The sequence below is a fragment of the Ambystoma mexicanum genome, chromosome 7q (assembly GCF_040938575.1).
Source record: "Ambystoma mexicanum isolate Mex_15411 chromosome 7q, UKY_AmexF1_1, whole genome shotgun sequence".
Lineage (NCBI taxonomy): Eukaryota > Metazoa > Chordata > Amphibia > Caudata > Ambystomatidae > Ambystoma > Ambystoma mexicanum.
This window is the reverse complement of record NC_090941.1, coordinates 1,157,268,418-1,157,340,506: the sequence shown is the minus strand read 5'-3', so window position 1 is coordinate 1,157,340,506 and position 72,089 is coordinate 1,157,268,418. Positions and strand designations below refer to the sequence as shown.

The following is a 72,089-nucleotide window of genomic DNA, read 5'->3' as shown; positions in this document are numbered from 1 at the left end:
TACATTCATTTTTGTGTTTCTGGGTGCCACAGCGTAGTGCAGGTTTATTTTTCCACGCACGTGGTCTAGGAGGGGTTGCGTGCACATTATCTCCCTTTTTTGGGGTGCCTGTGCATTACGTGACCCGTCATCTTCCCCCAGGTGTCAAATACAGCCTTGCTAGAGCACTAGGGTACGAATTCCATCTAGTACCCTACCCCTTTGACCCCCAATTGCCCAGCACAATTGCAACTCCCATACGCACAACAACATCAGTGCCATGGTTGGGAGGCAAGCACGTGGTAAGGGTGGCAAAGGTGGCCGAGCCTCAAGAGTTGGGTGTGGTGGATATGATAGGGGACATGGCCGGGACTTGCAGGTGCCCCTAGCCCCCCATGTGTGGGAGACCAGTCAGGGACACCCATGCCCCCCCCTGGTTGAGGGTAACGTGGCTGACACCATCCCTGCTCAGCCCTTGTTGGACCAGCCCATTGTGGCACCAGACCTGGCACAGGGTGACTCCATGGCTGACTTCCAGGTCAGAAGGTCTAGGCCATGTGTGGCAGAGCACGTTGGTGTCACCAGGCCACGTGGATCAGGGGCAGCTTTGTCATCTGCTGCCCCGAGTAGGCAGGGTGGGGAGGCTGCAGGGGCAGCTGCGGCTCCATCCACCCCAGCTCTGAGTCTCCCAGCCAGGACAGTGTCGGTCCCAGTCCATCCTGCTGACGTTTCCCCTGACCACATCACACTTCAGCTAATGCCTGCACCAACACCCATGGTGAGTGTTTATGATATGATATGATATGATATGGTATTTGTAACGCGCCTATACACAAGTGTTTCCCACACTCCTAGTCCGCAGTCCACCGGGGCTCCTGACCCTAGTGTCCAGAGCGGCGTAGGACACTCAGTACCACCTTCCAAGCGGAAGAGGAAGAGTGCTCGTCCAGTACAGGCTGATGCCCCAGACACGGCTACACAGTCCGGCCCACCAAGGAAGCCCAGCTTCAATCAGGCCGCACTTGATGCACTTGTGGAGTATGTGTCTGCACTTGACAGTGAAATGGTGATTACTGCAGGATGGAAGACCACACCTGCACAACGTCAGGCACACTGGCAGACCATCGCGCACATCATAAGTGCCCTTGGATTTGTGAGGAGCACAGCTAATGATTGCTACAAGCGCTGGAATGACCTGAAGCGCAGGGCAAAGAAAAAGCTGGCCTCAAGTCATGCCGCTACTCTAGTGACTGGAGGTGGGTCTCCGGCAGAGGACGTAGAACTCACTCCACATGAGTATGTTGCTGGGACCTACGTCACGGAGGAACAGATCCAAGGCGTGGGAGACCTGCCAGATTATGAGGCATTGTCCGGTGAGTGCACATGCATGTGTGTGTCATCCATGTGCATGGTGTGTGTGTGAGGGCTTCTGATTGAGTGCCAGGTGAGGGTGTGTGTGCCTGAGTGGTTTGGGTCACCCATGTGCTTCATCCAATACATTCTGTGCACCAGGATTTGGTTATTGCAGTATCCCTTCTGGCAACAGTAGACATTTAGCCCAACCTCACGCCAGTTGCCCTTGAAGTGTCATCTTGCCACAACATTGTTGTGTATTATTCTGTGTTCATTCAGGCTGATTGTTTGCATTCCACCACTTTCACTAGGCATTTCTCAGTCCTATTGTCACATGTGTGACATGGCTATAGTACATGCCATCTGTGTGATGGCATGTGTCATGTATGTGTATTGGACATGCCAATCACAGGCCAATGTGTGATGGCACTGCTAGCCAGCATTCAGAAAATGTGTTGGTCTTCCATCTTGGTGTCATCAATGTGTGCCATTTGCCTCCCCTTCATACGCAGTGACGGTGCATGCATGGGAGGGTTATAGTCATGTGGGACATGTGCCAATGAAGTACTGGTTCTGTTGCTTCTCAGCCCTAATTGTGTGCCATGGTGCTAATGCCTGTTCCCATTTCTTTTCTTTCATGTCTTTGCAGGGGATGACGCACTTGATACTGCTGGGGTTGTGGAGATGGTGCAGACACAGGAGCGGTCTCAGGCCCGACCGGGCACCAGTGAGGGACGTGGTGTGGTGGTGGGTGAGAACCCACACTTGCTGCAGACCAATCTCTCAAGGGGTGTCTCTGGGTGCACCTCCTCCGAGCTCTATTCAGGTGTCGATTCGGATGATGAGACCTATGTGCCGTCGCAGGTAAGTGTTTCTGGGAGGGATTCTGTACTGTCCAACCCACCTGCACCAGGGTTAGAACCCTCTATGGGGATGTCAGTGTTGGTAGGTCCGCCTTTGGTGGTTACAGATGCAGGGTCACACTCCGCAACATCTGATCCTGTTCCTGGGCCAGCAGATCAGAGGGGGAATGCAGTCCTGCAGCCTCAGGCAGTGCCGGCACAGCAAGGCGCATTTCGCCTTGCCCCAGACAGGTGTGGTGCCTGCCGACGTGGTGGCCGTATGCCACCTGGCAATACCGCATGGGTGAAATCCATATACGGTATGGAAAACCAACAGGCAGCATCATCTGAAATGATGGCTCAGGCCATGGATAGGGTGGCCACTCCCATTGTCCCCCAAGAAAGGCTGATGGAACAACTACAGCAGGCAACAGACTCCATTTGCCAGTCACACAGGGAGGACATGTTGGCGTCCAACAGGGACAGACGGGCGGCACTGGAGACTCTGCGGGAAGCCATTTCTATTGAGTCCCAGGGCCACAGGGAAGCCCTGAGGGTGGAACTCCGTCAGCTCAGGGTGACTCTTGTTGAGCTTGATGCTTCAACTGACACGAGGACAGAACAGCAGCTGGATCAGCTGACACGTACGCTCTCAGCTGAGATGCAGGCAACTCGGGAGGAGGTCCAGGCATCCCGTGAGTTGTTGCATGGGGACCTCCGCACGATTATCCTCCAGAACCAGACCTTCCACACCCGCATGCTTTCTGCCATGGAGGACCAGACTAGGGCTTTGCGTGGGCTGCCTCCCATAGTACCACCACCTCCTGATGCAGATGCAGAGGGTGAGGAGAGCGACAGCAGCGATTCTCTCACAATAGGGTAGCCGTGCAGGCCATGAGCCCATGGAGGTGTTTTTTTTTTCTCCAGAATCCACACAGGTGGGTTTTGGTGTGCACCCTGTCCTCAGACCTCCTGGGTGGACCTCCTGGGTGGGCGCCCCACCCCCCCTGGCCCATACATGGCCAGTTTTGATTTTTGATTTTTGATTTTTGATTTTTGATTTTTTTTTACAGTGTGTTGCCTAGTGTGGCTCCCGTGGGCATACACTGTATTGGGGCTGGGCACATGCAGGCCTGTCCTGAATTTGGGTTAGATGCTTGGGTTTGTGTGACACACACCCCTCCTGCTTCCTGCTTCCATGGGCTTGCAAAGGGTGTGCCCAAGTGGCATTGACTTACACAGTGACGTTGGACTCCCATTCGATGTGTGGGCAGTCTGTAGTCAATACTGTGTATACATTCCTAGTGCATATTGTTGTCGTATTGTACACTGCATGGTGTATTGATATGTGCCTCTGCATCCATCTCCTCCTAATTTGCAGGTCCATTCCTCATGTCTTCACAAGGCGGTCTACTTTGGAAATGGAGTCCATGTTGTAAGCAGTGGACCTACACTTTTGCATGGCGCTAACACTGTACAGTTGGAAGTGTTCGAAGTGCTGGCATTATCAGGTAGTGAGGCTACCAATTTTTTAAATCCGTACTGTCATGTTTATGGTAGGTTTGAGGTTGTGTAGGTGATTTGTATTATTGCTAAATATTTGGTAATGTGTGTTGTTGGTCCTCCATTACTGTGAGCATTTCATGTGTGGCCAGTTTCCATTAGGGACACTGTACTTTGTGACACTTGTGTCATGTTGTGGGGATTAATTTGTTTGCTCTCACATAGCATGACATGCCATGGTGTGTTGTGTGGCGGTGCCGGGGAGGGGTTGGGTGACATGGCACTGTTCTCATGTTGTATTTTGCAAGTGGGTATTCATTTTTGCTGCATAGAAATGTGTCTTTTGATGACACTGCATTGGTGGTGTTTGCATAGGTAGGGATGCACACATTGTGACACTTCCAGGTGAAAAATCTCAGGCTGCTATGGTTCTGACAGTTGACTGTCCCTTCATTCATCATAATTGTCGGATTGAGTCATCATTGATTGTCAGATGGTATGTGCCAGGGCTGTGTGCACTCCACAGGGATGTGATTTCTATGTGAAGTAATTAGCCACCAGCTGCGTACGGGCTGCCTCACCCCGTGCCCTTTCCCCTCCCATGCACAGCGGGCGTGCATCTGGTTGGGGATGTGGGGGCACCACCATGTCCACAGCCAGGCCCCCACGTGTTGCAACATTGTGCAGGACACATGCTGCCACTATGATCCTGCACACTACTGGGGGAGCGTATAACAGCTGCCCGCCACAACGGTCAAGGGAGCGAAAGCGTGACTTGAGCACTCCGAATGTGCGCTCCACTATGCCCCGGGTTGCAATATGGGCTGTGTTGTATCTTACGTCGGGAGGCGTGATGGGGTTCCAAATTGGCGTCATCATGTGGGTGCTCAGAGGGTAGGCACTGTCCCCTGGTGAGGAGGTGATGGGTATCATTGGTGGGGTAGTGACATTACTCTGTATCTGTCATGCATGCGTGTGCTGTGGCATTTCTACTCACCAAGCAGCCATGCATCGCCATGCCGCCCAGCTTTCATGTCCCGGTTTAGGGTTGACATCCTGTAAATGAAGCTGTCGTGGGTGGACCCTGGATAGTTGGCATATACTGAGGTGATGATTCCCTTGGCATCACATACTACCTGGACGTTGATGGAATGCCAGTGCTTGCGGTTCCTATAGATTTGCTCAGATGCCCAGGGGGGACGTAGAGCCACATGGGTGCAATCAATGGCACCTAGCACTTTGGGGAATTGTGCCACCCTGTAGAAATCCTGGATGACAGCCTGAGGTGTTCTGAGCAGGTATATGTGCCTGCGGACTGAGGGGCGTGCAGTGATGATGGCCAACACCTGGTGTAGGCACCGTGACTGCGTGGCCTGTGACACCCCCCCCACTATGGCACTTGTCCGCTGAAATGATCCGGTAGCCAAGAAGTGCAGTACATTGAGGACCTTCTCCAGGGGGCTGAGTGCTTGGGAGCACAGGGTGGGTGATGTGAGGTCATCCTCCCACTCACTGACCAGGTCGAGTATTATGTGAGGTGGAAACCTGTACCTCCCATACACCTGGTCATCAGGCATACCAAAAAGGCTGGTTCGGGGTGTAAAGATTCTGGCCCTGACTATCCTCCTCCTCCTCCTGCGGTATCCCACGGCCACTGCTGCTAGGAACGGTATATTCATCCTGGCATCTGAGCTTGTTTGTTGTTTGCGCACACTTTTATGCTGCGCGGGTCGACGTACGCCTGCTTCCTGCGAGTCGACGTGCGCCTGCTTCATGCTGGCATACGTGTTTACGGATTGGACCGTCTTTTTTGGCGCGTTGTAGGCGACCGTGTGAATCTTCCCACCCACCCCAGGAATACACGTAACACGCTCTCCCAGTCCCAGTCGCGTGTAAATCTTCCCGCCCACCCCAGGAATACACGTACCCCACTCTCCCAGGCCCAGTCGCGTGTGGAAGTTCACGCGAACCCCGTAATACACGTACCCTGCTGATATCGCGTGTGGAAGTTCATGCGAACCCCGTAATACATGTACCCTGCTGATGTCACGTGTGGAAGTTCACGCGAACCCCGTAATACACGTACCCTGCTGATATTGCGTGTGGAAGTTCACACGAACCCGCAATACACGTACCCTGCTGTAATCACGTGTAAAACTACTCGCGCACCCCTGAAATACACGTACCCAGGCCAATCGCACTGCTGGGGGGTGGGGTTGCTGGGAGACATGAGTGGGGGCCTGGTGGAGGGTGCCCCTGACTGATGGGGGGTGGGGATGCAGGGAGACATGAGTTGGACATGAGTGGGGGCCTGGTGGAGGGTGCCCCTGACTGCTGGGGGGTGGGGGTGCAGGGGGACATGAGTTGGACATGAGTGTGGGCCTGCTGGCAGGTGCCCCTGGATGCTGGGGGGTGGGGGTGCAGGGGGACATGAGTGGGGGCCTGGTGGAGGGTGCCAATGGATCTTGGGGGTGGGGGTGCTGGGAGACATGAGTAGGGGCCTGATGGAGGGTGCCCCTGGATGCTGGGGGGTGGGGGTGCTGGGAGTCATGAGTGGGGGCCTGATGGAGGGTGCCCCTGGATGCTGGGGGGTGGGGGTGCTGGGAGACATGAGTGGGGGCCTGGTGAAGGGTGCCCCTGGATGCTGGGGGGTGGGGGTGCTGGGAGACATGAGTGGGGGCCTGGTGGAGGGTGCCCCTGGATAATGGGGAGTGGGGGTGCTGGGAGACATGAGTGGGGGCCTGGTGGAGGGTGCCCCTGGATGCTGGGGGTGGGGGTGCTGGGAGACATGAGTGGGGGCCTGGTGGAGAGTGCCCCTGACTGCGGGGGTGTGGGGGTGCAGGGAGACATGAGTTGGACATGAGTGGGGGCCTGGTGGAGGGTGCCCCTGTCTGCTGGGGGGTGGGGGTGCTGGGAGACATGCGTTGGTTGGCAGTAGTGCAAGGTGACATGTGGCTTGGCTGGGGGGCATGGCCATGGTGGATGGGCTGCCTGCGGGACATGTGCAGGGGTGCAGGGTAGTCCCCTGTGGTGTGGGCTGCCTGCAGGGGCTGTGGAGGGTGTAGAGGGAACACCTGGGAGGACCCACATGGCCAATTCACGTGTAGTACTCCCCGGCACCCCCGAAATACATGTAAGCTGCTGGATTTGCGTGTGGAACTTCCCACGCACCCGAAGTGCACGTACCCTGCTGAAATCGCATGTGGAACTTCACGCCCACCCCGAAATACACATACCCTGCAAATTCGCGTGTGAAACTTCACGCACACCTTGGAATACACGTACCCTGCTGAAATTGCGTGTGAAACTTCACGGGCACCCCGGAATACACGTACCAAGGACAATCGCGTGTGGAACTTCCCGCGCACCCTGAAATACACGCACATGCTATTTTTCACACAGCGGGTGTCTGTGTTTGTCGCGTACCCCTTTGCACCACAGTATGGATCATTCATCATAGCTGTATATAGGTGCTTTTTGTTAGCGCACATTTTGGCGCAAATTTATTTCAGGCGCAGGGGATGCTACCGCCTGCTTTCTTGTGGCGGACTTGTTTGGCCCTGTGCACGTATTTGCCCGTGCGCTGGTTTGCCCTATTCTATTCCATGAATACAAGTTGTAGGCGAGCATGTGGGCGTTCCGCGCACTTGCCTCCTGTACTTCCCCCGTGACGCCCATATTTTCACGCGTTGTTCCCCATTCCGAGTGTTACGCCCCGCGTTCCGCCTACTTTTGTTATGTGCGCCGCGCTATGTGCGATTTCGCTGTGGCCGTGGCGCACGCCGTTGGATGACCTGTGCGCCGGCGGGCGCCGCGCACTTTTTCAGCGCACATCCAATATTTATCTTGCGCACAGACTTCCATGAATCGATGTGCGCTGGTTTCCCTGCGATTTTCGCACTTGCACTGCGATTCGCATGTTTTGGCACCTCTGCGCCGGAATTTTCGGTGCACATTAATTCCATGAATCGGCCTGTATGTATCTCTCCCTATTTCTGACTTGCTGAAAGGACAACAACCATGTCCTCCCATTCCACTTGAATTACTTGAGTATACTTAGTCAAGGGTCGCCTTCCTCCAACACAAAATCATCGGTGCAAAGCGGTTATTTGGAAGTGCATCTTTGTTTTAGGAATACAAATGCTAAAAACCCTTCCAATCCAATCTGTATTTCTAAATATCTATATCTTTCACAGGTGCCGATTTATCAAATGTCTATTTAGGCTATAAAGCATGCCCACTGATTCATAGCCTAAACATTTGACTATACCTGTGAATACCACAGGATTCAGTTTATTTTAGCTATCATTTAAAAAATGCCTCACTCTCAGTGCTTAGAAATGCTCCCTGTTTAACACATCAGACAAAGCAAAGAGAGTATTTTTTTCTCATTTAAATGTAATCCTCCTAGCTTTAAGCACAGTGAAATCAGGATATAATTCACTCTAACAATCTACAATATCATATCCTCTTTCTGTTAGAAAATATGTGCACCCCCTGCCTTCTGTGCTTAGACAAATACTATGTTTGCTAGAAGAAGTCAAATCTCACTTGGACTAATGTATTGTGAGAGAGCAGTGCATTTCCTCACTATAATATTAAAGTAGTCTATTGGAAGTGTGCATCACATATTGGCATCAACTTCCCAGTTCTCTCACACTGCAGGGACATACCAGGGCAATTGTACTAGAAAACCCTGTCTATTTACATTTAGGGGACTTTTCATACTAACTTTTGAATATGTCTTTAAGACCCAGAGCCAGCAGAAACTGCAAGTGCCCCCAGTGAATTCCCAGGCAGCTGTCCTCCTTGTCCCTTCCTCCCTTTTTCAAAAACGCAGATATGCCTTGGATTAATCTGCTTCATGCTCCCTCATAGACAAGACCCACACCTCCAAGTAATATCCAGGCTCAGCTCTCATCCATTTGGAACAGGTATTATCATGATATGTTGTTTGTAATAATACAGCGAGATCCCTATTACCTGTGTATGTTTGTTTTGATAATGTTTGGCTATTACCACACTTTGTCATGATGCTATCACACTTTTTGATTGGTGAAAAATGTCCATTGGCTTTTTCAATAGTCAGATACTAACAGAGCATACACCCAGCCAATTCCCATTGGCTGATCTTAAATTCAATTATGGGAAGAAAGGTGGGGGTCTTCATTCCCTCATACTGTGAATGCAAAATGATTTCATCATAGCAACGTAGCACATTGATGAAATATAGATGTATGTGATTCACGACATTCATGATTGTTGAAATACATGGCATGAGTATGTACAACCGTTTTTCTTGAAGTTATTAATAAAAATAATTTTAAAAACTATTTTAAAAATGTAGGCAAATTCGACTCATATGATGCCTTTGAGCAGATGGTCCATTGTTATTTGCAATGTGTTGTCATGATTAAAGGCAAACAAACGCTATTTACTCCAGATGCCCAGCCAAATCTCCTCTGACACCTCATGCTTTCCCACTTGAACATGTAAGCAGGGTTGAGGTAGAATGCACCATAACTGAGGTGAGGTACTATTCCACTGCCTGTTGCTTCAAATTGAGGCAGCTCCATGTCTCTTATTTATTTTTCTTACAATCTGAATTGTGTTCAGAATCCAATCATCTTTTCTTTGCACAGATGGCTCCTCTCGTCATTAACACCACTTCACTAAATTCCTTGAACTTGTATTTTCAATTTCACATAAATCTTCATTCGCACCAGATTCCCACATTTACTACGACTTCTTTCCAAAAATGACCCTTGTCATGTTTCTCATTCATTCTCGTATGGTTTGCCTTACATCCCATTCCATTCCGCACACCAGATCCTTCTCAACAAACATAGGGACACCCTAATATTTGGTTTTCTCCTTCTCCTTGATACATCATTTTACACCACACTCAACCTCCCATTCTTCCCATTCACTGTAGTCAATTTGATGCTATCCATAATTGTCAAAATATATCTTTCAATCTTTCCATTCTTTTGTACAGAAATGTTGTTGGCTGATGTATTGCTGGACCCTTCAGCACGATCTTCATCTTGACATGGGTAACACTCTGGCCTTGTGGAAGTGGAAAGGTCAAAGACCACTGGCTGTGGAGGACTGGCTTACAACATAAGCAACCAATCAGTATCCAGCACACAAAAATGCGCTCGCAGAAGGAACAGGCCAGTAGTTTTAATCCAGATTGTGACCCTTTCCAAGAATGGAGGACAGTTAGAAAGATCAGTGGGCTTGTATTCTCCACATAATAAGCTATTTCAAAAACATATTGTATTTAATTTAAGTAACATTGAAAGTGGTTCTTTAATATTTTACAATATTTATGTATAATGATCACTTACAGTATATATTGTAGTTCATTATACTTGATTTACTGAGTAAAGCATATTTTAAAATAAAAACATTATTTCCTGATATACTATTATCATTCCAAGATGGGAAGTCTACTCTGTACCTAAGTGACATTTCTATAACAGTGCCACGATGCTTCAGGGCTGATGAGCGCTTTATACATGAAAATAAATAAAATAAATAAAAATAAATGAATAAGTCTGTCACAGCCCTATTGTACTATTCCAAAATAGTTTTATGAGCAAGGGCATGGAACAAATATCACCAATGATGATTCCTGGCTGGCTTGCACAGAACAAAAAGAGTGTTTTAGGAACAGGAGCATGCCTCCATATATTTGTATTTTACAAATGAATCTATGATAACACATGTTTATGCTTGAATTACTTGCACCTTGGGCTTGGTGCTGAACTCACCATAGTCTTGATATATTCATTCAGACAGCGCCATGTTTTGTATGTGAAGATAGAATGGCTGCAAAATCTGTAAAACCAATAGGAATTTATATCTGGTCTCCTTATTTCTGGAGATATTGATTTCTTACAGAATTTTAGATGTTGGTGGGCTGAGAGGGAACGCTGGATTTCAGGGTGTGGAATAAATGCACAGATATGCTTGAAAGAATTATGTTGCAATGTTTTTCAAATGCTTTATTTATCTCTGCTTGAAGAAGTTATCAAACAATCATCAACACTTGCTAATTATTTATTTTCTTAGACATATTAATATATAGAATATTACTTACAGGTTCATATCCTTTGTGCTGCTTGTATCAGCTTGGATTCACACTTATTCACCTTCTGTAACACTTACCAGACGACCGGAGAGTGACCATGATCCAGTTATTTTGACAATTACTGCCCCATTTAGTAGCAAGTCTCATGTAAAGAGTATCAGGAACACTTATGACTATTGAGCCACCTCAAAGATCTTTATAATGGCCAAGACTAGATGAAGATATTGTAGTTCTGAAGATAGATGAGGGCCTTTGCACAGTGTTTTGAAAAGTGTCACACTCCCTTAGCATTAGAGTCCAACAGTGTAGAGCCTAATCGTCATGGTGTAAGTAAGGCCAGTTCACCTCATGTTCCCCAAAACAGCAGATGTCTGATGAGAAGCGACAGAGGGCATCATAATTGATATCATAAAGTTTTCAAAGAATCTTATGCGTTAAACCAAGAAATGATAGAAGATGTGCCAAAGTTAGAAGCTCACTGAGAATTTAATTCGCACCTTGAAACACCTGTGTACAGGCGCGTTATAAACGTATAATAAATGCCAAATCAAGTCATATCATAAGAAAGAGTTAGAGGTTACTAAAACTTGCCAAGTACTATTAGAGGTCTCCAAGTCACAGGATAACACCATTTTCAGGAAAACAATTATGAGGGGCTTGAACCAACCAGATCATCCTGATCGAGGGGCTTGAACCCGCCAGATCATCCTGATGGAGGGGCTTGAACCAGATCATCCTGATCGAGGGGCTTGAACCAGCCAGATCATCCTGATCGAGGGGCTTGAACCAGATCATCCTGATCGAGGGGCTTGAACCAGCCAGATCATCCTGATCGAGGGGCTTGAACCCATCAGATCATCCTGATCGAGGCGCTTGAAGCAGATCATCCTGATGGAGGGGCTTGAACCAGCCAGATCATCCTGATCGAGGGGCTTGAACCTGTCAGATCATCCTGATCGAGGGGCTTGAACCAGATCATCCTGATGGAGGGGCTTGAACCAGCCAGATCATCCTGATCGAGGGGCTTGAACGCGCCAGATCATCCTGATGGAGGGGATTGAACCCGCCAGATCATCCTGATCGAGGGGCTTGAAACCACCAGATCATCCTGATGGAGGGGCTTGAACCAGCCAGATCATCCTGATGGAGGGGCTTGAACCAGCCAGATCATCCTGATCGAGGGGCTTGAACCAGCCAGATCATCCTGATCGAGGGGCTTGAACCAGATCATCCTGATGGAGGGGCTTGAACCAGCCAGATCATCCTGATCGAGGGGCTTGAACCAGATCATCCTGATCGAGGGACTTGAACCCACTGCATCATCCTGATGGAGGGGCTTGAACCAGCCAGATCATCCTGATCGAGGGGCTTGAACCAGATCATCCCAATCGAGGGACTTGAACCCACTGCATCATCCTGATCGAGGGGCTTGAACCCACCAGATCATCCTGATCAAGGGGCTTGAACCCGCCAGATCATCCTGATCGAGGGGCTTGAACCCGCCAGATCATCCTGATCAAGGGGCTTGAACCCGCCAGATCATCCTGATCGAGGGGCTTGAACCCACCAGATCATCCTGATCGAGGGGCTTGAACCCACTGCATCATCCTGATCGAGGGGCTTGAACCTGCCAGATCAACCTGATGGAAGGGCTTGAACCAGCCAGATCATCCTGATGGAGGGGCTTAAAGCCAGATCATCCTGATCGAGGGACTTGAACCCACTGCATCATCCTGATCGAGGGGCTTGAACCCACTGCATCATCCTGATCGAGGGGCTTCAACCCACTGCATCATCCTGATCGAGGGGCTTGAACCTGCCAGATCATCCTGATGGAGGGGCTTGAAGCCAGATCATCCTGATCGAGGGACTTGAACCCACTGCATCATCCTGATCGAGGGGCTTGAACCCACTGCATCATCCTGATCGAGGGGCTTGAACCTGTCAGATCATCCTGATCGAGGGGCTTGAACCAGATCATCCTGATCGAGGGGCTTGAACCCACTGCATCATCCTGATCGAGGGGCTTGAACCCGCCAGATCATCCTGATCGAGGGGCTTGAACCAGATCATCCTGATGGAGGGGCTTGAACCAGCCAGATCATCCTGATCGAGGGACTTGAACCAGATCATCCTGATGGAGGGGCTTGAAGCCAGATCATCCTGATCGAGGGGCTTGAACATGCCAGATCATCCTGATCGAGGGATTTCAACCCGCCAGATCATCCTGATCGAGGGGCTTGAACCCACTGCATCATCCTGATCGAGGGGCTTGAACCCGCCAGATCATCCTGATCGAGGGGCTTGAACCCACTGCATCATCCTGATGGAGGGGCTTGAACCAGCCAGATCATCCTGATCGAGGGGCTTGAACCCACTGCATCATCCTGATCGAGGGGCTTGAACCCGCCAGATCATCCTGATCGAGGGGCTTGAACCCATTGCATCATCCTGATCGAGGGGCTTGAACCCACTGCATCATCCTGATCGAGGGGCTTGAACCCGCCAGATCATCCTGATCGAGGGGCTTGAACCCACTGGATCATCCTGATCGAGGGGCTTGAACCCGCCAGATCATCCTGATCGAGGGGCTTGAACCCACTGCATCATCCTGATCGAGAGACTTGAAACTGCCAGATCATCCTGATCGAGGGGCTTGAACCCACTGCATCATCCTGATCGAGGGGCTTGAACCCGCCAGATCATCCTGATCGAGGGGCTTGAACCAGATCATCCTGATGGAGGGGCTTGAACCAGCCAGATCATCCTGATCGAGGGACTTGAACCAGATCATCCTGATGGAGGGGCTTGAAGCCAGATCATCCTGATCGAGGGGCTTGAACATGCCAGATCATCCTGATCGAGGGATTTGAACCCGCCAGATCATCCTGATCGAGGGGCTTGAACCCACTGCATCATCCTGATCGAGGGGCTTGAACCCGCCAGATCATCCTGATCGAGGGGCTTGAACCCACTGCATCATCCTGATGGAGGGGCTTGAACCAGCCAGATCATCCTGATCGAGGGGCTTGAACCCACTGCATCATCCTGATCGAGGGGCTTGAACCCGCCAGATCATCCTGATCGAGGGGCTTGAACCCACTGCATCATCCTGATCGAGGGGCTTGAACCCACTGCATCATCCTGATCGAGGGGCTTGAACCCGCCAGATCATCCTGATCGAGGGGCTTGAACCCACTGGATCATCCTGATCGAGGGGCTTGAACCCGCCAGATCACCCTGATCGAGGGGCTTGAACCCACTGCATCATCCTGATCGAGAGACTTGAACCCGCCAGATCATCCTGATCGAGGGGCTTGAACCCACTGCATCATCCTGATGGAGGGGCTTGAACCTGCCAGATCATCCTGATCGAGGGGCTTGAACCCACTGCATCATCCTGATCGAGGGGCTTGAACCCGTCAGATCATCCTGATCGAGGGGCTTGAACCCGCCAGATCATCCTGATCAAGGGGCTTGAACCCACTGGATCATCCTGATCGAGGGGCTTGAACCCGCCAGATCATCCTGATCGAGGGGCTTGAACCCACTGGATCATCCTGATCAAGGGGCTTGAACCCGCCAGATCATCCTGATCGAGGGGCTTGAACCAGATCATCCTGTTGGAGGGGCTTGAACCAGCCAGATCATCCTGATAGAGGGGCTTGAACCAGATCATCCTGATGGAGGGGCTTGAAGCCAGATCATCCTGATCGAGGGGCTTGAACCTGCCAGATCATCCTGATCGAGGGACTTGAACCCGCCAGATCATCCTGATCGAGGGGCTTGAAGACAGATCATCCTGATGGAGGGGCTTGAACCCACTGCATCATCCTGATCGAGGGGCTTGAACCCGTCAGATCATCCTGATCGAGGGGCTTGAACCAGATCATCCTGATCGAGGGGCTTGAACCCGCCAGATCATCCTGATCGAGGGGCTTGAACCCACTGGATCATCCTGATCGAGGGGCTTGAACCCGCCAGATCATCCTGATCGAGGGGCTTGAACCCACCCGATTATCCTGATATTGGCTGTCACGCTTCAATAAATTCTATTTAGACGGTGATGCCGAGCACTAGATATTCCCTGTGCTCTCAGTAGTAGGGTCTCCCTTCCATGTGTATTTTGTCTGAGGTGGAGGTTAATAAACCGTTAAGGACCCAATGCAGCGGTAAGGCCCCTGTTCTGGACCACATTTCCGGTGACATCTTTTTATCAGAGCGCAATATTTGGGTTCGGGTATTAACAGATTTTTGGAAAAAGCAATGAGTATAGTCTCTTCAAGGTGGCAAGAAGACGAAATGGTGCTGGTCTTCAAGAAAGAGGACAAGGATCTGCCTGAAAACTATTGGCCAATATTGCTGATAGATGGCGTGCCGAAGACCTACGGAAGTCAGAAAGAAGTGGGATTATGAAAATAATTCAGGGTCCTTTTGGCAGGGAGGGTTCCGTATGCACGGTGGTGCTAACAAACAGGTTTTTATTATGGCGGCTTTTTTACAGAAGTTTGTGATCACGAGAGCAAGGCTTTATTTTGTGGTCATTGACTTTCAAACTGCCTTTTACAGGGTCAATAGAGCAAACCTTGTTGTCACTCCTGCTACCTCTAGCATTTTGGTGAAATTACATCTCTGGGAAGAGTCAACACAGGGGTTCTGGGAATTGTAGTTTGTTTTATTCTCACTGCTACATTATACTCTGTGATAGATAGCCTCCTGATATCTCGTCCCTCCACACGTCTTCTTTATTCTTTTCTTCCTACTAACTAACTAACCTCGCTTTCCCGAGTCACTCCCCTCCCAGCTTCCCTCCTTCCCCTGTCCCAGAACGAGAACGTCAACGTGGCCCCCCCGGCCCCCAATTTAAACAGTCACCCCACGGGGTGATAAGCAAGCAGGAACAGTGTTCGCTGAGACATTTCCTCTGTGAGCCACTTTCACAGGCATTGGGAGACCCCAGGGAATTGGTACAAGCTGCAGCTGCCCTGTATGTTAAGGATGTGTCCAGAATTACATATGGACCGGCCGGAGAATGTACACATACATGTAAAGTCAGTGTTGGAGTTGGTTGGGGGTTTTTACGCTTAACAATGAATCTATTTGGCAGGCCAAGTTTTTTGGACTATTTAGAGATCAGGATGAAACCGAATGACACCGGTCCTTCGCTTCCTACAGAGAGTGGGGGCTTACACTGTGCCTTGGAATGGAGGGCCCAGCTCCATGAGCTTCCCATTACAGGCATCAATGCACTACATATTTAATTAGACAAGCATTCCTTTCGAATTACTTTATTTTACATACCACACGGTTGTATGTGTGTACAGATACAATTACTCATATAATGCATTTGGATGTTGGAAAAACAAACACCAAACAACCTGCAGCCTTCGTTATGGGGCTCTTTGGGAAAACCAGAGGCGAAATTGCAAACATATTTAAATAACACTTTCAAATACAATTGGAACACTAACCTATTTCAATGTTGATGTGTCACATGTGTGTTCCTTGTATACAGTCGCCAAAGCTAAGATTCTGAGATGTTCAACTGTGCATCTGATCCTTCAGTCAAGAAGGTCAGACGTTCACCATGGAAGAGTAGGACTTTCCGAAGAGAAGGGCAGCTGCAGTCCGGATCCAGGGCGGCTGTTCGGATATTGGGGGGCTGGAGCTCCCATGGTGCAAACTGCAGAAGGGGTTCCAGGGTCAGCCTCAATCGCAAGGTATGGCGGCACGCCCTGTGATTTTATGGGCTTGGGATGGACAGCGGTCTTACCTCCCAATCACAGGATTTACAAATATTAAAGAATTTGGGGGCCGTGGTGTTGGTGGTGACTCTCCACATTCCACCTTCACTGATCACTTCCGCAGCTCTCTCTCAGGTGTGCATTCACTTGTGAGTGCCACTGCCTGTCCCCGTCACCGGATTTTACCTGGCGGTCACCTTGGGGACACCACCAGAGTGGAACCACTGTCTGCTAACAACCTGGCGGTCACCTTGGGGACACCACCAGAGTGGAACCACTGTCTGCTAACAACCTGGCGGTCACCTTGGGGACACCACCAGAGTGGAACCACTGTCTGCTAACAACCTGGCGGTCACCTTGGGGACACCACAGAGTGGAACCACTGTCTGCTAACAACCAATGAAGCACACACACAGGCTGCAGTGTGATGTAAACCTGCACAGTGTGAACGTGGTGCACAACGTGACCTGATCTATGGAGTGCAGGCTCTCTCAGGGGGCATACAAAATATTCACACATCTGATCGTAAATCAAACAACCATTGGCAAAGCCAACGGTTTGGGCTTTAGTTTAGTGTGTGATAGGCACTTGCTAGGTATTGATATGATTTTACTAGCTGGCCATACGAGTACAACAGCTGGAAAAAGGTGTGATATCCTGGACCTATGTTGCAATCTAACACCTTTACATAAGCCCCAACCTCTGGCTTTGCCAATGCTCGGTTTTAACAGGACTTTAGTGCAAGGAACAGATTATAATGACGTGGCTGAAGACATACTTGGTTAAAACATGTGTATTACACCACTAGCCCTTTATGAAGTAATGCCATTAACTCTCAGCAAACTGCTCAGAAGGAATACTGGCCGGCTAAAGCTTGTCCTTTCTGCTTCATAGAGCAAGCTCCAAGAGATCCCCGGAGGACGTGTTTCCGGCGGACAGGGGCGAGCAGTGGGTGGAATGGCCATATGGATTAGCATGGCCATGGGCAGTCAAGGGTGGGTAAATAACCAAACAGCAAATGGAAGCTGTGTGTCACCTTCCTCCTACCTGTACTCAAATGTAATATTTTAATGCTATGTCTGCCACTTTCTCTGATGTCAAGGGGTGAAAGGTTGTGTGACATGACTTCCTGTGATGTCATTTTGGGGCGGGTCTAAGTGACATTGCATGACTTCCTGTGATGTCACTCGGGGGTGGGGTCAAATGGCATCACTTTCTGTGTCAATAGGGAGGTTAAGGGTTGTGTGATGTCACTTCCGCTACCCCTGGCATTTTGGTGAAATTACATCTCTTGGGAAGGTCAACACAGGGTTTATGGGAATTGTAGTTTGTTTTATTTTTGCTGCTATAATAAACAAGAAAGGAATAGTACATTATACCCAACCCGTGCCATTAATAGTGTCTCTCATATCCACCAGCCTTTTACCAGCACTAATCAGTATTAGAGTGCGGACTTGAACAGCAATGCTTTTCGATGAGCACCTGATGCCTCTCCTGGGGGTCAGACACTGACAAATGCCTTCATGAACCAGAGTGCATTTGTTTCCACAGTTCAGTGTGCATTCTCCACTACCGCATGTGGCAACAGATAGGTCTGCATGGTTCTGAGTTCCTCCCCATTCCTTTTTGAAGCCCACGTGACTCTTGGTGAAAATGCCATCTCACTGCCTGCAGGATTACTGCAGGTGCTAATATCCAATTGATGTTGTGTTTGTGTAGAAGAAACAACCTCCACACACAAAACGATGTAATTGAAAAGTTCAGAAATTAAATACCTCAAGTTTTAAAACGTCCACCAAACTCTTAATGAGGGGTTGGTGTTCCTTGTCACAGTGGTTTGGACATGTGCTTGTTGAGTGCAGAATTTGGTCTTGTGAGCACAGAGGAAACGTCATACCTGAGAAATCCCACATAAGCCCGGTTTAAAAACTAAATGCCTGATTACGAAAACCGTTTAAAATTCCAAATCTGTCCACAAGAGTAAGTGTGATCATTTCAGTATTTCACACCCATTCTAGAAATCCGGCCTCATCACGAGTTTAACGGTAAATCCTAAATGCGGCTGTAACGCTATTACCGCCGCATTTAAGGGTCTGCCAAATCACGGGCTTGGCAGATTTATCCCCAGCTCCAAGCTGGGGGCAAATCTGCTGCGACCTCTCTGACGGCCTTCCAGAGAAACCTGAAAACCTCCCTTTTCAACTAACTCTTACCCCATGCATACATCCTCACTAAACCCATACTTCCCCTACTCTCTCTCATCTGTTCATCTCAATGCATAATGTAAAATAAGTAAAAAATGTACATCTGCTTCTCATCTTGTAACGAAGCTCTGCTCACTCTCTGTAACAAGCGCTGCGATGCCCTCGGGCTTTTGCACGCTGTACAAATATGAATAAATAAATAAATAAAAGCTGACATGGCAGCCCTGGCCTGACTTTTAGTCATTTGGGAGGCTTTAATTCACGTCATCAGATAACAGCTTCAGCTGAAAGGTTAGGGGGACTGTCTGCTTTCACCAGAGCCCTCCGAGAGACCCTTAAACACCCCTCTCCACAGCAGAGAGCGTCTAATTCTCTTCATTGACAAGATTCACCAAAGAATGAACTTGAACTGAATACAGCAGCAGGTATCAAGACGCTGGAATTGCAGCGATTGCATCATGTCGAGTTAAATAGAAATGGCCGAAATTGCCTTCTCTGTCTTTTCCTCAGCACTTTAGTCAAGCCCCTAGCCAGCACCCCCCCCCCGCCCACCCCCCCCGTCTCCCCGTGAACATACGTCCTGGCAACTACCCAATGCTCTGCATCTGAACTGGTCTTTATGGCTTGATTACCTTTTGAACTGGGCACTGTTATCTTCTCCTCAGGTGTTGGACTAGGCTGCCCAGTCAGGCGTGGATGCCTTCTACCTGGGGAGGGGACCAGCAAGCTTCTGAGTTCAGTAGAGTTCTGTCCTAACCGTGCTTCCTATTATTTTTTCTACATTTTTCAGATGAAATCACTCTAAACAATTTTGTTCTCCCTTTCAAAGAACTGACGCACAGTTCAGTGCAGTCTGATAGATCGCATAGTGCTAACGCACAGATCAGTGCAGTCTGATAGATCACTTAGAACTGACACACAGGTCAGTGCAGTCTGATAGATCACTTAGAACTGACGCGCAGTTCAGTGCAGTCTGATAGATCACTTAGAACTGACGCGCAGATCAGTGCAGTCTGATAGATCACTTAGAACTGACACGCAGATCAGTGCAGTCTGATAGATCACTTAGAACTGACGCGCAGATCAGAGCAGTCTGATAGATCACTTATAACTGACGCACAGTTCAGTGCAGTCTGATAGATCGCATAGTGCTAACGCGCAGATCAGTGCAGTCTGATAGATCACTTAGAACTGACACACAGTTCAGTGCAGTCTGATAGATCACTTAGAACTGACACACAGATCAGTGCAGTCTGATAGATCACTTAGAACTGACGCGCAGTTCAGTGCAGTCTGATAGATCGCATAGTGCTAACGCGTAGATCAGTGCAGTCTGATAGATCACATAGAACTGACGCACAGTTCAGTGCAGTCTGATAGATCACTTAGAACTGACACACAGATCAGTGCAGTCTGATAGATCACTTAGAACTGACGCGCAGTTCAGTGCAGTCTGATAGATCACTTAGAACTGACGCGCAGATCAGTGCAGTCTGATAGATCACTTAGAACTGACACGCAGATCAGTGCAGTCTGATAGATCACTTAGAACTGACACGCAGATCAGTGCAGTCTGATAGATCACTTAGAACTGACGCGCAGATCAGAGCAGTCTGATAGATCACTTATAACTGACGCACAGTTCAGTGCAGTCTGATAGATCGCATAGTGCTAACGCGCAGATCAGTGCAGTCTGATAGATCACTTAGAACTGACACACAGTTCAGTGCAGTCTGATAGATCACTTAGAACTGACACACAGATCAGTGCAGTCTGATAGATCACTTAGAACTAACGCGCAGTTCAGTGCAGTCTGATAGATCGCATAGTGCTAACGCGTAGATCAGTGCAGTCTGATAGATCACATAGAACTGACGCACAGTTCAGTGCAGTCTGATAGATCACTTAGAACTGACACACAGATCAGTGCAGTCTGATAGATCACTTAGAACTGACGCGCAGTTCAGTGCAGTCTGATAGATCACTTAGAACTGACGCGCAGATCAGTGCAGTCTGATAGATCACTTAGAACTGACACGCAGATCAGTGCAGTCTGATAGATCACTTAGAACTGACACGCAGATCAGTGCAGTCTGATAGATCACTTAGAACTGACGCGCAGATCAGAGCAGTCTGATAGATCACTTAGAACTGACGAGCAGATCAGTGCAGTCTGATAGATCACTTAGAACTGACGCGCAGATCAGTGCAGTTTTATAGATGGCATAGAACTGACGTGCAGATCAGTGCAGTCTGATAGATCACTTAGAACTGACACACAGATCAGTGCAGTCTGATAGATGGCATAGAACTGATGTGCAGATCAGTTCAGTCTGATAGATCACTTAGAACTGACGCGCAGATCAGAGCAGTCTGATAGATCACTTAGAACTGACGAGCAGATCAGTGCAGTCTGATAGATCACTTAGAACTGACGCGCAGTTCAGTGCAGTCTGATAGATCACTTAGAACTGACGCGCAGATCAGTGCAGTCTGATAGATCACTTAGAACTGACGCGCAGATCAGTGCAGTCTGATAGATCACTTAGAACTGACGCGCAGATCAGAGCAGTCTGATAGATCACTTAGAACTGACGCGCAGATCAGAGCAGTCTGATAGATCACTTAGAACTGACGAGCAGATCAGTGCAGTCTGATAGATCACTTAGAACTGACGCGCAGATCAGTGCAGTCTGATAGATCGCAAATGACGGGACAGCTGGAAGTCCCCACCCATAACACTGCCTTATGGGGCCCGAGAATGCCCGGGAGCTTGAAAAGAAAAGCCTTTCGTGCACCTACTGCAGAAAAGCATCACCCTAAAACGCATCTTTCCATACGATCCGTACAGTCAGAGCCGAGCGCAAAGAAATAAGCAAATTGGTGCATTACACAAGCAGTTTCAGCCCCCCCCTTACTTTGAGACAGCGTGTGCTCGCTAAATGTACTCAAGATACCAGCCAGCACTTTGCATAGAGATGCCTCCCATATCCCACATCCTGCAAACTTCCCTGCATAAGAACACCACCATGCAACGTTACCTGTTGCCTAATGTACACACGTTGACATAAATGTAGTCATGCTCAAACAATGCACTTCACAAACACAATACCAGGTAGCGCTGCGTATGTGATTGCTGGGCTTGTGGTGCCATTCCCACACACCGGGGAACAGGAGGAAGGGGGAGCCATGGGGGGGGACATGCCACCGAGCTCTCTCCCATTTTACACAGCGCGGGTGGGCAGGCGCTTCCGGCAGACGCTCTTCTCGGCTCAGACTGCTGCTGCCAAACAGGGCCTTGGCCTACTGACAAGATGGCGTCCATTAGTAGTGCCGCGCACTGCCACCACACAGGGCTTCAGAAAGAGTATTTATAGTTCACATGTGGCTTTTTGAAAATGATTGTTCCCTTTGGTGCAAACAATTTTATGAAAAGGTAAATACATCAAGCGCATAGTATGATTCAATATATCATTCATAACACGCCTGTACACAAGCGTTACTAGGCGCGATAGTAAGTTAATAGAAATAATACCATTTTCTGCTGCAATCGGGGCACATTTTTTTACACAGCAGAATGTTTCTTTTGGGAAATCGTCTTCATGATTATATCCAATGCTGGGAGTAAATAACTAGGTGACCGGCGACCAAGTAGTTACCATGCAGTGTGCATGTGTGAGGTTTATCAAACATGGCCGCCAGCATGGAAGAGCTCAGAGCTCAAAGAGTTCCGAGATGGACAGAAATGGGTAGGATTAGCCATAGGGATTAGCATGGCTAGGGAAAAGGATTGGGATGAATGAGTTCCCTGAACAACACCGAATACACTAGAGGGGTCATTACAACCCTGGCGGTAGGGGGTTCACGGGACGGTAGAGCTGCCAGCCCCGTTAACCCCCTACCGCCTCATTACGAGGTCCGCTCGCGGGACCCGCTAAGGATGTCTGGTAAAACTAGGCATCCTTAGCGGGTCACGCGAGCGGTCCAGCATGCTAACAACAGACCCGTCATTAACTATGTGTCCCTCCTCAAATGCCATTCTTGTGTACCTGTTGTCCAATGCCCTCTTCTCTATGTACATATGATCCAGTATTTGAATGCAATAGTTTGGGCTATTACAGGTGTTGCAAGTGACACACAATGGCCCAAACTAAAAAAGGACTCATGAGTGAAAAATAGAGGTGCACTTAGCAGGGACAGTCAAAGGTCACCGGGGATCCCGGCCAGAGTGGAATGATGGGATGTATGGTCTCTAAAACATCTTTGAAAAAACTCCTAAAAACAAAAGAATGCTGATCCGGGATTCAAACCAGTGTTGCTCTGCATTGTTTTGCTTCCATGACAAAGGCGCTGTGCCTGAGCTCTCCTCCCAGCCCAAAGAACTCCTTTGTTCAAATATGTGGCTTTTCCGGCTAAATTCTGGGATCCAGAGTCCAATGTCTGCTGAGCAGGAGTTATTTTGTTGGTTCAAAGTTGAAGTGTTAATTTGAATCATTGTTGTGTGGATGAACGCTAAATGGTGGATCGCAAAGGAGGTGTCTTCTCCCAAAGGACTGCTGACTGAGCCCGGCACTGAGTGCTACAGTGAGGGTCAATACATAGTGATACTGATAATGAGATTATGCTTGCATATATAATGTTTTCAGGATTCTTCACACTATAAGTGCTTTAATAAAGTGTGTTATTATTGCCCAATCTGATGGCACTCAGTCTATCAACCCTGGAAGTAAAATAGACTGAACGCTTTCATAGAAAGTAGGACACCGGTGCCTGTTATGGGGTGAACATTGAACAACCTGTTGGCAGTGCCTTAAGTGGCACTACAAATCGAGCCGGGGCTCATCGAGGGGGCGTGGCCTAACAGCGGGGGTCCTGCTGACCCGTGAGGCCACGCCCCCTTGACAAGCCTCGGCTCAATGGGCTACTGGCACCCCTGCCAGGCAGCCTTTTGTAGAGATCAGCACCCTCTCCCCAATGGAGGAGAGGGTGCTGATCTCTGCATTTGTTTTCTATAGGCTTGCCTGGCAGTGGACAGCGCCTCGCCTATTCAGCCTTAATGGTGGCGCTGCCCTTCGCCAGCTGGGGAGGGGCAGCGTCACCATGAAGGTTGAAAGGGTGAGGTCGCTGGAAGCAGAGGCCTTTTTCCTAAATACCGAAACTCCCGCGAATCCGCGGGAGCTTCAGTATTTAGAAAGCAAGGCCTCTGCTTCCAGAGGCCTCACGTTTTCTCTATAATGGTGGCGCCGGCCCACAGGCATCCCTTGATTAAAGGGATGCCTCGCAGGTGCGGTGCCACCATTATGGCTGAAAGGCATTTTTTTCTGAAGCCTGAAGTTCTCGCACACGAGCGAGAGCTTCAGGCTGTAGAAAAAAAGCCTTTTCGTGTAGTGGCTGGGGCTGCAATGGGAGATTAGTGGGCCCCGGCAGGGCCCCGCCTCAAAACGAAATTTCGGAGCCTGCCAGGGCCCAGCCCCGGCAGGCCCCGGCCCACTTAAAGCCCTGCCTGTTGGCCTCCGCCCAGATGTAAGGTTCAGGCTGACTTGAGGCACGTTCATATCAGCAGGGGACTGCTCAGTACATGTGTGACACTTGTTCGGAAGGAGGGGTGGAAGGTTCAGGCCCATCTGCAATTTTGGACAAGGTGGTTGCAAAAGGAGAATGGAGGGGGCAGAGGGGCCATCTATAAACGTTTACTGTATGTAGAAACATAGCGAATTGTAGTGGCATTATGTGTCCATTTTAGAAGCTAGACGCCATTTTGAAATTGAGGCCTAGTGCCATGATTATGTTTGTACGTTCACAGCAGTTCAAAGGGTTAGAAGGGTGCGTGCCTTCTCTGCTCACTACAGGGTAGCTCTGCAGAAGGATCATTTATTGAAAATACACACACACATATGCACACAGCCTTTTACTGATTGCAATCAGTAGCTCATGTAAGCCAGAAAGAATGTGCCCTGCTAAGGCCATGAGAGAGCCGGGATGGATCCGTGAAGAGGTATCACACGATAAGGAGGGTGAGGGAGTTAGGCCTTCGCTAGCTCAGATGTATAAGTTATAGTTGCCCAAGACCACCAAGCCCCTGACACAAACATACAAGTTCCCCAGTAAAGTGAACAATCGATCAAGAAGATTAGAGAGCAGGGGTAGCCAGCCCCCACTAGTGACGTGTGTGATTTGTGCTGCAAGGTGCCAGGGGGGAAAATAACACATGTATGCCATGGGTGGGAAGGAGTGGAGACATCGACGTGTCTGGGAGAGGAGAGGGGGTAGAAAGTTATTGTGACTTCTAAAGTAGCCACTTCGCTCCTGTCCTTGGTACCAGGTGCACTGTGCAGTTAGAAACGAATGATTTGTATAACCCAAAAGCCAATTTGAGTTTTTCTATCGCATTATGACAGAAGAAGATCCCCACATGGACAAAGATAGACAGATGGAGCTGGGACCAATTGCCAGGTTTCCCGTAGAGATCAGGCTATTTGGGTATAGGGTTTCACCAACCAGCCCCCTGGATTTGTAACCTATGTGATGTACGTCACTGATGATTCTGTGTAACTTTAAAAGCTAATGCTTATGCCGTTTTTACCTGAGTGCCCCATGGCAGAAGAGTTCTTTGCTATTACGTACTTGTATATTTTATAAGAACAGACCTTGTTATACTGGCAAGAGGTGTGCTAGGTCTTTTTCCCTAGAGGGTTGTATTGTTCCTGCTATGAGCATTGAGAGGTTTCTCTACACACTACCCAAGGTTTCTGCTCGCTGCAATGCTAGCGACCCATGCTGTGATAGTCATACTATGTAACCTCAATCTGTGACCCTCATATATCTCATATTGTGAAGTACCTAGAACTCATGCAACTCTACACTGGACTGGTAAACCCCCTGTGCCTTCTCGCCTTGTGCAACAAGTGTCACACAAATCATGTGACCGCCAACCAATTATACCTGCATATAAAAGGCACGGGCTCTAGGCCACCCCAATGCCCACAACTTTAAGCTGGATGCACAAAACAGGCTTAAGCCATCAGAAAGTCAAACACCCATCACTAAGGGGCAGCAAATCAAACCAACTGGGCACCATAGCCCAATGAAATATCAAACACACAGTACTGCCTTGCCCCAATTCACAGACGGTCTACACCCTATACCAACCCTGCATTGGCTCATCTACCTGCACTGTGCTATATCCTGGTAGGAAGGGAGTGTAGACCTATATATCAAGACAATGGCCCTCATTACGAGTCCGGCGTTAACCAATGGCGCTATTAGCGCCATGGTTAACGTTGGTAACTTACCCATTCCACCATGGTGAAATGGGGAATTACCGCCCCATTCCAAGGTTGGCGGGGCAGTAATTCCCCATTTACCATTGACCCTTCCCCATTCCCATTTTTGCCCCATAGGGCTCAATGGGAATGGGGAAGGCGGTAATTACGGTACCTCAAATTGCGGTACCATAATTACCTTCAAATTCCCTTTGCAGGTCCCTACCTTAACGGCTGGTCCAGACCAGCCGTCAAGGTCGGGAGCCGCAAAGGGCCCTCGTAGTAAGGCGTTAAGGGGTTAACGGAGCCGCAACCTTTTACGGCGCCGTTAACCCCTTAACGCCTGGGTCATAATGACCCCCAATGGGTGCAACATGGTTGAGTTTCATCAGATAGGCCAACACACCAAAATGCAGCTTTATTTTGGATACAACTATGTATTAAAGCAGGCAATTTGATAATAACTACAGATCATTCATCAAGAATGTGAAAGAATTAAGACAAAATACAGTGGTCCTCATTACGGGTCCGGCGGTAACCCTACTGGTTCTACCGGCAGGTTGCTGCCAGACTCGGAATGATTTACCGGTGCCTGACTTCCCAAAACACCAGGGGATTCCAAACCCGGTGGTCCGGGAAGTCAGGCGCCGGTAAATTGTAAGTCGCCATTTCCATAGAGTATGGCACTATAAGGGGATGGGGACCACAGAAGCACCGACACCATTGCTAACGGTGCCAGTGGTTCCATGGCAAGTCTGTCTACCGTGGCCGCTGTGCCCGGCAGGGTCATACCTATCGGGCACAGTGGCTCCGGAAGACAGAGTCTGGGTGAGTGAGATCGATTTATTCAATGCTGGGCAGTTTTCTTTGATTGCTCTTTTGCGCAGGTCCATATAAAAGGAATTATCTGGTGGCACTAGATTTTGGTGTACAAGCAGGGTTGGACTGGGACAGGAAAGTGGCCCTCATCCATGAATCACAGCAATTTACAGGACAATGCTACTCATGGAGGCTATGAAGGGTTTGTGGTGTTTGTTGCATTTGATGTTTTGTTTAAACACTTGAGTAAACCAGCGATAACATTACAACACAACTGATAAAAACTGGCAGTGCATAGGATCACACTTGCCCCATGCTCCAACAATTCAGAAAAGAACTCAAGACCCACTTCTTCAGGTAGTCTCTCCTCCTCAACACCAAGGCTATCACGTCACTACTCCTGCCACCTGACTTGCTAGACACCATCCGCTCTCATGTAAACTATAACTATTCCAGCATCAAATGAGTCTTGATACTGGAGCATCCCTGCAGGGTGGGAAGAACACCAACTAAGCAGGCAGAATTCGTACATCTGCCCACACCGGACACGCAGCATTCAGGCTCCCGCTTTCACCCAGCTGTCCGTTTAAGGAAGTGCCTGGAAGAGCTAGGAGGATGGATGACCTCGAGCTGGCTCAAGCTAAACGCCAGTAAAATGGAGGTCCTGGTTGTAGGCACCGTCTCCCCCAATCTGTACTGGACCAATGACTTCTGGCCCCCTTTGCTGGGTCCACTTCCTATGCCCGTTAAGTCAGTAAGAAACTTAGGGATAAAAATGGCCGCCTCCTTGACAATGGAGGAGCAGGTCGCTGCAGTGTGCAATACTGACCACTTTAAACTTCGGGTCCTAAGGAAGGTCCTGCCTTTTATTCCAACTGCTTTGCAGGCGCCTGTGGTTGCTGCCCTCGTTTTGAGCGGAGTCAACTATTGCAACTCACTCTACTTGGGTCAAACCCTGTACCTGCTCAGGTGGATGATCCGTTCTTCGCCCACCATTTGGCACACACATGTCCCCTCTGCTGAGGAAACTCCACTGGCTTCCTGTGGCAGCTCGGATTATGTTTAAATCTATGTGTACGGTTCAACAGGCTTTTCACAGCATTGGAGCTGAGTATTTCTAATCTAAATGTGTGCGCTATATTCCAACCTTCGCTCTTTGCTCCTACTCTACTCTCTTGATAGCTGTCCCCCGGTTCAGGTGCACCCGCATCGGCGGTCGTGCCTTTTTCCGTTGTGGCAGCAAAGGTTTGGAATGAACTTCCTCTTGACGTACGGAAGATTGTTGATCATCTTGCCTTCCAGCGGAAAATAAAAACTCTACTATTTTACAACGCTCCTTTATACTGGTACTCAACTACCCTGGTTCTCTCTAGCGCTGTGATGCCTCTGGGCGTGCGTGGGAACTACAAATCTCACTAACATAACATAACATGCGTTCTTATATAGTGTGCTTTATGCTGGCACCTGATTCCTGGCTTCTAAGTGCTGTAGTAGCAGCTGCTATTATTCCAAATAACAGTGGTCAATGCCTCAGAAAGATGAATGGGCGATTGGGCCAGGATGCAGGATTCGAACTTGCGGAGTTCAGGCTCCACTGTGAGAGAGCGGACGAGTACTTAACTTGTTAGCGACCCAGCCAGGCACTTCAGACAGTAGAGGTAGCCATGGCACTGGCGTTTGATAATGCAAAAAATGATTTGTGATTTGTATAGCGCTTTTGCGAAAGTGCTGTACATAGAACATATTTACATACAATTATCATCCCAACCGAAGTTGGTATTCATTTTTTGACCTGGGAAGGTATTGGCCAAGATTCAAACCTGCGACCTGCAGATTACACATAGACCACAGTGAGTGCTCAACCCACAGAGCTATCTTACCCTTGTAAGATAGGAGCAAATAGTTCCTTCGTTATATTCTTTTCTTTCCTTCCTTCCTTCCTTCCTTCCTTCCTTCCTTCCTTCCTTCCTTCCTTCCTTCCTTCCTTCCTTCCTTCCTTCCTTCCTTCCTTCCTTCCTTCCTTCCTTCCTTCCTCCCTCCCTCCCTCCCTCCCTCCCTCCCTCCCTTCCTTCCTTCCTTCCTTCCTTCCTTCCTTCCTTCCTTCTTCCTTCCTTCCTTCCTTCCTTCCTTCCTTCCTTCCTTCCTTCCTTCCTTTCTTTCTTTCTTTCTTCCTTCCTTCCTTTCTTCCTTCCTTCCTTCCTTCCTTCCTTCCTTCCTTCCTTCCTCCCTCCCTCCCTCCCTCCCTTCCTTCCTTCCTTCCTTCTTCCTTCCTTCCTTCCTTCCTTCCTTCCTTCCTTCCTTCCTTCCTTCCTCCCTCCCTCCCTCCCTCCCTCCCTTCCTCCCTCCCTCCCTCCCTCCCTTCCTTCCTTCCTCCCTTCCTTCCTTCCTTCCTTCCTTCCTCCCTCCCTCCCTCCCTCCCTCCCTTCCTTCCTTCCTTCCTTCCTTCCTTCCTTCCTTCCTTCCTTCTTCCTTCCTTCCTTCCTTCCTTCCTTCCTTCCTTCCTTCCTTCCTTCCTTCCTTTCTTTCTTTCTTTCTTTCTTCCTTTCTTTCTTTCTTTCTTCCTTCCTTCCTCCCTCCCTCCCTCCCTCCCTCCCTCCCTCCCTTCCTTCCTTCCTTCCTTCCTCCCTTCCTCCTTCCTTCCTTCCTTCCTTCCTCCCTCCCTCTCTCCCTCCATCCCTCCCTCCCTCCCTCCCTTCCTCCCTTCCTTCCTTCCTTCCTCCCTTCCTCCCTCCCTTTTCCCTCTTTCCTTCCCTTTCTTTCTTACTTCCTCACTCTCTTCCTTTTTGTCTTCTTTCTTTTTTCCTTGCATCCTCCGTATCCTCTCCCTTTTTGTTCCTTGGCTTTCCTTTATCCCCTTCTTCTCTTCCTCTCGCCCATTGTTTCCTTCCTGTCCCTCCCTTCCTTCCTTCCTTCCTTCCTTCCTTCCTTCCTTCCTTCCTTCCTTCCTTCCTTCCTTCCTTCCTTCCTTCCTTCCTTCCTTCCTTCCTTCCTTCCTTCCTTCCTTCCTTCCTTCCTTCCTTCCTTCCTTCCTTCCTTCCTTCCTTCCTTCCTTCCTCCCTCCCTCCCTCCCTCCCTTCCTTCCTTCCTTCCTTCCTTCCTTCCTCCCTCCCTCCCTTTTCCCTCTTTCCTTCCCTTCCTTTCTTACTTCCTCACTCTCTTCCTTTTTGTCTTCTTTCTTTTTTCCTTGCATCCTCCGTATCCTCTCCCTTTTTGTTCCTTGGCTTTCCTTTATCCCCTTCTTCTCTTCCTCTAGCCCATTGTTTCCTTCCTGTCTCTCTACCATTTTTACTCTCAATATTCTTTGCCCATCGTTCTACCCTCACTTTTCATCCTCTCTCCTACCGTTCCTCCACATTCCTTTCCTTCCTCACTCTCTGGTGCTAAACCTGTTAGTGTTAATTGCTGATTGCCCCCTCTTGCTCTGCACTGCTTCTGCCAGAAGGGGAAGGGGCTGGGAGGGGGGTGTGGGGGGGCAGCCCAGCCCCACAAAGAAAGAGCATCATAGTCCTAGGTATTGGTGAGTGCATTGAGGAGATACCAACAACAAGTGTGAATAACAATTGGGCTGGTTTGCTACAAAATGTTATTTGAAGGCAAACGTGTAAGATGAGTGTTGCGATTTGTAAAATATTGGGCCTCTTTATGGGTTTGGTGGTAAATCCTCCTAAGTACCACCAAATGGATTTACTGTTGCCGCCACTTGGTTCAGTGGTATTACGGCCAGATTTCAGGTGCCGGTGTTAGTCCCAATTTATTGGGAGCCCTAAGAACTCCAAGCTGCATTTCGAAAGAATTGGCATGTCGGTAATTACACCAGCAGTAATTCCGTTGCAATCAGGTGGAAAGTTGGAGGATTTACCCCCAGCTCATAGCTAGAGGTAAAACCTTAAGCTTTTCCCCCAACTCTTAGTTAATGTGACGGTATACGGTAATACCACTGCATTTAACCCGCACCACCCAACACTAAGGAAGCCAATTTATTGTAACTACATAACATTACATGCTCCGTCCGTTAGATGGCCACACCTGAGTTACCTTCCCGGGCAAGGTGTACACCACACAGTCCTTGAAGGGTAGGTGACCCCCTTAGAGGGCAGGCCACTTGAGCAGTAATACTGGCCTCTTTCCAGAATAAACACACACGAGTCATCTGTTCCATGCAGAAAGCACTTGAACACATAACAGTTCTGTAAAGCTGCCCCTGGATAGCACGAGCCCTGGTACCTCCCTCTGCGTGTCCACATGCCAAGAAAGCAAGGCAGTTCCAAAGGAGGGATACTTGCCAGATTACGGCCCCAAACTGCAGAACTCACCTTTTCATGAGACGGGCAACCCCATGACAAGAGCGCTACCCGCCAACCAGTGCCTAGAGGCGATTCAATCCATTGGCATTCAATACACTCTCCCTATTTGCCATAAGGAAAATGAGCAGGCTGAAAAAGTCTCCCAGCTGTATACCTCATAGATTACAGCACAGGCTGAAGAGGGCCGTGTTGGTCCTGCCCTGCCGGGTTCTGGTCTCGTTCGGTTGTGCAGCAGCCCAGTAGCAATTTCTGCCACCTGTGCCCTGAGAGTTCCCAAGGAAATTAATCTTTTATATATCACCTTATTATAAAAACTGCAGTAGCTCTTGGTAACAGTTTTTACAGGTTACTTAACTATTACCCACCTTTGAGGTATTCAAATGATGATTTCAAGGTCATGATTCAGCCCAGAAGGTCATGAACCATGTCCTACCGGCACTGAAATCCCGGTGCAGCCGGTGCTTGAGTGCTTTTATACTTCCAGTCAGCTAATGATGGGTGCACTGTACAGCTGGTCAGACAGACACCCATACCGCAAAAATGAAGTCATGCCATTTCGAAGTTTGGTGCTGCAGCAATATGGCCGCCAGAAAACTGCTGTTGGGCCTCATTACGACCCTGGCGGAGTGGGTTTACGCCAGCGTTATTCGCGGCGGACCCGTCCGCCCTACTACGAGTTTCCGTAGCGCCATGGAGCGTTTCCCGCCTGGTTTTTCCGGGCGGAGAAATCCATGGCGCTACGGGACCTTGTCGTTGATTACGCCACCGTATTTTGAGGTGGCGTAATTAACGCCTTCCCCACTCCCATTATACCCTATGGGGCAAAAATGGGAATGGGGAAGGGTAAAATGGGGGATGGGGATTTACCGCCCCGCCAAGGTCGGAATGGGGCGGAAAATCCGCCAACCCCCATGGCGCTATCGGCAGCTTTCCGCCGTGCTCCATGGTGCATTTTGCACCGCGATTTCCGCCAGGGTCGTAATGAGGGCCGTAGCATGCTAAAGCACACGCCAAAACGCAAAAAAGAAACCCTGACAGAGTATTACAATATTCCCTGGCCTACAAGCAGCAATATCCAACAGCGCAAGGAACCAATTGGCAAAACTGCGAGCAGCAGAGCAAAAAGTATCAAAAAACCCTGAATGCACCCGTCAATTGTTCTTCCATAGTGGGAAAGAAAAAATCTCTATGACGTGAAGTCATCCATCAACCATTGTAAACTCAGAAGCAGCATCCAAAGAAAGGTGTATTGGGTATCAAGCCAGTATACACGCATTTCACCACAGTATTTTTCATTGCGTGTTTTTTCATCGCCGTTTTTATTTCGAAAAAAACTCATTGTTTTTTTATTTTTGGGGGGGTTAAAAAATGAAATATATGATTGTGGGTGTAAGGGAATAAAAAAAAATAAAAAAACGGGGGACTTGGGGGGGGGGGTAACCCCCCCAAAAAAAACAAAAAAAAACAAGTTTTTGGAGAAAGAAAACGGCGATGAAAAAACCTGCGATGAAAAATACCGCGGCGAAATAACGTAGAACCATCAAGCCAACACAAACCTTGAGAACAAGTGCGATACACCATATTGAAACCGCCACCTTACGCCAGCCTCCGAAATCAGGGGATACCCCAAGAATCATCATCCTATAGGCTTATTTGGAAACACACAATGACTTCCATAAAAACAATTTCATAAAACAGCAAAAACAGTTAAAAAGACATACACACACAGGATAAGAAACATTAAAATACAGTTAAAAATGATTACATCAAATTCCTATAGATTTCATTGGATATTTCCTAATAGATAATGTGCTCTTTAAATAAGGCAGATGTGCTCACGCCATGCATGGTGGATCCACCCATTGCAAGTAAGTAAGGGTAGGTCTATACTGGGAGAACCGCAACTTCCGCAGGAGAGGTTTTAATGTCTGCCCTCTCAGTCTAGAATAAGCAGGACAAAACCTCAACAAATGGGCCAGGTCCTCCTGGGTGCATTACGCAGAGGGCACGATTCATTGTCAATACTTGCCACCACTGCTCGTAATGAAAACACAGTTACAACGTGCCCTAGCTAGAAGTATACGTCGAGAAGGATTCTCTGTCCATAACAAATAGCTTTGTAAAGCAGGTGTCGTGATACTTGCATGCTTCCTAGTCAAGAGTTTCACAGTCTCACAGGACTCAAAGGCAGGACCTTAGACTGGGTGGCGGAGCGGAATTGCGAAACTTCCATCACTACGGTCACCCCACAACTGTGGACTGACCACCATCTGATAGCTTTTACCCTAGCCACATCCAGACAGCAGGCTAAAACAAAATCATGGCACCTCCTCTCCCTACTAGAAGCAAAACAAAGATTACAGTGGATAAACTACTGCCACTTATTCTACCTTCGCTCAACTCTCTCTCAAGTGCCTCTGACCCTAACCTCCTGGTCGAAGTTTACAATAATACTATGTCCAAGGCTCTATACAATATTGCACCTGTCAAAATGTGCAGAAGCACACAACGTGCTCATCTCAATGCTTGGTTTACACCGCATCTTAAAAACCTGACACTACAAAAAAGAAAGAAAATTAGAAACCTTATGGTGCCACACTCCGCCAGAGGAAAACAAGCTGAGTTGACCGACTTTGCTAAAAATTACAAAAAGGAAATAATTTACACAAAAAAGACCTCTATAATGAAATAATCACATATTCCAGTTCCAATACCAAAGCACTTTTTGTGATTTTACGAGAAATGGAATCCCAATCCTGCCTACTTACAACGTGCCCAAGGATAAACCATGGTGTACTAGCATACAGAATGCTTTAGCCAACAAATTAACACTACTTCAAAATAAAATTGCAGACAAAAAACCTGAACCACAACCGACCACCCCAACCAACTCCCTTAGCACCCCAGAACCCTTCAGATTTTAGATTTACTAAGGTATCCATCGATGAAACAGAACAAATCATCTAATCTCTGAAACCCTCCAACTGTCAGGGTGACAACTGCCCGTCCAAATAATCAAAGATGCAGTGAGAGACATAGCACCTTTTATCTCGAAACTAGTTAATGCCTCTTTCATGACCAATACTGTCCCAGCAACTTAAAAGAGTCCTGGGAGCTCCCCTTGCTAAAAAAAACAGACTCTGGACCCCTCCATCCCAAATAATTACAGGCCCATCACCACGGCACCCTTCCTCCTGAAAATATTCGACAAGGTAGCGTACCTGCAAATACAGAAATATCTTGAGGCCAACCATCTCCTAGGATGTCGCCAATCTGGTTTCAGGCCACAACATGCCACGGAAACAGCTTTCATCTACCTAAAAACCCACATTGATGAACTCAAGGACAAAAGGAAAACTGCCATGCTACTCCTTCTTGACCTGTCGGCCACCTTTGACTTGGTGGACCACAAAGTTCTGTGCAAACATCTGGCCTTGGCTGCACACTTTTCAAGGGACGCCATAGCCTGGGTGCAATCATTCTTAAATAACAGAACAATGAGAGTTTTCTCCCCATCTGCATCTGCAGACCCTATCCAGACTACATGCAGCGTTCCACAAGGATCTTGTGTATCGCCGACTAAGTACAATATATTTACAAAGCCTCTGTTTGACACATTGGACAGGCTGAGTGTCACCTACACTTACTATTCAGATGACAGCCAGATCCTGATTCCCCTTTCGTTCAATTATGGTGAGGAAGTGGCTTTGGTAAATAAAATCTACCTCCTCATTCAGGCATGGATGGCAACCCATGGCTTGTGCCTGAATGACGACAAAACGGAGCTCCTGATTCTCGGATCGGCTGCCAATTTAAAGAAACTAAATTTCAGCTACTCTGCCTTCAATGTAGTTGGCAACATAATCAGGATAGTTACCGAAGTGAACACATTAGGCTTCTACTTGATTCCACTCTAAACCTTAGCAAAAAGATAACACATCTAGCAGCATCTTCTGCCAACACACGCAAGGTCATTAGGGCTTGTCAGCCATTCCTATCCAAGGCTAGCTGCATCATCCTTGCTAACACACTAACACTGTCAAAATTGGATTACTGTAACGCCTTATACCTAAGCGTGAACAAGTATATCTTAGACAAAATCATAATTTTACAGAACAATGTGCTAATGACTGCTCTGAACATACCCATTAGAGAACATGTTTCAGAAATTAGAAGAGAACACCATTGGCTAAAGATAAATGACAGAATCCTGCTTAAAACAGTCTCGCTTACTTTCAAATGCCTAAAGAATGCAGCACCCCCTTACCTAACGGAGAGATCCGCAAGAAAACACTCCACCCACCCTTCTAGAGCGGCTAACGCCTTTTGCCTGAACATACCCAGATCTAAGCTAAAAAAATCTGGAGCTAACAGCTTCCCAGTAAAAGCAGTCCCGTCCTGGAATACACTACCTCTCTCTCTCAGAACTGACCAATCCTTCCTCAGCTTTAGACGTAACACTGTGAACTGGATACGATCTAACGACATTTGACATAGCATGTTCAGATTTGTAATTATCATACTCACCTCATATGATATGTGCGCCCTGAACAATGTACTGTACCCATTCCTGCTTCTCTTGTACTTATCGGGCCTACTTCATAATGTACAATCTATTATGTACCCCCCTGGTTTAATCCTTTCCACCATCTATCTATATGCAACTTGTCTCACTATGTATACCATCCTACATCGGTTCCATGTAATAATGTTGCCACAAAAATCTCGCCATGCAAAAATATCGCCGAAAAATTGCCATTTTTTATGGCAACATTATTGCATGGAACATGTGGGGGACACCCCCGCAACCCCAAACATTTTTTTTCTTTTTTTTTCTTTTTTTTTTTTTTTTTGCCCCTGTCCCCATATATATGGTCACCCAAATAATATCGCCACAACATTTTCCCGGCGATATTATTTACGGCTACCTACGGGTTGGTGTGCCTTACAAATTAATTAACAAACAAACAAACTCTCTCTCTCTTCTCTGTGATATAGAAGTGGACCCTTGTTGTCTCAGCTCTTATTTCACTAACAGACAAGATAGCTGGTGGGGGAAACTGGTGAGCCGTATTAACGTCTCCAGCTTCACCTTGACGTACCTCAGCCAAGGAATTCCCCCATTGGGATCTTTGTGAACCAGATATCTAATTAACTCCTGGATCTTTAAATCTTTGGGATTACCCCAAGGCCTGAGCCATTGAAGGGCATGCTGTACTAAAATGATGTCACTGATAAATGTACAACCCAGTTTTAAATGTACTCCAATCAACTGGAATTGCAGTGTGGTCTAGCACGCACTTTACATGACACCAATTCCAATTACAGCAACGCCTCAGGCCCCAAACCTGACAACAACAAAAACACACACATGTGCAACCTTGGGCAAAAAACACACCGTTTTACCATTTGACACACTTTCAATTGATGCACCATAATCAGTATGTTAATAGAAAAGGTTAAACAGCAGTGTTAAAGCTATACACATAAAAAGGGACTTTTACGTTTAATTCAGTGGGGTGACACAGGTGTAGGTGATTTGACTGAATCCATGTTTTCGAAAGAGTGAAGCAACCAAATATTTTTTTTTTTATTGTGGGGGGAGATCCCTCTTGCTTCCCCCTACCTTTATTAATATGTCTTACTCCACCCCCACATACATGTTAATAAAAACGTTTTTTTTTGTTGGTAAAAACTTTTTATAAAACTATTTGGTCACTTCTTCCTTGAAAACATTTGATGTGGTCACTTCTACGGTATCGGGGTAACACGACTAGATGTGATCAAATATCTGATGTCATTAACTTCTAAACCAAAATCACTCATATGCTCATATGGTTAGTTTATCTGTCAATTAACAATCGCAAACACCTGGATGCACTGCTAATTATTACACTGTCAAGTGCAAAGGCCAACATTGGACATTTTAACTAAGAAAACTGTAGGACATCAGCTGGTCGGTTACACAAGCTTTTATGTAAGGAGTTTGTACACAAGTTAAAGAGGCACAAGGACACATTCCTCCTGGACTCCTTTAATAATTGATATAAGAGATGGTATAGACCCCTTTCTATTATAACGGATGACTGCTGTGTTGTTTTCTTTCAACCCCATCATGATCCGTAAAACAATCTATGTACCCCGATCCCTTGCAAAGAACACCAAAGTGTTAATCAATTTACAAAATCAAAAGCCACCAATGATCGATATATGCTTCTGAAAGATTATTTTCAGCTGACAGAAGAATACGGCAGCGATTAGGTTTTGATTCTGTTATGCCTGGTCCAAACCTGTAAATGTTGAAGCACTGTGTTATGAAATATTTGACAAGAATTATCCAATGGTGATGTTGGTTTATAGCTATGGTATACATTTTATAAAGTATCGACTATTGGTGCCCATGAATGCAGATCTTCTTTAAAACACAGGCTTTCCAGTTGGTAAATAGTTTCGACTTGACAAAATATATAAGTCTTCATCAGGATCGGATGAACATTAACAGATTCTAAAAGTGAAACAAATACACATATAATTAAAAATAATTAAAATAGCTTACTGTCTCCCTTCACTCAGTAGTACTCGCAATTATATCAACAAAGAGATCAATCTTATCCATCTCTCTACCCATCAATTATATCTGGAAAGCCCGTGTTTTAAAGAAGATCTGCATTTATGGGCACCAATAGTCGATACTTTATTTGGAATGAACTATTGTTAGATGTATATGTGAGAGATTTGGAAATGAATTGTACATTTCTCTTTTGTATCTAAAAATAATTGAAAAAATGTTAGGGATTTATTTAGACTGAATGTATGAATGTTTGGATGCATGTTTTATAGAATGCTTTTATAACCAAATTGATTAAAATGTGTAATGTTTTTGTATTCAAATCAAAATAAAATGAAATAATGATTTGATTCGTTTAGCTTTCTGCCCTCCGTCTCTTAGTTAGTCCCGCTCTCCTGGCACCACTTTTGTATTTCATTGTATGTTTCTACCTCAAGGTGCCAGTGACTGCTGTGGTTCCCACCTTGGGTTTTGTTTACATTTTATGACCATGCAGGGAACTGAACTGTTGCTATCATCGAATGCAGCGAGAATACGGAGGCCCAACTATCAATATATATGTTCAGAAGTTCGAGGAGTAAAAAATCAATTCCTGGACTCCTACTTTCACTGAAGGGATACCGTATGTTACTTTGAGAGCAGTTATTACTCGGAGGGGAAATGGTGGTCCTAATTTCTTAATGCAAATGTCAGGGTGGAAATGAGCCTATCCCACCCCTCTAAGCACTTTCAGGTGAGGTGAACTCCATATGAAGTGATGTAAGGGGGAGAACACCACACTATTAAACACAATATATAAGCAATGTAGCGCCAACAGTAGATGCGCGGCACTAGAAAACACACAGAATGAAACTCCATTTTGTAGTAGGCCAAAAAGCACAGGCCTGTATAATCCCGCTGCACCCGCCAAACTCAATGAAGCCAGCTTACTAGGAACCCGCACAGCCCATTCTCATGGAAGTTCACTTCCCCACTTGTCCCTTCACTGTTGCAAACATTAGTATCTTTCAGAGGAATGCACCCTGCAAGAGTGTGAGACAACACTAGGCGCTGCGTAACATCCATTCATCTCCACTAAACTGCCAATAGGCCTCTAACCCCAACCTAACCAGTACAGAGCCAGCCCCACACCACTGACTCGACCCCCACACCATAGCATGCCATGATAAGCAAGTAACCCTCCTGGCCCCACACAGATCAAGTGACCATAGATGATGTAAGCATGCGCGACCATTTATCTCCCAGCATAAAACACAGCCTTTGTAACACAAGGTACAGGGATGGCAATAATTAAAGATCAAAACCCTGGGTGGCAACCTTGAGTGCAGGAACTGTGGTATCAACGAATCCCTGAATGTGTGTCAGCGTGACTATATGTTATCCTCCCTTCCCCCTGGTACCATTCACACTGCCGCCCAGGTGCCTGCCACAGTGATGGAGTAGGGAGCTCAGAATGTTAATTTAGATGAAACAGTGTGTTATACGAGCAACCTGAACTTCACACAAGACTTAGATGAGCCCAGCTGACCCACTTGGATCCTGTTTGACGGCAATAGAACTAACCAATTGTAGTCTGGTATCCCCTATGGAACGGGCCCAGCTATACGACCCGTCCAATCAGTAGCCCCAGTTTTTTTCTGTATACAATGATGCACATGGTCTTTTAAGCATCTGCCTGTCCTTAGATTAACCAGAGCACTCTCGAGCAGCAGAGTCCTTTCCTGATATTTGTATTCTGTTTAATTAAACCCTGTTATCCTTGCAACAATATCTCCTCGCCTATTTCCCTAGAGGGTTGTCTGTATTCTGGAGTGTGCGTAAAAAGGGACTTGCCTTCACAAGGCTCTTGATTGATGTGAGAATGGTATAACGAGTCAAAATGTGATTTTTAGGCCTCAGGTGGAACACTATTGTCTGTAGCTTTTGTACTATGAGATTCTTTTCCAGGTGCTATGATTGGCCAAAAATCCCTTGAGCTTCCATTTGCGGAGGCCCGGGCAAGCTTATCCCAAGCCTGTTCAATCAGCTCTTCCCTGCACAGTTCCACATTGTTTATTTAACATTCTGATTTCTGTAGCAGGAGCATCAAGGGGTTTGAGTGCAACCTTTCTGCTAGCTTTGCTATCTTTATTAAACCAGCTGGGACAATGATTAGCTACAGGTGGAATTATCAGGAATAGCTAGATTAATGGCTCACCCATTAGCAGATACTGGACCCACGCGTGTCCTGAAGCACTTGCGTATGGGGGCGATAGACATAAAACATCATATCATACCATTATCCAACATTCTCTGTGCAGTGCTGGGCCGCCAGGCTGTCGATGCAATAGTCAGATATAGAAATAAACATAACGGTCGTTGTTACTAGTAGGAACCACCTTAAAACTGTCTATCGGTTCTCAAACAGAGATGCTCCACATGAATAATCTATAGTATTAGTTCCCATATGTTCAGAAACATCCTGCCATTTGCAGACCCCAAGCTCAAGCTCAGACTTGCCTTTCGGGCAATACAGCCATGCCAGTCTTACTGGATATATATAATTTATAATACATCATTTGAAACTCATTTTACCAAAAAACCTCCCCCGTGGGAAGTACTAAAACACTGTCACAAAAGGAGTACATTGACCTTTGAGACTTTGGGTCACATATACATTGCTGCTGAAGACTATGTTCTGCCCTAATCGGACCCTGCTCAAGCCCCAGTCATGACATTAAAGACCCGGGTAATCAACATGGTCACCCTTCATTGGCGCGTAAAGTTCTCAAGAAGCCTTGTCTTTATTGACATCGTAATAACCATACAAGGGGCCATTGGCCACATTCGTGTTAAAAGCCCCTCTCAAAACAAAAGCTGCATGCATATTAAAGTTAATATTTAAAATGTTGCCCAGACTGTGTTGAAATTCTTCAAAATGTGTCTTTGTCCTCTTTCCAGAGAGCAATGCAGAAAATGCTCAAACATATGACCCACCGTCATCATTGACTTTAAAGCTTGCAGCAGGTCAACATTTAGGTCTACTTGAAGATGAACACCAAAATGACCCAAATGTGGTCATGGATAAGAAGATGAGTAGGCCACTTAATAGCTCCCCTTTAAAAGCCTGGAATTAACAGTCTTGCAAATGATTTCCTAAGCCAGAGCTCCTGATGGAAACCCGGAAACCCACTTCTCGGTGACCTACTGATGGAAAACCACCTCTCGGTGACCTACTGACAGAAACCCACCTCTCGGTGACCTACCGATGGAAAACCACCTCTCTCTCGGTGACCTTCAGATGGAAAACCACCTCTCGGTGACCTACTGATGGAAAACCACCTCTCGGTGACCTACTGGTGTAAACCCACCTCTCGGTGACCTACTGATGGAAAACCACCTCTCGGTGACCTACTGGTGGAAACCCACCTCTCGGTGACCTACTGATGGAAACCCACCCCTCTCAGTGACCTACTGACGGAAAACCACCTCTCTCTCGGTGACCTACTGATGGAAAACCACCTCTCGGTGACCTACTGATGGAAACCCACCTCTCCGTGACCTACTGATGGAAAATCACCTCTCGGTGACCTACTGATGGAAACCCACTTCTCCGTGACCTACTGATGGAAAACCAACTCTCTCTAGGTGACCTACTGATGGAAAACCAACTCTCTCTAGGTGACCTACTGATGGAAAACCACCTCTCTCTAGGTGACCTACTGATGGAAAACCACCTCTCGGTGACCTACTGATGGAAACCCATGGAAAAAGTCAGAATTTGAAAGTTTAGGTCTTAAACTGGCCACATTCAGTGACATGTCGATGAGACTTAGAACATGTATTGCACTTTTTGGCGACTGTAAAGAGTTAGCCAGAGACACGAAGGCATGAAAGGAGGAGATACTAGGGCAAGTCTAAGTTCAAAAGACCCAAGAGAGGGGGTTGAGGGGCCATACCAAGAATGGAGTTCTACTTATTGGTAAGGGGTCAGTCCATCTCATCTAAGATAGACCGGGGGAAAAGGTGGTCAGGGTGATGAAGTAGAGATCGATCACCTTTATGTGAATTCAGGGTGGACTCTGCAATAATGTATCTTCCATTCATAGGCCACGGTTAATCCCATTACCTTTAAGGTGCGGAAATAAGAATCATAATGGGAGCCGGGCAGATTGGCCCCGCCTGCCACAGCAACACAAGTTCAGTGAAAGAGGATGTTAAAATAGCGCTTGATTGGAAGCAATGGAGCTTTACAACCAACGCGTGTGAATTTAGGAGTGGGGCCTACACATGCCGCCCTTTCGGCACCTGGTATTGTTCTTGGATTGAGAGGTCCACTACTAGATCACGTATCAATACATGTCATGAGCCTATTTATCAAGGAAGCTGGAGCTCCTCCTTCAAAGGAGATCCTTTGGGCACCTGAACCAACCCAATGGATAACTGAGCAGGAGGTAGTCTGATGGGGGTCCACCTCATGGGATTTGCTTGCATGTATGGTGAGGGGCTCTATCCTGTGTTTCCTGGTGCAACCGATCTAATGACTTTCCATCGAACACTGAGATACAAGCATGCCTTCCTTTGCCTGTTGTTGACTCAATTTGTTCTGAAGCTGCACTTGTGTAGAGAGCCAGGAATCAGAGGGACAGATGTTTGCAGGAAGCATTGAGGGGGGATTGGCACAGAGGGAGGCAAGGCCTCCAGAATAATGTGAGGTCCATCTATTGGGTTTTATGAGAACTTTTTTTTTGGCAAATGTTTTGAATTTTGTATTTTCAAGGAACTAGATGGTGAGATAAAACAATCCTTTGATGTCACTTACTTCAGTGGGGACTCAATGTTTACTAGCCTTTTAGAAACGGACATTAAAAGTGACAAATGAAATCAAGAAATGTTCATGTTATTGTTTCGAGCGGCCGACCATCGCTCATATCTTCTGAGATCCCTGGGTGGCAAGGGGCCGAAGCAGACCCTGTGTCAGTTCTCACAGGTTTAAAGCCAGCAAGTTTATTTTAGATGGTAAGTTGACTAGTGAGTCACGCAAGTCCTCATCCTCCGCCTTTGTTGGAAACCTCAGTCACTGATGAGCAGTTCCAGTGGAACAGACATTTGTTTTACGATCTTGATTCTTGATTCTGCTTTGAGGCGGCTGGCAGATCAGGAGGGTGGAACTTGCAGGCTTTCCCTCAGAGTGGTGGAAGAAAGACCTTCTGTCAGCTTAGTTTCTTTGGAGGTTATACTTCAATCAGTTGTACTCTTTGTGCTCTGGATTTGCTTCTTAGAATTATTTCAATTGCTTGTTTTACAATCGTAGACCACACGTTCGTTAAACCCTAAATTTGTTTACATGTCTGGTTGAGTTCCAAGGAACAAGGGTTCTCCGTATTGACATGATATGATATGGCATTTATAACGCGCCTATACGAAAGGAGGGGGGAACAGAGGGAGGACAGCGACAACAATCTTACTAGGCCAAGTGTAGGGGAATGTCGTGATGTGGTAGGAGTCAGTAAGGACCCTGGCAACTGTGCTTTACTGTTCACTGCATCCTGGACAATTACACAGCCTCTGGGATTATTGGGTGAATGTGTGCTAAGTGCTTAACAGGTCGATGTACTTAAAAACAAGGTGTCTGCGATATCAGAATCCATTTGAGAAATGGGGTGTTATTTGGGTTCTTGGGCATTTAGCTCAGACTTGCTTGAGATAAATGTCAAGAGTACCCATTGTGTGTGTTTATTTGGCCACCTCCCTGTCCTGTGGTGAAACAGTGGCCTTGCTTTTAGCCTTTTGGACTGATGAGGTTGAAGCACTCACAGTTACACCCAAACCACTAGTCCATTCTGCCAGCAGTTGGCAAGTAGACTGGTGAAGACTGACCCTTGTTCCTGCTCTTCATAACTGGATGCTGTTCAATCATCTCTCTGCACGCTGGTCCCTCCCCATTACAGAATGGGTGGTGCAGGGGCCAGGCAGGGCTCACTGCCAGAGACAGGTCTTTGCTGGCCCCTTCCCGCTGGCACTTCACTTCCATGCACTTAGTCTGCATGCTGGAATCTTCCACGTCCAGGTCTGTGCAGCAAGGTCCACCCAGGGAGTACAAGCCATGCAGCTTGATTCTTTTATCCTGCAAGGCCCCGTGGATACACCAACCAGATTGACCAGTGCCTAATTAAAGGTGCTTTGTATAATGTGCGGGTACGTGCTATACCATGCTTTGTTGCTTGAATTGCTGTGTTATGTGAATGCAACCATTGATACATAGTGTGAAGTCCACGACCCATCCCAAACTAGCCAAGCTATCTAACTTTAATATGTGACCTACATCTCCAGCAGCCACACCAAATAAAGCAAGGCGTAAAACTCTAACATGTGACCTACATCTCCACCACCCATGCCAAATCATAAAAGGTACATAACTCTAACATGTGACCGGAATCTCCACCACCCATGCCAAATCATACAAGGTACGTAACTCTAACATGTGACCTACATCTCCACCACCCATGCCAAATCATACAAGGTACGTAAATCTAACATGTGACCTACATCTCCACCACCCATGCCAAATCATACAAGGTACGTAACTCTAACATGTGACCTGCATCTCCACCACCCATGCCAAATCATAAAAGGTATGTAACTCTAACATGTGACCGGCATCTCCACCACCCATGCCATATCATGAAAGGTATGTAACTCTAACATGTGACCGGCATCTCCACCACCCATGCCAAATCATAAAAGGTATGTAACTCTAACATGTGACCGGCATCTCCACCACCCATGACAAATCATAAAAGTTATGTAACTCTAACATGTGACCGGCATCTCCACCACCCATGCCAAATCATACAAGGTATATTACTCTAACATGTGGCCTACATCTCCACCACCCATGCCAAATCATACAAGGTATATTACTCTAACATGTGACCTACATCTCCACCACCCATGCCAAATCATACAAGGTACGTAACTCTAACATGTGACCTACATCTCCACCACCCATGCCAAATCATAAAAGGTACATAACTCTAACATGTGACCGGCATCTCCACCACCCATGCCAAATCATACAAGGTATATTACTCTAACATGTGGCCTACATCTCCACCACCCATGCCAAATCATACAAGGTACGTAACTCTAACATGTGACCTACATCTCCACCACCCATGCCAAATCATACAAGGTATATTACTCTAACATGTGGCCTACATCTCCACCACCCATGCCAAATCATAAAAGGTATGTAACTCTAACATGTGACCTACATCTCCACCACCCATGCCAAATCATAAAAGGTATGTAACTCTAACATGTGACCTACATCTCGACCACCCATGCCAAATCATACAAGGTAAGTACCTCTAACATGTGATCTACATCTCCACCACCCATGCCAAATCATAAAAGGTATGTAACTCTAACATGTGACCTACATCTCCACCACCCATGCCAAATCATACAAGGTATGTAACTCTAACATGTGATCTACATCTCCACCACCAATGCCAAATCATACAAGGTATATTACTCTAACATGTGACCGGCATCTCCACCACCCATGCCAAATCATACAAGGTATGTAACTCTAACATGTGATCTACATCTCCACCACCAATGCCAAATCATACAAGGTATATTACTCTAACATGTGGCCTACATCTCCACCACACATGCCAAATCATAAAAGGTATGTAACTCTAACATGTGGCCTACATCTCCACCACCCATGCCAAATCATACAAGGTACGTAACTCTAACATGTGACCTACATCTCCACCACCCATGCCAAATCATACAAGGTATATTACTCTAACATGTGGCCTACATCTCCACCACCCATGCCAAATCATAAAAGGTATGTAACTCTAACATGTGACCTACATCTCCACCACCCATGCCAAATCATAAAAGGTATGTAACTCTAACATGTGACCTACATCTCGACCACCCATGCCAAATCATACAAGGTAAGTAACTCTAACATGTGATCTACATCTCCACCACCCATGCCAAATCATAAAAGGTATGTAACTCTAACATGTGACCTACATCTCCACCACCCATGCCAAATCATACAAGGTATGTAACTCTAACATGTGATCTACATCTCCACCACCAATGCCAAATCATACAAGGTATATTACTCTAACATGTGACCGGCATCTCCACCACCCATGCCAAATCATACAAGGTATGTAACTCTAACATGTGATCTACATCTCCACCACCAATGCCAAATCATACAAGGTATATTACTCTAACATGTGGCCTACATCTCCACCACCCATGCCAAATCATAAAAGGTATGTAACTCTAACATGTGGCCTACATCTCCACCACACATGCCAAATCATAAAAGGTATATTACTCTAACATGTGGCCTACATCTCCACCACACATGCCAAATCATACAAGGTATGTAACTCTAACATGTGACCGGCATCTCCACCACCCATGCCAAATCATACAAGGTATGTAACTCTAACATGTGACCGGCATCTCCACCACCCATGCCAAATCATACAAGGTATGTAACTCTAACATGTGATCTACATCTCCACCACCCATGCCAAATCATACAAGGTGTGTAACTCTAACATGTGATCTACATCTCCACAACCCATGCCAAATCATACAAGGTGTGTAACTCTAACATGTGATCTACATCTCCACCACCCATGCCAAATCATACAAGGTGTGTAACTCTAACATGTGACCTACATCTCCACCACACATGCCAAAGCATAAAAGGTATGTAACTCTAACATGTGACCTACATCTCCACCACCCATGCCAAATCATAAAAGGTATGTAACTCGAACATGTGACCGGCATCTCCACCACCCATGCCAAATCATACAAGGTATGTAACTCTAACATGTGATCTACATCTCCACCACCCATGCCAAATCATAAAAGGTATGTAACTCTAACATGTGACCGGCATCTCCACCACCCATGCCAAATCATACAAGGTATGTAACTCTAATATGTGACCGGCATCTCCACCACCCATGCCAAATCATAAAAGGTATGTAACTCTAACATGTGACCGGCATCTCCACCACCCATGCCAAATCATAAAAGGTATGTAACTCTAACATGTGACCTACATCTCCACCACCCATGCCAAATCATAAAAGGTACATAACTCTAACATGTGACCGGCATCTCCACCACCCATGCCAAATCATAAAAGGTACGTAACTCTAACATGTGACCGGCATCTCCACCACCCATGACAAATCATAAAAGGTATGTAACTCTAACATGTGACCGGCATCTCCACCACCCATGACAAATCATAAAAGGTATGTAACTCTAACATGTGACCTGCATCTCCACCACCCATGCCAAATCATAAAAGGTATGTAGCTCTAACATGTGACCGGCATCTCCACCACCCATGCCAAATCATACAAGGTATGTAACTCTAACATGTGATCTACATCTCCACCACCCATGCCAAATCATGAAAGGTATGTAACTCTAACATGTGACCGGCATCTCCACCACCCATGCCAAATCATACAAGGTATGTAACTCTAACATGTGATCTACATCTCCACCACCCATGCCAAATCATAAAAGGTATGTAACTCTAACATGTGACCGGCATCTCCATCACCCATGCCAAATCATACAAGGTATGTAACTCTCACATGTGACCTACATCTCCACCACCCATGCCAAATCATAAAAGATATGTAATTCTAACATGTGACCGGCATCTCCACCACCCATGCCAAATCATAAAAGGTATGTAACTCTAACATGTAACCGGCATCTCCACCACCCATGCCAAATCATAAAAGGTATGTAACTCTAACATGTGACCTACATCTCCACCACCCATGCCAAATCATAAAAGATATGTAACTCTAACATGTGACCTGCATCTCCACCACCCATGACAAATCATACAAGGTATGTAACTCTAACATGTGACCGGCATCTCCACCACCCATGCCAAATCATACAAGGTATGTAACTCTAACATGTGACCGGCATCTCCAACACCCATGCCAAATCATAAAAGGTATGTAACTCTAACATGTGACCGGAATCTCCACCACCCATGCCAAATCATAAAAGGTATGTAACTCTAACATGTAACCGGCATCTCCACCACCCATGCCAAATCATATAAGGTATGTAACTCTAACATGTGACCTACATCTCCACCACCCATGCCAAATCATAAAAGATATGTAACTCTAACATGTGACCTGCATCTCCACCACCCAATGCAAATCATACAAGGTATGTAACTCTAACATGTGACCGGCATCTCCACCACCCATGCCAAATCATACAAGGTATGTAACTCTAACATGTGACCGGCATCTCCACCACCCATGCCAAATCATAAAAGGTATGTAACTCTAACATGTGACCGGCATCTCCACCACCCATGCCAAATCATAAAAGGTATGTAACTCTAACATGTGACATACATCTCCACCACCCATGCCAAATCATAAAAGGTATGTAACTCTAACATGTGACCTACATCTCCACCACCCATGCCAAATCATAAAAGGTATGTAACTCTAACATGTGACCGGAATCTCCACCACCCATGCCAAATCATAAAAGGTATGTAAGTAACTCTAACATGTGACCGGCATCTCCACCACCCATGCCAAATCATAAAAGGTATGTAAGTCTCACATGTGACCTACATCTCCACCACCCATGACAAATCATAAAAGGTATGTAACTCTAACATGTGACCGGCATCTCCACCACCCATGCCAAATCATAAAAGGTATGTAACTCTAACATGTGGCCGGCATCTCCACCACCCATGCCAAATCATAAAAGGTATGTAACTCTAACATGTGACATACATCTCCACCACCCATGCCAAATCATAAAAGGTATGTAACTCTAACATGTGACCAGCATCTCCACCACCCATGCCAAATCATAAAAGGTATGTAACTCTAACATGTGACCTACATCTCCACCACCCATGCCAAATCATAAAAGGTATGTAACTCTAACATGTGACCGGAATCTCCACCACCCATGCCAAATCATAAAAGGTATGTAAGTAACTCTAACATGTGACCGGCATCTCCACCACCCATGCCAAATCATAAAAGGTATGTAAGTCTCACATGTGACCTACATCTCCACCACCCATGCTGCCAAATCATACAAGGTATATTACTCTAACATGTGACCTACATCTCCACCACCCATGCCAAATCATACAAGGTATATTACTCTAACATGTGGCCTACATCTCCACCACCCATGCCAAATCATACAAGGTATATTACTCTAACATGTGACCTACATCTCCACCACCCATGCCAAATCATACAAGGTATGTAACTCTAACATGTGGCCTACATCTCCACCACCCATGCCAAATCATACAAGGTATGTAACTCTAACATGTGACCTACATCTCCACCACCCAAGCCAAATCATACAAGGTATATTCCTCTAACATGTGACCTACATCTCCACCACCCATGCCTAATCATACAAGGTATGTAACTCTAACATGTGGCCTACATCTCCACCACCCATGCCAAATCATAAAAGGTACGCAACTCTAACATGTGACCTACATCTCCACCACCCATGCCAAATCATACAAGGTATATTACTCTAACATGTGGCCTACATCTCCACCACCCATGCCAAATCATACAAGGTATGTAACTCTAACATGTGACCGGCATCTCCACCACCCATGCCAAATCATACAAGGTATGTAACTCTAACATGTGGCCTACATCTCCACCACCCATGCCAAACCATACAAGGTATATTACTCTAACATGTGACCTACATCTCCACCACCCATGCCAAATCATACAAGGTATATTACTCTAACATGTGGCCTACATCCCCACCACCCATGCCAAATCATACAAGGTATATTACTCTAACATGTGACCTACATCTCCACCACCCATGCCAAATCATACAAGGTATGTAACTCTAACATGTGGCCTACATCTCCACCACCCATGCCAAATCATAAAAGGTACGCAACTCTAACATGTGACCTACATCTCCACCACCCATTCCACATTATGCAAGCTACATAGCTTTTATAAGTGATCTACATCTATTTTTTTTTGGGAGGGGGATTTGTAAGGTGCACTAGCAGCCCAAGGGAATCAAGGCGTTGTTGCAAGAAAGTGTCTTAGTTACGGGAAGGGTACTTCGCTCTTGGTTACAGTGAGTGTGTAGCTGTACAATGCAAACTCAGTAGGAAACATAGGTGGTTACAGGTTTGGATGATCATGCAGCGACAATGTAGGTTACATCAAATAGAGAGTAGTAGGAGACAGCCTAGGCAATACAACAGGTCAGGACTAGTTTATATGAACAACATCGTTTTTATGGCTTTACCGAAGGCTTTGTGCGAATCAATTATTCTGATGTGGGGTGGAAGGGCATTCCATTGGGTCGCGACCATGACAGGGAAGTTAGAGCCTCGAGCGCGAATCCTCCAGGTCTTGGGAGTGGAGATTCAGTTGGTGTAGGCCATTCCTGTGGGTCTGGCGGTGATAGGTTTGGCGATTCTCTAGGAAAGGTAGAGGGGGGCCATGTTATGGAGACGTTTATGCACCAGGGCGAGAGTTTTAAAGATGATCCACTCTTTAATGGGGAGCCAATAATCCTGCTTCCTTGTCGCTGAAATGTGGTCCCTTTTGGATATGCCGGTGGTGGCCTTGAGGGCATTATTTTGGACAGTTTGGAGTTTACTGATATTTTTGGATGAGGTACCTGCTAGGAGGCCATTACAATCACCAGCCGAGACCCAATAATTGCCCTCGCTATGTTGAGGCAATTCTGCTCTGAATGAAACGGTCTGGCTGCATTTAGCAGTTTAGAATGGTAGGCCGCTCCCGATGCAATGGCATTGACCTGTCTGGTCATGAGGTTCGAGTCTAACAAGACACCCAGGGTCTTCACGGCTTGGGATACTGAGATAGGTGCGTTATCAATCGTGAATGAGCAATACTGTTTGTCAAGTTTTTTAAGGGTTGCAGGTCATCCTATTAGCAGAAGTTCCGTTGTTTCACTGTTAAGGCACAACCAGTTTTCTGCCACTCAGGGTTGGATAGTGGAGTAAATGGAATTAAGGGTTTTCATGTCAGCCTCATAGTCGCCAGTGAGGGGGATGAGAACCTTGAACAGTGGCCTTGTGAGTAGATTGTAGAGGGTAGGGGAGATGCAGTAACCCTGTGGGACTCTGCATTTGATGTTACTCGGGTGGGCATATGCTTGTTCAGAAAAGACTCTCATAACCCTTTCCTGAAGAAACAAGGTGACTCAAGCTATGGGCTTGGGGGAACAATTGGCAGCGGAAGAGAGATGGTGACACAGAGTATTATGGTCCACCAAATCAAAAGCTGCAGACAGGTCAAGGAGCAGAAGGAGGGCAGGTTTAGAGTCTCTGAAATTGTCCATCTGGTTTTTTGAAGTCTAATAATGCAGTTTCGGTACCGTAACCGGGACGGAAGTCTGACTGCCGGAGACCGAGAAGGTTATTGGCCCTGAGGAATTTTAGTACTTGCAGGTAAGCTGCCTTGTCGAGGATTTTTAATAGAAAGGGGACTGTAGTGATAGGTCTATAGTTCCCTGTGACAGTTGGGTGAAGCGCTGGTTTTCTAAGGAGAGGGCGTACCCAAGCTTCCTTGAGGCCAGTTGGGACAAGGCCTGTAGTGAAGGAGGCATTGATAAAGGCTGTAAGAAAAGGGGCAAGGGAGGGGGCACAATCTTTAATGAGTTGTGCCGGGCAGGCACCCCCTCTGTAGTAAGAGGGTTTGATAGTCTTGAGGAGGGTGATGACTTCTTGTTTGCTCATTTCCTTGAAGGCGAAGGGGAGGGAGTCACAGGAGGTGCTTCAGTGGAGGTTGGATATTCGGTGGCTGAGTGCCTGTTGATGGGCGAGGATTTTATTTTGAAGGGCTTAAAGTTTGTCCAACATGGCAGATTGGATATTATTACACCAGTCTTCGTCTTTGGGGAGGGTGGGCGTTGGAGGAGTGGATGTTTACAACTCCCTGAAGATGGCAAAGAATTCTTTGGTCCCTGATTTAGCTTTAGCTATGCTGGTGTTAAACGAGGTGGCTTTGGCTTTTATAATGGCGGCTTTGTATTCTCTGGAGATAGTCTTAACAGTTACTTTCGAGGAATCAAAAGGGTTAGCTTTCCAGGAGAAGCGTGCTGCCCTTTTCCTAGTGCATATCTCCAGAAGCTTCAGGGAGCACCAGGCATTTGAGTGCTTGGTGCGCTTGGCTTTCCTTAGGGTGAGTGAGCTGATGGCATCGACTGCTTGGGTGATGAGGGTCTTGCAGGTACTAGCAAGAGTTTCAGGGTCACTGGAGAAAGGGGCTGGAGGGCAGGCACCAGGAGGTAGGGGGTGAGCTTTTCCTTTGTGAGCTTCCGGGAGCTCCTATCGACTGCCGAGGGCAGGGGAGTCTCTTGCTTGGGTGACCACTTGGTGATGTTAAGGTCGAAATTAATGGAATGATGGTCAGACCAAGGAATGGGGGAGATGTCTGTGATCAAGAGGGGGCAGTTGTGGTAGGCAACCCAGTCTCCACCACCAATGGCAAATTATGCAAGGTATATAATTCTAATGTGTGACCTACATCTCCCCCACCCATGACAAATTATGCAGGGTAAATAAATCTAACATGTGCCCGGCATCAAACGCTCAGCCTCTTACTGTATCAGACACAACTCTGCATTAGCTCCCTCCATCTGCCTTCCTAACGTGATACAAAATGCATCACCCAAAGCAAGCACACATTTGATCCATGAATTTGACTGGCCCTTGGCACACCACCATATGTGTACAATATCCCAGACATGGGTAAGAGGTCTTGTCCTTCTGAACACAAATATCCAGCAAAACCCGGACACCACAAGCAAAGCACAAGTGCACGCAGGCCAGATTCACTCAATGATGAAACATCAGCATCTGCTCCGCTGCGTCTAGTCCCACGAACCCAAACATTCACTCACATTTCATTTGCAGAAAGCAATGAGCTAAGAGTCTGTCCAAATGCAAAACTCTTTGACCAAATAGCATTGCAGAACATCTGCTTACTGACCATTCTGTTTGAGAGTGCTACCCAAAAGAATTAAGTCACATTTTAGGGTTTGTGTTGCGTGCATCTAAGTCATGCCCAACTCTGTAGCGTGAAAAGGGCCAGGGTGAGTCGACTCATGTGGACACACCATGTGCAGGTAGTGATTCAGGGCCCAGGGGGTAGGCAATGTGTGTCTGAGACTAAGCACTTGGAAGGTCACCAACACAGTCTTGGGTTTGACTATATGATAGGAAAATATGCACGAAGGCTGTGCTGGCTACACAACAGTGAGTATTCATGGAACCCAATGTAAGTCCATCTTCTGAACGCCAGCAGTGGAGTGCGCGTGCATTAGGAAAGATAATAGAATTACACTAAGATTACATGTCGAGGAAAACACTCTTATCAGCGCGTGCAATGCCATATCAGTCCCCAATGATATGTTCCCGCTGCTTATCGGCCTGTGAAGGTTGTCTGGTGGACAGAGCAGCAGTGTATATAAGGGCCCCCTCCACAAGGGCCTCCATATCTGCAGTCCAGAGCCCAGTCCTTTCCTTGGCACTGAAGCAGAAGAGAGAACCATGAAGTGGCTGTTCCTTCTAGGGCTGGTGGCCCTCTCCGAGTGCCTGGTCAAGTGAGTATTCACCGGACCCGCGGCGTTCCCAGGGGGGTCTGTGAGAGGCACGCAGAGGGTCCATGGCCCCCATGAATGACATGAAGTCCTGGGGGTCATATATCGAGCTGCAGGCTACCTGGACATGCCATGCTATGCCACTGGGGGATGGATCGTGTGCTTCTCTCATGTACATGCTCGCAGATCTGGGAAATGCAAGATAGCTTGGCTGTTGTGTTGGATGCATGCATGCTCTACACCCCCTGAGCTCTGCCTGCAGGTTGGTTTCTAGGAGCTTTGTGTGGAGAGCATAGAGGCATTAGTAGCCAGAGTGGCGTCGTGCGTGTCCGTGGAGCTAGAATGTTAAGCTGACTGTAGTGGAGTGGAGTGAACGGGCACCTCCTTGGAATAGATCACTCCATTGGCTCTTTCTACTTCCCACGATCTGTGCTGTAATTATTAAGAAACAGTTTTGTTATTGAGTTTCTCAGGCACCGTGTTTTTTACTGCAAAATATGGAATAGTACAAAAATTAAAACATGCATAATGACAGTAAACATAATTGCAACAGGTATATTATTTATGCCCTATATTAATAAGCTACTCTTATGCCCCAAGAACTCTCTTCTGGCGTGCACATCCCTGTCACTTGGAGTTCTGGGGATTACAGCAGCTGCTGATGTTCAGGGCATTTTGCTCCAGCCGAGCTGCATGAAGCTCGCAGTGCACTGCTGTGAAAGGCTTTGTAGGATTATGCTCATGATTTAGGAGAGATTTCCTGGTGTTATATTCTATTTGGGACCAGTGAGGGCACTGCCCAGTCTCTATGCAGAAGCGTGGTTAGCTCGTGCACCCATGCCATGATCTCTAATGGGGCCCCACATAGGCAAAGGGTTTTGGGTTTCAAGATAACATGTTACATAAGGAGATACTTAGGGCACAGTGACTCTCCTGCTATGCTCCAGTCCTCTGGAATTCCATCCCAGTAGGAATCTGGACCCTCCGGCATCCTGTTCTGGAAAGGGCTAAAAGCCGGGCTATTTCATCACACCTTGACGTTACAGATTCTCAGGCTACTACTCACCACTCCTGGGGTGACTATCGGCAACTCATCACAGTGTAACCATGGTAACTGTCTGCCTTTCAACTCTCTCGCCTGTTCATGTTGTCCTAAACCAGCTGTACTGCGGTCCACTATAGACACGTAATAGAATTATATCATGAAATAGATCATGGATATAATGACATTAAGACCACAATATATTTAGGTGAAACTGTATTAGCACAACAGCCCAGCAAGAAAAACAACACAGAAGGAAGGTAAGGCACTGATGTATAAGTGATCTCACAGCGAGCAGACTCATCCGGTCGTGCCGGCATAGTGCGGCACACGGTGCTGGATCCCTTTTCTCAGTCTTCGATCATTATGCATCATCAGGTTCCACTCTGCCCCTTGTGCTCCACCTTATAACCTGTTTGAGGGATAAACCAGGCACTCATTCAGCACAGTTATAAAGAAGATTACTCATCACAGTTACTGTCTATGTTGGCATACTCCTCCGCAGCTGCGCGTCTACGTCATGTTCGCCGCACATAGTTGCCCATGACTCCCATCTGATGTGTAGCTACCTTCCATGCAATATTATGATCTGTCTTACTGTAACTTGTGAATATTATGACTGCTGCCTGACATCACTAAGCGCTTCTTAGAAGAAAGGCTATACATTAAGGTTCTGAATGCTTTATTCTCGTTCTACTTCACCCAACTTGTACCCAATGCCCCTTCCTTTTAGGGTTCCTCTGCACAAAGGGAAATCCCTCCGGGATCGCCTCAGGGAAGATGGGAAGCTGAAGGATTTTCTGAAGACTCACCAAGTGAATCTGGCCTCCAAATACTTCCCAAGACTGGCGGCACAGGTGGCCACCGAGCCGATGACCAACTACATGGACGTGAGTCATTCTCTCGACGCATGCCACATCCCCCCCAAACCCTTTGTGACCCTCAACAAGAGCTTCCTGTGATCATTTAGTTTCTTTTTTATCGTGTTGTTTATGCTTGTGCTGAGCAGAGCACACAACGATCATGTTGTCCATCTTGGATTCACAAAGCAAGTAATCACACCGGCGCATAGGCAGCATAGTCATACATTACTCCTAAAGCTTGGTAGTCACTGTGGCCTCCTGCCCTTGAGCCACGCAGATTCTTTGTTTATAATGGACAACCTCCACCATATCATTTTACTAAACAATCCCACTTGAGCGCTTTGCTCATTGAAAGGGCACAGCTGTTAATTGGGCCACGAGTATAAGTTTATGCTAGCACAATTGTGCCAGTGCGCCATGTATGTCGCAACATTTCCGTGAAGATACCAGTCTGAAAACTCATGTTCAAAAGAGCAGGGATAGTATTGAGGGCAATTTTTTAATATGTCGACAGATTGGGGCATTATGTGAGCATGGGAGAGAAATTGCCGGACATTTCCCCAGGTAGTTCCTCGTTCCTCACAAAGCGGCACTATGGTACTTGTGATTTAACCTCTGCCGCATATCATGATTTCTGAACAATAGCTTGTGATGGTGCCAGAAGTAATTACTACTATCACCTTAGAGCAGAGTATTAACCGTCCTTGCTTAGATCAATCCAAGGCGAAGCCATGCCCCACAAACTGATTGACAGGTCACATTGAGACAAGCATATCTACCATCCTTGCCATTAATGGCCGCAACCCAGCTTAACACAGGCTGGGCAGTGCCAGTACCTGCCGGGACAGCCTGCTGGTGAGTCGTTATCACCATTACCACCGCTAGGGCAAAATGCACTTAGTGCACTCTATGGGGCTGCTTTCAATATGATTGATGCATACACATGCCTTAACTCAAGAATATACATGTGGTTCTTTCTTAATTAGGAACAGTTTCAATCAGGGGACTGATTTAACTCCTTCTGATGCACCCATAAAACAATATCGTACCTTTCTGTTCCAATAATGTGTTGATATTGTGTTGGTTATCTGGAAATTGATATCGTCAACTTTTAGCCAAGATCATTCCATGTCACTGCCTCTACCCACTACTCATGAGCTCTTTCACTTGGTGCAGAGAGTAGAACATGACCACCAGTCTGGCTCAAGAGCAGCCAGAAGCACAGAGACTGCTCTCCTGAACATCCGTGAAGATCTGCTCTCCAAACATGACTCTAACATTCCCTCTGTCCTCATCCTTCTTGATCTCTCTTCTGCCTTCGACACGGTCAACCATACCATCCTCAACCGTCTCTGGGTATAACTGATCAGGCTCTAGCCTGGCTGACCTCTTTCTTCTCTGATTGACCCTCCCAGGTCCAACTGGGTTCCTTCCTTTCTTCTATCTTCCTCTCTACCTGTAGTGTTCCCCACGGGTCTAACCTCTCACCCTGTCTTTTCAACCAGTACATGGCAACTCTAGCACACTGCATTGCCATTTTCTGCTCAGATTTCCAGTGCTATGCTGATGACACTCAACTCATTTTCGGGCTGCCCTCAGCCACCTCCTCTCCCTCTCTGATCTCTGATTGCCTAACTGCCATTTATGATTGGTGTGCCGCCAATGATCTTTGTCTGAATGTCAGCAAGATGGAGATCCTCCTCATCGGCACACCTTCACCATCCTTTCCCCTCACTCTCTGGCCAGCCTCCCTTGGCCATCCTCCTACCTCCACCTGCAAGGCTAAGAACCTTGGGGTCATCTTTGACTCCACATTTTCCTTCTCGCCCACATCTCTGAGGTCACTAAAAAGTCAAACTTCCTACTGCACCTCCTCAGAGGTACTCTGCCTTTCCTCTCCTTCCCCCAGTAACTCACTGTCTCCCAAGCTCTGGTTCTTTCTAGGTTGGACTATTGTAACAGCCTCTTTCTAAATCTACCTGCCTCTACTCTCCGCCCTTTACAACTAATCCAGAACAGGACTGCCAGACTTGTCCTTGTCCTCAAGCCCTGGGATCGTATCTCTCCAGCTCTGAAATCTCTCCATTGGCTCCCAGTGGATGCAAGGATTACAATCAAAACCCTCTGCATTGTCCACAAGGCTTTCTGGGGCCTGGGTCCAAAATACCTTCAGCTATCCCTCCGCAAATAAATCCCCTCTCGAGCTCTTCGCTCCTCTACCTCTAACTAACTCCTGGTCAGTCGTTTTTCAAAGAAACGAGCTGAGGGTAGATCTCAGTCCTCGGCTGGGGCCTCCCTCTGGAACAGCCTCCCTGCCACTCTGAAACTTGAGGAGAACCATCTCCAGTTCCGGAAGCACCTCAAGACCTTCCTGTTTGCTTCTGCCTTTGCACCCCCTCTGCCCTGCAGATCTGCTCTCTCTTGGCACTGCGCACCTGGCCACCCTCTGTCCCCTGGGCACAGATACCTCATAACCCTGCAGCCCTCGTGCACTGCCTCCTGGCCACCCCTTGCACTGGTGACTGTATCTGTACCCATACAGTCCCCCACCACCCCCCACACTTTTTTTTTCTCTTTCTGCCCTTATCAGTCTTACCCAGTCTGCTGCCGTAAACACAGCTCTTGAAACTTGCTGGCTGCACTAGCACAGTTTATTGACTCAATTTTCTATCTATTTGTATTTATTATGTATCTGTTCTCCTCTGCTCTGCACTTTGCACTCTCCCCCTTCCATGCACTTGTTCCCCTTTCTCTCTCCCATGCACTTGCACATTCTCAATGTCACAGGGCCTAGTAAGATCATTGTTGTTGTTCTCGCCTGTTCCCCTCCCTTGCCTTGTTGCGCTCTAAATCACTTATGTACGAGCACGATACAAATAAAATATCATATCATATCATAACACAGTTCTTTTTGCTGGAATGAGAACTCATTGCATACTGTTTTTTTGCATTCTGACAGACAACCTATTATGGAACTATCTCCATCGGGACACCGCCCCAGAACTTCAATGTCATCTTTGACAGCGGTTCAGCCAACCTCTGGGTCCCATCTACCTCCTGCACCAGTAGTGCCTGCTGTAAGTATCTCCAATGGATCAATAACTATAATATCAATAATCAATAAAACGTGCAACAACCTTGCTGGGACCACTTCTTTCCTGTCCATTTTCCACTTTTGGATCAGTTGTCTTTCTTGTAAGGTTGCTCTAATGTGCATTCAATTTCCTAATGCAATGCACGGCGGATCACCGCTTCCTTCCCTCCTGTCACTGGAGGCTCTAATGTGCATTAAATTTCCTAAGGCAATGCATGGCGGATCACCGCTTCCTTCCCTCCTGTCACTGGAGGCTCTAATGTGCATTAAATGTCCTAAGGCAATGCACGGCGGATCACCGCTTCCTTCCCTCCTGTCACTGGAGGCTCTAATGTACATTAAATGTCCTAATGCAAGGCATGGCGGATCACCGCTTGCTTCCCTCCTGTCACTGGAGGCTCTAATGTGCATTCAATTTCCTAATGCAAAGCATGGCGGATCACTGCTTCCTTCCCTCCTGTCACTAGAGGCTCTAATGTGCATTCAAAGTCCTAATGCAATGCATGGCGGATCACCGCTTGCTTCCCTCCTGTCACTGGAGGCTCTAATGTGCATTAAATTTCCTAAGGCAATGCATGGCGGATCACCGCTTCCCTCCCTCCTGTCACTGGAGGCTCTAATGTGCATTAAATTTCCTAAGGCAATGCATGGCGGATCACCGCTTCCCTCCCTCCTGTCACTGTAGGCTCTAATGTGCATTCAATTTCCTAATGCAATGCACGGTGGATCACCGCTTCCTTCCCTCATGTCACTAGAGGCTCTAGGCAATGATTGGCGGATCACTGCTTCCTTCCCTCCTGTCACTGGAGGCTCTAATGTGCATTAAATTTCCTAAGGCAATGCATGGCGGATCACCGCTTCCTTCCCTCCTATCACGAGAAGACATCTTTCCTTAGTCTGCCAATGGAACGAAGCCTAGTTTGTGCTCTTTGATTTGAGTGGTAGAAAGTCAGAGGACCAGCATTTTCGATTTTTTGGGTAGCTATTAGAAGGATTCCCTGGGGATGCGACATCGATTACAATCGCTCATGTGGCCATAATTGCAACCCAACGGTGGTGGCTTTGCCAGAGCTATGGAATGTGCCCAAACAGGAACTGGTGTGTCTGGACCCTAGGGGTGTTTCCTTTGAGATGGTTCCCAGAAGCACACCTTGCAAGTGATGTTGCAAATAGTTGTTCCATTATTTTCTATGAATTGGTCCAACATGATGGTATCTTCCTTGGTCTGTTATTTTCCAATGTTTGTTGCCTCTGTGTTTGCAACAAAAAAAACAAAATCGTTTAATTTGGAGAAAAAAAGGCACTGGCTTTCTTTAGTAGATTTTTGTTCATTATAGTTAAGAGGTTAGTTTGACTATTTTCTTTTATTTGGTTCTTGTAATTTAAACATGTCTCCTCTGAAGGCTTTTTGTTTCTTCATAAGCAGACTTGTAAAAGTGTGATTATTCCAGATGTCATTTCTGGTAATATTCTGAGATTGCTAACTGAGTAACATTGAGTAGTGTAATATTCTGAGGTCAGTAAACTGCGTAACATTGAGTTGTATAATATTCTGTGGTCACTAAACTGAGTAACATTGAGTTGTGTAATATTCTGAGTTCGCTAAACTGAGTAACATTGAGTCATGTAATATCACAATGTCGCAAAACTGCGAAACTGAGTAACATTGAGTTGTGTAATATTCTGAGGTGGCTAATCCGAGTAACATTGAGTTGTGTAATATTCTGAGGTTGCTACACTGAGTAACATTGAGTTGCGCAATATTCCATTTACTTGCAACATGGCAAAGCAGTGGGGTGTTTGTGGGAGGGAGGGGCTATTGTTGCCTCATGTCATTGCTCCATGAATGACAATTTGATTGGCGGGTGTCAGGTAATGTCCATCGTGTTGTCGCTAGGATCTTTGCAATGTTGAATCAGGTTAAGATGCCTGGGAATCCATTTGGGGGTACAGTATGCTGCATTGCATTGTTTATTAAAGTGTATTTTGAAGTGATCTAGGAGCTTCTCCTGTGACCTCAAATAAGATCCAATAAGCAAAATTAAACAGGATCATAGGGGCCACCGGCTCACTGGGATGGCCCAAAAATAGCAAGGACCATTGTAACTAATGTTAATGAGTGACAGGCACTAAAAAGCAACATTTTCTATCCGCAGCAAATCACAACGAGTTTAACCCTTCCAGCTCCTCCACGTTCCAGGCCACCAGCCAAAGCCTGTCAATTGGGTATGGCACAGGAAGCATGACTGGAGTCCTGGGATACGACACCGTCCAGGTAGGCGCTACAGGCCTTGACATTGAGTCGTCGTCTTCTGCTAACTCCAGTGTTGATTACTGGTTAATACCATTATCGTACTTCCATTCACAGGTTGGAGGCCTCACAGTTACAAACCAAGTCTTCGGTCTGGCCTACACTGAAGCCGACTTCTTTTCCCAAATGCCGTTTGACGGCATCCTGGGCGTGGCATATCCGAGCATTGCTTCCGACGGAGCCACCCCTGTCTTTGATAACATGTGGAGCCAGGGTCTGCTCTCGCAGGATCTCTTCTCCGTCTACCTGAGCGCGTAAGTCAGGGCCTGGTGTGCCATCTATGCATATACAAGATGGTGTTCATACAGCCTGGGAGATCAATTTTAAATATCACCAATATCAACGTAATTTTGTGCACATTGTGTTTGGCTGCACCCGCACACTTCTGTAAGAGTGAATGCGGACGCACACAAGTTTATTACTTCATATGCATGGGCAATGCATGTGTACAGATCAGGTAATGCCCTTTTGCCAATGTGTCGGCATTACCTCCAGCCTTATTTGCCTCTCTGTAGTCTATGTAACTGTTGTTAATGCTTGATGTTGCCCGTTGTTGACTCTCTGATGAATCCCACAGTGCAGCGTTCCCCTGTCAAACACCTCTAAGAACTTCTCTATGTTCATGGTTCAGAAGTCAAGTCCCTCCCTCTTCTTCGTCTCTGCAGGAACGGAGCCAGCGGGAGCGTGGTGATCTTTGGAGGATATGAAACTTCTTACTACTCCGGCGCTATGAACTGGATCCCTCTCTCCTCCCAGGGCTACTGGCAGATCACCGTGGACAGGTACCTCTTTCTGGGGGCATAGAGCTGGAAATGGATCACTATGCAAGATATGTGACCTCATTATATGCAGGCCCAAAGCTCCCTTCACAAATGGACAGTGCATGTCTTATTTACATTTCTGCAGCTTTAAAAATATGTCAACAGAAACTTTAGAATCCCTGAGCAAGGGTTTTGCCTAAATGTATTTTCTAGTACAAATAGCAAGATACCCACCATGTCATCCATTTTATTGGATTACTGGGACATATGTTTAGAAGTTTGTGTAGTGCACATGCCTTCCCAAATCAGATGCCAGTATCACAAACAATAAAGGAAGAAAATCAGGAATGGACGCCATTACTTTAATATTAAATTTAAAAAATCCTAGCATACGCATTTGTTGATAGACACCCCATAGACGCCAAGCTCTGCACAATAGGAAGTCTTGGGGGACAAACCCCTGATCTGAGACAGGAAATGTTAGAGCTGGGATTGTGCAACTGGATGAAGCAAACACGTTCTTGGTAGAGTGCATGTGTAAAGAGCAAAGGTTGAATAAGTTCAGCCAATTTATCTGTAAAGCTGTAAGGCACGCCATTACCTCAGCAACCCTAAACCAAGTGTTATCTGTGGTGTACAGAGGTACACTCAGCACCAAATCCATAGACCCAGATGAGACTAACCCCAATGCAAGATGGTGAATCACATGACCTTCACACAGGAAGACATTCAGCTGCACTTCTAAATCTACTGCAATCATAGCCAAGACCTTGCACAATACACCATCGCATAAGGTTGACCGCAAGATTTTAAGTATCAGCAGAGAGTGTGTTCTTTATCAGCACGTTTCCATACTATTCCTTATAATAGGAGTGCATTCATATTGTTGTGTACACCAGGAATCCATTGCAGTGCATTAGGGTGCTTTCCAAGTGCTTGGCCAAGGACTTCAAGAGCTGGTAACACTAGACTTGTGTAACCACCAGGAAAGTAAATTATACAGAAACACTCCTGAGGTAGCCAGAATCTAGCCACAGACATTTGGCCCAACCGGGTATTGCCATTCTCCAGGAGCATAGCCACACCGCTTTCTAGGCTGGGCCCTGGAATAAGATTGTGATCCACGGGCCTAAGGTTAGACTGGCCCCCTCTTCTGCTTTGATGCTGTTTTCACTTGACCTGGGCGCGGAGGGGGTGCATTGTGGTGTTTGATGAGGCCAGAGCGTGGTTTGTAATCTTCCCTAAGAGGTGCCCAGCTCTGGTTAGTCAGAGCTCTATCCTCATTCTTCAATCCCCTGTGTGATGGAATCCAGTCAGACCTCCAGGAGATCCACACGTAACGTGCATGAGAGACTAGGTGATGGCCTCCAGTGGTGTAGACTGCCCATTCATTGGCCATCCTTAAAACCCAACTGGATTTCATTATTCAGTGGTCTACATACCCCACCATGGGTTCCAACCTCTGGCGTGACGTACAGGATGGCAGAATGTGTAGATCCATTCAAGGTATTTGTAGAAAATCTTTAGATCTGAAATCCTTCATATTACATTTTTTAAGCTTAAGGACATTTAGCAGAATCAAAATTTGCTGAAAACCTAAAGATAATAAACACAACAAAGTCAAAAATATGCAGAATTGTCTGAGTTTTCCAGTGTGGCCATTGTTTCCGGAGGAGCACCATCTGCGTGCCCTCCTCACATGGTGTCACACACTTGCTTCCCAACATCAACGCCATAACTCTTCAGTATTTAAAGGCTACACCTAATTTCTTAAATTGACTTAATTATATCTGTATTCCCCTTTAATGTACATGTGTACCATTCTAGCAGTGCCTATGGCAAACTATTATGGATACCGTTGCATTGTACCCTTATATGGGGGCATACACATGCAGTTAACGCTATGCGCATACGTAGGCACTACCCTGTCAATGTGTGTTCCTATACGTATGTTGGGTCTATGTATGTGTATGTACCTATGAGGCTAACAACTAAAGCGACATAAAACAATGACAGATGTAGATGTCCAGCCTTGATTCCCCTGGTTACCTTGGGCCAGTACAGCGCCGTCTCCAGGGTGTTCCCTGAGAAATTGGAAATGTAGATATCCCGGAATGCCAAGGCATTCTCAGGCTATCGTCCGCACATCTAGCCACGCTATTCTTTATCGCAATGCTTACACATCTGGTCAAGTCCAAGAGTTAGGAAGTTGGCTGACCCTTCAACAAGCTCCTAAAAAACAACCCTTGACACAACTCCCATACCTTGGACTTCTTGTCCTGTGACCTTCTATAGAGCACACAGGTGATATCCCAGTTGTAAAGCAATAGACCAGCAGAGGGTAGGTGAAGGACAGTATGGAGAGTTCCCGGGTATAGGCAAAGGAGTCATCGGGCCTCATTACGAGGTTGGAGGTAGTCATGGCGCTATTAACGCCATGACTACCTCCAATACTGGTACCGAGTCCGCCCTTGTTCAATGGGGACTTACCGGTCTATTCCGAACTTTGCGGGACCGGTAAGTCCTCATCGAAAAAGCCATTCCCCATTCCCATTTGAGCATAACTGTGGTACCGTTATTAGTTCTCAAGTCCCTTAACGGGCCCCGTCCATAACGCCTGGTAAAACCAGGCATTAAGGAAGGGACCCGCTAAGGGACCTCGGTATAGGGCACAATGGGATTACCGGCACTGATGTCCTTAACGGTGCCCGGTATCCCTTTGCGAGGCCCATCAAAGGGGTCAGTGAATAATGCAGGTCTTTGCACCGTATACATATTTACCAATAATTTCCTCACAACTCTGACCACGTAGCAAGAAGCCAATATGGACTAGGGAAAACACAGAACAGATCCAAAAGCAGATAAACAAAAGGGAAGCACGTGCATAGGCAAAGAGAGTGTGGGAGTCACCTATCCTAAAAGAAGCTCCCACGTCATCACTCACACAAAGCTTGAGGTGACTATGAACTGGATGGTGAAGCCCAAGCAGCATCCAGGACCACATCCCACGTCATCACTCACACAAAGCTTGAGGTGACTATGAGCTGGATGGTGAAGCCCAAGCAGCATCCAGGACCACATCCCACATCATCACTCACACAAAGCTTGAGGTGACTATGAGCTGGATGGTGAAGCCCAAGCAGCATCCAGGACCACATCCGGTGATCACAATGAGGGGCTCCAGCTGCTCCCTGCAAGGCAAACACCCCCACCCCACGTGCAACCCCGAAAATTGCCCAGTCTGGTCCATCTGTCTCCAGGCGGGAAGGCCTTAACCATTTAAAACTAAAGAGAAATTCAGACGTATTTAATAAGCACAACCTGCCGATAGATCTACACTGCCCGAGACACATGTATGCAATGACCAAGAACTGCCTGAGGTCAGGATCCAACTGCCCCACTCACATGCATGCAATGACCAAGAACCGCCTCAGCGCAGGATTCAACTGCCCCACCCACATGCATGCAATGACCAAGAACCGCCCCAGCGCAGGATCCAACTGCCCCACCCACATGCATGCAATGACCAAGAACCGCCTGAGGGCAGGATCCAACTGCCCCACCCACATGTATGCAATGACCAAGAACTGCCTGAGGTCAGGATCCAACTGCCCCACTCACATGCATGCAATGACCAAGAACCGCATGAGGGCAGGATCCAACTGCCCCACCCACTTGTATGCAATGACCAAGAACTGCCCCAGCGCAGGATCCAACTGCCCCACCCACATGCATGCAATGACCAAGAACCGCCTCAGCGCAGGATTCAACTGCCCCACCCACATGCATGCAATGACCAAGAACCGCCCCAGCGCAGGATCCAACTGCCCCACCCACATGCATGCAATGACCAAGAACCGCCTGAGGGCAGGATCCAACTGCCCCACCCACATGTATGCAATGACCAAGAACTGCCTGAGGTCAGGATCCAACTGCCCCACTCACATGCATGCAATGACCAAGAACCGCCTGAGGTCAGGATCCATCTGCCCCACCCACATGCATGCAATGACCAAGAACCGCCTGAGCGCAGGATCCAACTGCCCCACCCACATGCATGCAATGACCAAGAACCGCCTGAGGGCAGGATCCAACTGCCCCACCCACATGCATGCAATGACCAAGAACCGCCTGAGGTCAGGATCCAACCGCCCCACCCACATGCATGCAATGACCAAGAACCGCCTGAGGTCAGGATCCAACCGCCCCACCCACATGCATGCAATGACCAAGAACCGCCTCAGCGCAGGATTCAATTGCCCCACCCACATGCATGCAATGACCAAGAACCGCCTGAGGTCAGGATCCAACTGCCCCACCCACATGTATGCGATGACCAAGAACTGCCTGAGGTCAGGATCCAACTGCCCCACTCACATGTATGCAATGACCAAGAACTGCCTGAGGTCAGGATCCAACTGCCCCACTCACATGCATGCAATGACCAAGAACCGCCTCAGCGCAGGATTCAACTGCCCCACCCACATGCATGCAATGACCAAGAACCGCCTCAGCGCAGGATTCAACTGCCCCACCCACATGCATGCAATGACCAAGAACCGCCTGAGGTCAGGTTCCAACTGCCCCACCCACATGTATGCAATGACCAAGAACTGCCTGAGGTCAGGATCCAACTGCCCCACTCACATGCATGCAATGACCAAGAACCGCCCCAGCGCAGGATCCAACTGCCCCACCCACATGCATGCAATGACCAAGAACCGCCTGAGGTCAGGATCCAACTGCCCCACCCACATGTATGCAATGACCAAGAACTGCCTGAGGTCAGGATCCAACTGCCCCACTCACATGCATGCAATGACCAAGAACCGCCCCAGCGCAGGATCCAACTGCCCCACCCACATGCATGCAATGACCAAGAACCGCCTGAGGGCAGGATCCAACTGCCCCACCCACATGCATGCAATGACCAAGAACCGCCTGAGGTCAGGATCCAACTGCCCCGGTCAGGATCCAACTGCCCCACCCACATGCATGCAATGACCAAGAACCGCCTGAGGTCAGGATCCAACTGCCCCACCCACATGCATGCAATGACCAAGAACCGCCTCAGCGCAGGATCCAACTGCCCCACCCACATGCATGCAATGACCAAGAACCGCCTCAGCGCAGGATCCAACTGCCCCACCCACATGCATGCAATGACCAAGAACCGCCTGAGGTCAGGATCCAACTGCCCCACCCACATGCATGCAATGACCAAGAACCGCCTGAGGTCAGGATCCAACTGCCCCACTCACATGCATGCAATGACCAAGAACCGCCTCAGCACAGGATTCAACTGCCCCACCCACATGCATGCAATGGCCAAGAACCGCCTGAGGGCAGGATCCAACTGCCCCACCCACATGCATGCAATGACCAAGAACCGCCTCAGTGCAGGATCCAACTGCCCCACTCACATGCATGCAATGACCAAGAACCGCCTGAGGGCAGGATTCAACTACCCCACCCACATGCATGCAATGACCAAGAACCGCCTCAGCGCAGGATTCAACTGCCCCACCCACATGCATGCAACGACCAAGAACCGTCTCAGCGCAGGATTCAACTGGGATGAGGGGAAAAGAGAAGGCAATATGATCCCCTGAGGTTCCAATCCAAAAATAGATCTGTTAATGAAAGATTACATAATACACAGTAGTCAAAAGGTACACAGTGAAGGCAGCAAGGTCACATGACTCCTGGAAAACAGTATCATTACTATTACCAACAGGATGTAACTCAAACATTACAAAGAAGACCTGAGGAGCCTCTACCCGTGCATTGAAGAGGGACAGGCCTAGCTCTGCAAGGCCAGGATCTCTTGCCCAGCCCTCAGCCTCAGCAGATGTCTGTGAGAGACAGGCCAATGTGAGGCCAGAACTCAGTGTCACCTGCTCGGGGGAGCCAATGGGAGGCCCTTGCTTCTCGTGTCTGAGTGTCCGCAGCTGGGGGTTGTGGATGGTCCTCATGGTTGCACATCCTGTGACATGGAAGAGGAGCCAGATGCAATGCAGGTTGGCTTCACAGGACCTATAGAGCAAACACACACACCCCAGTATCCTCAAGGGAAGACAGACATGTGTCTCACATTGATAGCCCATTCTCTGCATGTGACTATGATACAGTCTCGCGAGGCCATCAGAGAAGATGGCGGTGGGCACATGTGTCCTGCTTATGCGGGGGATGCTACCATGAAACGGACATATGATATTGGAGCAAGTAAAAACAGGGAGGCCATTCCCAGGACAGGATTGGCAGACTAATAGTTTACGCTCACCTAAGCGTTATGTGTAGGAACTTTCTGTAAGTGTTTTCATTTTGTCTCCTACCTCAGCGTCACCATGAACGGAAACGTCATCGCCTGCAATGGCGGCTGCCAGGCCATCGTAGACACTGGCACGTCTCTCATCGCCGGCTCATCCTCTGGGGTAGCAAACATCCAGAATGCTGTCGGAGCTTATCAGGACTCGAACGGCGAGGTGAGATTTGTACTTGTATTATATATCGGCCTGACCTATGCACTCTATGTTCACATACCATGCACTGAGACTTTTGATTCAGGCTTGTATTTATTGGTGAGGGAAGTGGGAGGGGGAGGCAAGCCAATGTAGCGATTTGAAAACAATCAGAGGATGATCGAAAGAGGAAAAGTGTGGGGAACCATATATATTGTCCATGGGTCGTAAAGTTGAGTGCCTTAACACGAGTACACAAGATCTAGAGTGAGAGAGGAGTCTGGCCCATTAGGCAGGCTTAGGACAAGGGTTGTAGTAGTTCTGTAAGTAAGGAGGGAGTGGATTTTACTGATGCTCATCAGATGAACCGTCGCCAGTGTTGAAGAAGCAGTAATAAAGTGGTAAAAGTTAAGGTCACTGTCAAAATGGACCCCAACGTATGGTGCTTGGGTGCGGGAGGGGAACACTAGTTCAGGTGGAAACGAGATGGGATACAGAATGAGAGGAAGGACTTGGAGGCCGGAAAGTAGATTATTTCAAACTTGGAGGAGTTCAGCACTAGACCACGTAGTGCCATATATCGGGAGCTACGTGGCAGAGAGGTCCGGGTGGAAGCTGAGACCGAGAATAAGATCACAAATAGCTGTTACCAACATAAGAAACAGCATTACATTCTAGCTGGACCAGCAAAGTAGAATCCAAAGAGTGATATCTTCAAGAGATCCTTGGGAGACAGAGCCAAAGCTGAGAAGGCACCAAAGCTCTAGCTCAGAAAGCTTGCAAGGAAAATGTTATCTTCTGAGATGGATTTTCATTTTAGAATGGATCTCCCCTACTTCTAAATTCTGCTGTAATTGGTCACTCAAATCCAAAGACACTTTTGCTGCCATGTGGTTGTTTCTTGCAGTTTGAATGAATCAGAAAACCCTTAGGTCATTGACTCGCATTTGTATGGTTTGGCGAGATATGGCAGTCGGACACACTAACATGCTCTGTGAAGGGACCCGAGCACCTTGATCTCTGCTATTTGCTCAAGTAGAAGCCAATGACTTGCTTAAAGGACTCCCACATATTCACAAGTAGAATAAGCCACAGTGTCAAGTTGCGAATAGTTACACTTTGTACTGAAGTGTTATAGCACACATGCTGTTACAATACGCTTACTACAACCATCATGACTAAGACTGTCGTGATTAAGACCATCATTGCTAAGACCATCATGACTAAGGCCATCATTGCTAAGACCATCATGACTAAGGCCATCATTGCTAAGACCGTCATGACTAAGGCCATCATTGCTAAAACCATCATGACTAAGACCATCATTGCTAAGACCATCATGACTAAGACCGTCATTGCTAAGACCATCATGACTAAGACCATCATTGCTAAGACCATCATTGCTAAGACCATCATTGCTAAGACCATCATGACTAAGACAGTCATAAATAAGACTGTCCTGCCTATTTTGTAATAGTAGGAACTGACAATTGCACTTGCTGTGTGGTGGCTTGTACTTCAAACATGAATGTTTTTGTAGGGCAAAAAATGTTTTTCAGTTAAATATTCTTTTTCACTTTCTCCATACTTTCTATACAATATCTAGTCTGAACAGAGCTAAGCCATAGGCTGTAAATATGAACTACAGTGAGTGCCCAGAATTGAAAATAGCTGGACTGCTTCCACCAGAAATCTCTGTAGTGGTCACTCATGAGTGTAACACAATCTCGTTTCTTCCTCTGCACGTCAGTACGTGGTTAACTGCAACTCTGTTGGCTCTCTGCCCGACATGGTCTTCAACATCAACGGCGTTCAGTACCCGGTCCCTGCCAGTGCCTACATCAACCAGGTAAAGGACTGATTCATGTTGTGTTTCTTGTTATTCCTCAGACTTGAGTGGATGTGCTTGCCTGTTCTACAATCACTTTTTTAAACATGTACTTTTTGTCTTTAACATGTCTGCATCGTCACAGGGTCAGGCACAGATCAAGGATTAGATATTGCTTTAGGTTGGGTATCAGTGTAAGAGATGGGATTGGGGTTATGGTAAGGGTTTGGTTTAGGGTTATATTTAAGGGTGCGGGTAAGGAGAGGGTGAGTGGTACAGGGTTGGAATGGGGGGAAATATGGTAGTTATGTAAATATAAGTTATTAGGGCTAGGATCAAGATTAGAGTTATGATAAGGGCTTGGGTAAGGTATTAGCATAGGATTAGAGTTTGGACTAGGAGCAGGATTAGAGTGTTAAAAGAAGGGGGTAAAATGGGTTTCCCCTGAAATGACAAACTGAAATTTAGAAGAAGTGAAAGCGAGGGGACGATAAGGTAACAATAGGTTAAAAAAACAAAGTGGCTGCAGATAAAGTAAAGACATACATTTAAGGGGCCACATTACACGTTTGGCAGTCTGGAAATGAGGGTGCCGGTAGCAATGTACCAACAGCCTTTCCTGACCATAAACTACGAGTCTGTCTGTAGGGGCCATGGAACTCCCAAGTTCAGGTCCCTACCAGCAGAGTTTTCACTGAAGCACCGACACCATTAGCAACGGAGCCGGTTCTTCAGTGTCCCCTGTGGAGTCCTACGGGACTGGAATGGGGATTTACCCTTCCACCTCTACTCATGATATCCTGTTAGCACCGGGATATCAGGCGGCGGAAACAGTGTGAGGGGGTCGGCGGTAGCAGGGGTTAAAGAGCCAATGCTGAGCACCGGCTCTAAAGATGACAGTGTCTAGCTTTTGGAAGTCTGACCTCTGTGTGACCCTGCAGCCACCTGAGACCTGGCCGTGCTCTTTGAGATAGGAGCCCGGACATCATGGATTTATCGCAATAGCAATATATTGTTATTTATTTATTTATTTCATTTAATTACACGCCCAAACCCTTGGGTATCACGGCGTACAATATAGCAATGTAACATGGGTGAGTTCCATCTAATGTTTGGTGCAAGCCTTGCTGAAGGTAGAAGGTTCCGTGTGTCCGCGCGAGATACCTCAGCGAGCAAAGCATGCAGTGAATAGTCACGCCACAAGTCTGAGGCTAACACATGTGTCCCTGTCCCCTCACAGAACTACTGCACCCTCAACGTCCAGCAAACCCCCGTGGACCTCTGGATCCTGGGCGACGTCTTCATCAGGGAATACTACGTGGTGTTTGACCGAACTAACAACTACGTCGGCCTCGCCCCAATCGCCTGAACATTACTCCTTTTGAATGTTTAAGTTCAATGAACAAACAAATTGCAATGATGATTATAGAAAACAGTCAGTGTGTGTAAAACATGCAAAACCAATAAAGAGCCGTGTGTTTTCATGAAACCATGATTGCCTTCGTTATCAGAGCTGAAAATATGGAATGAGGAGACTGTGGTCACAACACACCAGTGTGATGAGAGGTAAATGGCAGAGAGAAGCAAAGCCAACATGGAGCTTGGTACAACCACATTGCCTCCGCCCTCGGGCAACATTGCCCATCTATCCCCGGTCTTATTCAGAATGGTTGTAGGACCGATTAATGTGACAGTGGTGTTTAATACCTCTGCTGGCACACTTATGCATTAAAGGATCAGATAGGACCCCATCATGTTGCGCCCCCCCACCACCCCCCTGTGCCTGTAAAACAGGCTCAGGGGACGGGTTTGTTTTTAGTGCATTTCAACCCACAGCCCATTCGAGATCTGGGCTTTGCACACTGAAATGCACATGAACAGACCCCTACTTGTGTAAATGTGCAAAGTGGTTGAAATGTTCATTCAAATGAACTTTTTTTAAGTATGACTACCCCACTATCCTTCCCAGAGTGCAGCCCGGGTGCTCTGCCACGTTGCCATGGCGAGAGTCACTCTAACCTGAAGATAAACACTACACAGCAGTACAGGTTGGTATTTCTAAGCCCTCTCTAAAGGAGACTTGAAAGGTCCTCTCGCTCTGCCAGCCTGAGAACTTAGCCCTCCACATGTGTAGCTGGCAGATGGGTTCAATATACTTATCAGCCTGAGTACATGGAGCTACATTAAACATCTGATCAGCAGACAGTTGGTGGGTAAAGACAGAATAGGCAATAACCTTAGCACATGGAAATCGTTAATGGCATCCTCTCAGCCAATCGGAATATGTAGAGTGCAGTCAATAACTACCGGTAATGACTGCATTCTGAAAATCTTTTTTTTTTCTTCTGAAGAA

At 47.2% G+C, this 72,089-nt stretch overlaps 1 protein-coding gene across 1 annotated transcript; it reads left to right on the top strand.

The window, feature by feature from the left end:
- The first annotated feature begins 53,294 nt into the window (after positions 1–53,294).
- LOC138528292 (pepsin A-like) lies at positions 53,295–71,225 on the top strand. Its single transcript, XM_069639755.1, has 9 exons — positions 53,295–53,379; positions 55,152–55,308; positions 58,241–58,358; positions 60,532–60,650; positions 60,744–60,940; positions 61,352–61,468; positions 67,788–67,932; positions 69,659–69,757; positions 70,977–71,225. Exons 1-9 carry the CDS (start codon positions 53,327–53,329, stop codon positions 71,103–71,105), a joined length of 1,134 nt encoding a protein of 377 aa, XP_069495856.1. The 5' UTR covers positions 53,295–53,326; the 3' UTR covers positions 71,106–71,225.
- Positions 71,226–72,089: the final 864 nt, after the last annotated feature.

Coding starts and splice junctions, on each gene's coding strand:
- LOC138528292 (XM_069639755.1), top strand. CDS start 53,327: ATGAAGTGGCTGTTCCTTCTAGGGCTGGTGGCCCTCTCCGAGTGCCTG. Junction 60,941..61,351: donor TTCTCCGTCTACCTGAGCGC/GTAAGTCAGGGC, acceptor TCGTCTCTGCAG/GAACGGAGCCAGCGGGAGCG. Junction 61,469..67,787: donor TGGCAGATCACCGTGGACAG/GTACCTCTTTCT, acceptor CTCCTACCTCAG/CGTCACCATGAACGGAAACG.